We start from the raw sequence: 51,296 nt of genomic DNA on the forward strand, positions 1-51,296 counted from the left end.
CTCCCACAAGCGCCCAGTGGAATGTGCACTTTTCACACATACACACAGAGAGAAATAAATAAACGCAACAGAACTATTCTCAGTTACCTACGGGAACGGGGACTAGAGAGCAGAAGTGGTGCTTTGCGGGTTACTTTGGAAGTGATGAGACTGTTCTGAGATTAAACAGCAGCAATGGATACGTGTAAAGCGCATATTAACATTCACTGGATCCTCTACTTCAAAGAGGTGAACTTTACAATATGTGAATTATGTCTCAAATGAAATGTATTTAAGTGTATGTAAACATGTATGACATATATGAACTTATGCCAGAGCAACTATGAATTTTGTAGCCAGTAAAATGTTGTTTTTTGTTGATTTTTTTTTAATTCTGTGATTGGCCAGGATTTAAAAATCCTGTAATTGTAAACAGTTTGCCCAAAGCAGAATTACTTGTTATATAATTCTCTTTAGCTTACAAAAATGAATGGGAAATGGCCTAAGATTTTAATTTTGTTTAAAAAAAAAAAAAAACAAAACCTTAAGAGAGGCAGAAGCAGATGAATCTCTGTGAGTCTGAGGCTAGCCTGGGCTACATAGTGAACTCCAGTCCAACCAGAACTATAGAGTGAGTCATAAAACACAACAACAAACTTACAATTTTAATATTTTTGCCTCTTTTTTTTTCTAATGTTAAAGAACAAAGATTTAGACCTGGGGATGTAAGTCAGCTGGGAGAATGCGCATCTCACATGCTGTGGAGGGAGGGGGTGGGAGAGAGAAAGAACGGGAGAGGGGAGGAGGAAGAGGGGCCGCCAGCGCCAACCCTAGGCCAATCCCTGGGGTCAAATGAATGCTGACTTTGGGTGACCTATCTCAGATCCTCTGCCCGCTGTTGGAATTTGGGGTCAAAGGCACAGAGACTGGGTGCGGAGGAAGGACTCCCCATAAGCTGACAGGCCAAGCATCCGCAGCCGGCCGCAGAGCCGGGGCCAAGGTCCCAGCCTGAGGCGAGGAGAGGAGGAAGGAGTGGAAGGACTTTGCATTTCTGGAAGACCTGCTCTGGCTCTGTGCCTCCCAAAGATCACAGAGTGAGAAGGTAGCCAAGCCTAGACAAATCTGTCCATTTTTTTTTCTGGTCCCAAGGTCCATGTGGTTAGCACTGAGAGGATGGATGGGGGTCAGCGAGGCCGCTCTGGAGAGAAGCTTGTACGATTCTGATAATGAAGGGTGTCTGGAGGCGCCATGGAGGGGCCCTTAGCTTAGTCTGGGAGGATGTCAAGGAAGGCCTTCGGGAGGAGGAGGCATTTCAGCTGAGGCCCAAGGCACTGTAGAGACTGTCAACGCAGTGAAGGAGAGACGGACCAGCACAGTGCAATGAAGGAGAAATGAATTGCGCAAGCAAGGAAAGCCAGAGTTTCGCCTTTGATCTGTCATCGTTTCCATGCTGGGGACTTTCTCACCCTCCCCTCCTTCCTTTTCCCAGCCCTGCCATGCCAGGTCTATTCACACGGGGGTTTCCACAAACCCTGTCACACTGGTTGGGGCGGTGGGCTCCAGCAGCGCTCTCTCCATAACTTCCCCTCTCAGGAGGAAGAGTCCTCTTTTTTTTCTTCTTTCTCAGTGTTCAGAATGTGGGCATGGGTGTGTGTTGTGCAAGTGGAGGCCTGGGGCTCATGTCCCGGTATCTTCCCTCCTCCATCTTATTCACTGAGGCAGGGTCTCTCAACCAATCCCAGAGTTCCCTGATGTGGTTAGTCTGGCTAGAGGAGTTTGCTCTCAGGATCCTGACTCTGCTTCCTGAGGTTAGAATGACGTCCCTCACCTAGTGGCGTTTATAAGGGTCTCTAGGGATCTGAACTACACTGCTAAACCATCACATGGCAAACGCTTTAAAGGCTGAGCTATCTTTCCAGCCCTGGGTTATCTTCTTTATAAAAATCAAGTGAGCAAGTTGATGACAGTGGAGGTTTTACATCTCCGTGACTGGTCTAGAATATATTAACTTGTATGCTTTAAGTGCTTTTATGTGTCAAGTATATATTATGCAAATTATGTTTCGGGAAAACTACTTTTTAAAAAGATGGTGGTAGAACGCTTGCTTGACTTGTAGGAGGACCCGGATTAGTGGGTTCAGTGATGAAGGAAGTGTGGTCTGATGGCCATAGAACTGTCGCAATCAAGGTTTTGCTATTTTGCAGCCACAGGACAGGTTTCTTTATCTTTCTAAGCCTAATTTTCCTCATTGTAAGAGGGGGATTAAATTCTTTTTAAAGATTTATTTATTTCATTACGTATACAATGTTCTGCCTGTATGTACATCTGAACACCAGAAGAGGGCACTAGATTTCATTAGAGATGGTTGTGAGCCACCACGCGGCTGCTGGGAATTGAACTCATGACCTCTGGAAGAGCAAGCAGTGCTCTTAACCTCTGAGCCATCTCTCCAGCCCCTAAATTTTTTTTTATTACATCCATTTCTTTAATGTGTTTCTGTGTGTGCCCACATATGATAACATGTATGAAAGATGACAGCTTGCTGGAGTTGGTTTTCTTTCTACCATGTGGATCTCAGGGATTGAACTCAGTTTGTCAGGGTTGGCAGCAAGCGCCTTTACTCTAGAACCATCTTAGCAGCCCATAAGACAGGACTAAGGCATGGGTCCAAGTCCAAGGCTAGCTAGACTTTCTTTCTTTCTTTTCTCTTTCTTTCTTTCTTTTCTCTTTTTCTCTTTCTTTCTTTTCTCTTTCTTTCTTGCTTTCTTTCTTTTCTCTTTCTTTCTTTCTTTCTCTCTCTCTTTCTTTCTTTCTTTCTTTCTTTTCTCTTTCTTTCTTTCTTTCTTTCTTTTCTCTTTCTTTCTTTCTTTCTTTCTTTTCTCTTTCTTTCTTTCTTTTCTCTTTCTTTCTTTCTTTCTTTTCTCTTTCTTTCTTTCTTTCTTTCTTTCTTTTCTCTTTCTTTCTTTCTTTCTTTCTTTCTTTCTTTCTTTCTTTCTTCCTTTCTCTCTCTCTCCCTCTTTCTTTCTTTCCTTTCCGTTGTTTGGTTGGTCGGTTGGTTTGAGACACAGTCTTGTGTAACTTAGAAAAGCCTGAACTCCATATGTAGCCATTGTGGATGGACTTTGGATTCTCCCGCCTCTAGCTCCTGAGTACTGGGCCCACATTTGGTCCATGAGGTTCTAGGGATCAAAGCCAGAGCTTCCTGTGTGCTAGGCAAGTATTCTACCAACTGAGACACACTCCCCAACCACTGAGGCTGGAATTCTTGTTAGCATCCTGCCTCCGTCATGAGTAGCCACTCCACTTTCTCATCTGTTAAGTGGGGAAAAAGAGAGCTACTTCATTGGATGATTGAGACTTTAAGATTGAGTTGGCACTTAGAACTGTTAAGAATTATGCTTGACACAGGGTCCAATAAATAGTAGCCTGTTTTTATTTTTTACCCTAGATACCGTTTGAGCTCTCCCCATGGTGACGTAACTGTCCGCTGAAACCTAGTACTGAACCCGCCCACAGCCCAGGACCAGGTGTAGTGGAAGTTTTAGTTTCTTCGTATGTTACATAAATGCTTTTGTTTTTATCCCATGTGTGGGATCTTAGTTGGGCTATAGTTTGTCCACACCTGTTAGTTGTCACGGGCACTGCCTGATCTTTGCCAGCTGGTAACGGCCTTCCACGTGCAGCATGGAGAGGGGCGTGGTCAGTATAAACCTGAGGCTAAGAGACCTTTCAGAGAAAGTAAAGGAGTCTGGGCCCCCTCTCCCCACTAACCTGTTCTCTCTCCTCCTTAAGGTTGGGGGGTTGGTGGAAAGGAGGTAGGGGCCTAGACACCCCAAATAGAGTAGAGTTTAAAGAAAAGGCTTCAGGTGGCCTTCTGCTATAACCAAGCCCTCTCCTCAGGACGGTATACAATTGGAGGCAGCCTGCCAACCCAAGCTCTCTTTCCAGCAAAGATGGACACTAGAAGTCTCCACCCATAAACGGACCAGAGCAGATACTCCGCCAAGTCGGGCCAGCCAAGTTCTCTTTCCCAGGAACCTAAAATTCATTCTCTCAGACTGTTGACCCCATCACGGGGAGCCGGGAGCTGACACGCTATAGGCCGGGGGCAGCCTTAGGTTATACAGCAAGACCCTGTCTCCCAAAACCCACACACTACTACAACTGTAAGTCATTATTTTGGGAAATAAGGACTGCCGTACATGTTTTCAAAGCAGAGTGAGGAGACAGAGATGGTGGAAAGGGGAGTGCCTTCTTTGCTAGAAGGAAGGCATGGCCCTAGGGAAGCATGCCTTGTCCACCTCTGGCTTTCCGGAAGGGGAGGGATTTTCCATTGGGTTCTGAGGTGCGTGTTTTCTGGAGAGCCTGGGGGCAGAGATTTTGGTCAAGTCCCTTGAGGTAGAAGGAGGTTCTATATTCACAACCCAGCAAGAAAGGAGCCTCAAGCTTTGCGTGGGATACAGGATGGAGAGGGGGGCGAGGGTTAGGCAACGGAGATGCAGCACAGTCTTTTTAAAGCCCCCTGAGCAGGGTGTGCCTTCAATCCTAGTGCTCAGGGGAGGCGGAGTCAGGAAGATGGCTGCGAGCCTGAGGCAAGCCTGGGCTATGGGGTGAGCCAGGCCAGAGCAGGCAACAAAGACAAACCTGTCTCCAAAACCAAAAATTAATCAATTCAAATAAAAGATAGCTTTGGACACTGTGAATTCAGGAGGGGTAGGGCAAGGGCTGGGTGGGTGAGGGAAGGTCACATGGGCGCAGGCCAGCTGTGTTGACAGCTGAGGGGACGGTGAGGAAGAGCGGGAGTCTGGATATATTTTGACACTTCCAGTTCCTGGTTCTGGTTCCTCATCAAGTCAGTCTTCTCTACCTTGCCCCCGGGTTCATCCAAATTCCCCCTTTAATCTCCTCCCTGCCCTCACCCCCACCCACCCTGCTTCCTTTTTGCTGACGTGTAGGAAGGGGGTCCGTCATTTGCTCCTGTGTAACCCTGGCGAGACAAGCTCGAACGCGACACTAGCCAGTCTCATCTGCCCAACAGCAAGGAACAAGTTTTGATTTGTAAGTAACACTCAGAAACAGCCCAATCTCCCGAGAGGAACCTTCTTCCAGGGAACTTCTGAGGGAATCAGTCCAAAATGGCTGACTTTATGGCATGAGAAGAATGCTTATACCATGCCCAGAGATGTCTGCCCACCAGATAAGAAGTGTAGGTGCCACTAACGGGTGCTGACCTGCGTAGCATGTCTGCCAGGCTTTGTCCCAAAGGGTTTGCATGGACTAGCTCACTTAAGACTCAGGGAAATCCTAAAGCGTAGGCGGTCCCTGTTCCAATTGTTACAGATAAGAGTCACAGAACTAGCGCTGGGGCTGGGCTCTTCGGTGAAATGCCAGTCTAGAATGTGTGAGGCCCCGGCTCTGATCCCCCCAACAACACACACAAGAAGAAAACCCACAAGCCAGGCGGTGGTGGCACACGCCTTTAATTCCAGAGGCTGAGGCACGTGGATCTCTGAGTTCAAAGCCAGCCTGGTCTACAGAGCCAGTTCTAAGACAGCCAGGGCTACACAGAGAAACCCTATCGTGAAAAAAAATAAAATAAAATAAATGAAAAAGAAAAGAAATTGCTAAACTCTGTGGATTTGTTGTTTACCAAATTTTTTAAATATTTTTTTATTTTTAAATCATTTTATACATTCACTTGTATCCCAGCTGTAGCCCTCTCCCTCTTTCCCTCCCAATCCTCCCCTCCCTCCCTCATCTCCTCCCTGCCCCCTTCCGAGTCCACTGAGAGGGGTGTCCTCCTCTCCTTCCGTCTGGCCTTAGCTTATCAGGTTCCTTCAGGATGGTTGCAATGTCCTCATCTGTGGCCTAGCAAGGCTGCTCCTCCCTCAGTATTTACCAAATTTTAACATTGTGGAATGACACACGTGTGTTTGTCTAGGTTTCTGACATAGCACATGTGTGACATGCTGGTCTTAAACTTGCTGTGTAGCTGAGGGTGACCTTGAACTCCTGATTCCCGTGGCTCTAGCTCCCCTAGTGCTGGGACTACAGGCAGCTTGTGCCACAGAGCCCAGTTAATGTGGTGGTGGGACTCAGACCCAGGTTTGTGCATGCTGAGCAAGCATTCTGCCAATTGAGCTACGTCCTCAGTCTGGGCCAGTGTCTGCCAGCACACCAACAGCATTCTGTTAAACAGGGCTTACTCACCGTGGTGGGGTTAGCATCCCTGGCCTCAAACACCTCCACAGTCCCGAGGTAGGTATTGTCACACATTGTAGAAGAAGAAATCAGACACAAGGAGGTGGCATGGCTTGACCTGACATGCCCAACAAGTAGGAGGGGGGTCAGCTTTACCTCTCAAAGCTTATAACTGTTCTGCTACCCTGCCTTACTCTCGATGAAGAAAATATGTGAACAAGGAATGAGGGCAAAGCCCTTGAAGTCGAGTCCAGCAGAGGCTCAGGAGCTCCAGGGAGCTGCTCTAAATGCAAAGGCAAAGCTCGAACGCGACACTAGCCAGTCTCATCTGCCCAACAGCAAGGAACAAGTTTTGATCTGTGAGTAACACGCAGAAAGAGCCCAATCTCCGGAGAGGAACCTTCTTCCAGGGAACTTCTGAGGGAATCAGTCCAAAATGGCTGACTTTATGGCATGAGAAGAACGCTTATACCGTGCCCAGAGATGTCTGCCCAGTAAGCCTTCGCTTACACAGACAGGGAGGGCAAGCAAAAAGAGAAGGATGTTGTAGTCTATCTTGCGTTGCTATATAAAACTGAGAACCAGCTCAGTGGTAAATGCTTGCCTAGCTTCTGTGAGGCCCTGGGTTAAATTCCCAACCCAGCAAAAATACTAGAGACAGGAGCCGGACAAGGTAGTATAGGTCTGTAATTCCAGTACTCATGAGGCAGGCGCAGAAGGATTGCCACAAGTTCAAGGCCAGCCTGTTCTACATAGTGAGTTCTAGGCCAGACCATGCTGGGAGACCCTGTCTCAAAACTCCAAAAACAAAAGTCTGAGTCTGAATACTTTCTACAGAAACAGGGTTATTTAGCTCTTGATTGCAGTAGCTACAGGCACCATCATTGAGTGGGGGGCTGTACAAACCTCCTACTTTCCAGCTAAATCCTAACAAGGTGGGGGAGTGGGAAGGAAAATGGTCAGATGGACAAGTGACTGTGTGTGCTGAAGGGACCATTCTCAAGTGGCGACCTCATTTTATGAAAGCCAACTCTCACGAGGACTAACCAATTCACAGGAGAGTGGACTCATTCCCACGGGCCAGAATTAATCTGTTTAAGATCATGGAGTCCCCATGACTAAGGCTGAAACGTCAAGGTTCTACAAACCCAAGGCCAACCAACCTGAGGTTGGTTATGAGGTTTCAGAACATGAATATTTGGGGAATATTCATATCCAAGCTTGAGCCAGGAAGAGGAGGATCCAGTTAGTCTGGATGGAGGAAGGTTCTTGAGCCTCCCCCCCCACTAGCTGAGGGGCTATTGGCAACTGATGGCTTCAAGGGCGTGGACACTGGTAGGTTGCCTCTCCAGCACCATTTGGATGCAATGGGCTATGGAAGAGAAGGAGGAGAAGGATAGGCACAGAGGTAGGCATATAGAGGAGACTGGGTATGGGGAGTTCGGGGTGGAGATAATTAAGATACAGTATACATACGTAAGTACGAAATTCCCACAGAATAGAGAAAAATATTAATAATTTTCAGAAAACCAGAGATAAGCAAAGCCAAAGTAATGTCCCGAATGATGGGCTTCTGGTTGGTGCCTCAATTTCCTTGATGTTTTTTTCCTCCTTAACTTTTTTCCTGCCCCTCCTTCTGCAGCTGTCCCTTCCCTTAGATCTTGAAATGACTTATACAGTTCTTTGCCTACGGCTCTGCCATTACCTTGCTGGCTATGCTGACATGACTCATGGGACAGGGCTAGCTGGCACCATTTGGCGGAGAGTCACTGGTTAACTGATGCCGAGAACTGAATCCACTGGACAATTCGGTACAAGCCTGGAATCCTGGCACACGGCGGCAGAAGCAGGAAGACCAGGAGTAGCTACATAGCAAGAAGGAAGCCAGCCTGAAAGCACATGAAACCTTGCCTCAAAAGAACAAACAAACAAACAAACAAACAAAAGCATTAAGAAACGTGAAGCTTTTAGGGGCTGGAGTGAAAAGCACACAATGCTCTGGAGGCCCACAGCTTCGCTCCCATCACCCACTTCAGGGAGCTCATCACCACCTAGAACTCTGCTCCTGCGGATCGGACGCCCTCTTCTAGACTCTAAAGGCAACTGCATTCCCGAATGTACACACACACACATACACACACACACAATTTTTAAAAACTTTAAAAATGATAAACAAAAACTTAAAAGTAATCAAGTTGTCTAATACAACCCATGCTAAAAGTTATTTACTTAAAATCCAGATGCCAGCTAGGTGTAGGGCATCTGTAATCCTAGCACTCAGGGAGGCAGAGGCAGGCAGATCTCTGTGAGTTCAAGGCCAGGCTGGTCTACAAAGCCAGTGCAGGACAGTCAAGGCTACACAGAGAAATCCTGTCTCAAAAAACAAAAAAATAATAAAATAAAATAAAATAAAAACCAGATGCCAGAGGAGTGCAACTGTGGATGGCTGCACTCTGTTACAAGTGCTTCTAGCCAACCATGCATCACAGGCCACTGAGTCAAAACAAAACAAAAAACAAACAACAAAAAGAGGAAAAAGCGGAGGGGCCCCTGCCTAGAATAGCACTTCACTTTAGCTCAGCCTCCTCTCTTTGAGCCCTGGCCCTGACCTCTAACTCTGCTCATTTTTCCCTCCTTTTGCCCTTGAACTCGTGGAAGATTTTGACTCAGCCTGCCACTCATCAGCCACGGTTCCTCTTTCGTCTGCCCACTTCAGCAGGAACACCCTGGACAAGTTCGGGTCATCGTACGTCTTGGTCAGCAGTCACTTGCTTGTGAGATAAATTTGTTCAAACTTGAAGAAAGACTCAAAGACCAAGAGTCACAGGAATCCATGGTGACGATCAATCGAAGTCATGTGATAGGATGTGGACAGGAGACCGTTACCTGCCTCTCTACCTAGGGGAATTCCAATAAGTGCATATTGTTCTGCTGAAATGAATGTGAACCTCCTGGTATGTTGAAGAGACAAATGATAAAACCTAGTTTTATCACTTTTGGACCTCTCACCCGGATCAAAGATATTGAGAGGAGTCAGAATGTGAAAAGGAGAGAGAATATTACGAAGGAGAGACAGCTCTGAGGAGAAGTATTGTCTATCTGCTGTGTTGGCTGGGTTGAGGCAAATGAATGAGATCGGAATTTATAGCCTCAAGCCGGGCAATGGTGGTGGCACACGCCTTTGATCCCAGCGCTTGGGAGGCAGAGGCAGGTGGATCTCTTAAGTTTGAGGCCAGCCTGGTCTACAGAGTGAGTGCCAGGACAGTCAGGGCTACACAGAGAAACCCTGCCTTGAAAAAAATAACTAACTAACTAACTAACTAACTAACTAAATAAATAAATAAATAAACAAAAGAATGTACAGCCCAGAATGTGGCGTTTTAACACATTAATTGTTCTGAGAGGAAGGCGACTGAGAAATGGGAGGTACAGGAGGAAATCTCTTCCTGCCCGTAGTCTACCCCAAATCAAGGCACTGATTTCCCGTGTGAAACAGAGAGGAAACCATTCATATCCCTGGAAATGGGGAGCTGCTGCCAAGATAAGTCTGTTTCAACCAACCCCATGAAAGAAAGCCTTATCTTCCATGAGTCTCTCCCCGTCACTCTCCCACAGCTAATTGCCCGCTGTCAGGACCCCTTTTCCCTCGGTCTTTTCCTGTCTTCACAGTTCATGACTCGCATTATAATGACAGAAACCAGACACAGTCGCACATGCCTCTAATACAGGGCTTGGGAGTCCCAGGCAGGAAGACTGTAAATTCAAGAGCAGCCTGGGCTACACAGCAAGATTCAGCCACAGGGCGACACAATGAGATGCAGGGGCTCACGGTGGCACACGCCTGTCATCCTAGACCTCAGGAGGCAGAGGCAGAAAGAACACAACTTACAGGTCACCCTTGGTTTCAGAGCAAATTGAAGACGGGCTTAGGCTACAACGAGATCCATCTTTAAAACGAAAACCTCAGAGCTATCAAACTTGGTGGCTGCTGAATGCTGGGGCCATACATGACACCCCAGTTCACCCCCTCCATCTTGGAAAATGGTAGACAAGAATGTAAGAGGCGGAGGAAAGAGTGGGGTATTGTGGAATGCAGATGTTTGGGTATAGCATGGTCATTGCGCCCTTGAACTTTCAGCAGGCACAAGCCCCACACAAGACGAGGGCCATCAACCTGCTACCACGCTGTGGGGAGGGGCTCTGGATTACAGGCAGGTGCTGCCACGCCCAGCCTGTGCACTAAAACCTTTCCAATAGCCACATCTGGAGGTACAGCCAGTGAGCCAAGCACACACACACACACACACACCCCGACTTCATGGGGTCTAGTAAAGAAGACTGAGCACACTTTGCATGACAGACGCCATGACCAAAGTCAGCTCGGGGCGGACAGGGCTTGCTTGGCTTACAGTTCCATGCCAGAGTCCACCATCAAGAGAAGCCAGGGCAGGAACTCCAGGCAGGAACCTGGAGGCAGGGAACAGAGCAGAAACCATGGCCGAAAACAGCTCACTGGCTTGCTCTTCACAGCTTGCGCCTCGACTCTCGTCTCCTTATACAACCCAGGCCCATCTGGCCAGCACTTTTCACAGTGCTCGAAGCCTTCCCACGATAACCGTTAATCGAGAAAATGCCCCACAGACACACTGAACGAGCCTGCTAGCCAATCAGATAGAGGTATTTTCTCAATTGAGGTTTCCTCTTCCCAGACCACCCTAACCGGCACAGAGGGTACTCGGTAAAGAAGCAAACCCTGAGTTCCACAGAGGAAACCAGAGGATGGGTGGGTGCTTGCAACCCCAGCATTTGGGAGGCAGGAATTGATGGGTCAGAGGTTCAAGATATGGGGTGCTGGGGAGATGGTTCAGGGGTTAAGAATACAAACTGCTCTTGCAGAGGACCAGAGTTAGGCTCCCACCACCACACCGGGTGGTTCGCAACTCCCTGTAACTCCAGCTGCTGGGGATCCAACTCCTTCTGGTCTCTATAGACACTGCACCTACCTGCACAGACCCACAGACAGACAGACAGACAGACAGAATAATAATGGTGATGATGATGATGATGATGATGATGATGATAAAAAGAAAAAGAATACCCTGGACTACAAGAGACCTTGTCTTTTAAAAAGTCAATCAACAAACAAAAGGAAAAAAAAAAAGAATCAGTAATTCTTGGGAAGTCAAAGTTGGCTTGAATTCCCTGTCTGTCCCAGAGAATCAGAAACCTGGATTCCCTCCCAATGTCTAAGGAAAGGGATGGGGTGGAGGGTGGAGGGCAGTGACCTCTAACCCTTGCTCTATTCTGGCTTGACTTTCCTTCCCTTGAATTCCTGTCCACTAAATCCCACAGATAAACAAGGAGCTCACTGAGAGTCACCCCGGAGCAGCCCATAACAGCCACACTTTTCTCCTAGATCCCATCCCTCACCCTCCCATCAGTCCCTCCTGGGATTCACAGCAGGCGGAATTTCTTTCTCAGCTGTCCACGGCCTCTGGTCGGGAGCCGTCATGAGAAGCAGGATGAGGGTGTGGAATCCGCTTACTGACCGTGTAAGCTGAAGCAGACAACTTAACTCTCTTTAGGGGCCTCGTGTGTCAGTCCTTGCATGGGGTTGTTGGTGGTCCTAACCCCAGACTTCACGTGGAAATGCCCCTCCGGAGGCTTCCACACCCCCGGTCTCCACCCACAACAAGCTTTACTTTATCTCTTAGCTCCTCTTGCTCTTGACTCTTCGTTTCCCAAGACAAAGTCAATCGACAAGAAAATCCTGCCAGGGCAAGGGAGGGAGAAAGTTTATGCACACCATCGGCAGGCAGGAGCCCTCAGAGGTCCGAAGCGGATGTTGGCTTCCCCGGTGTTAGAGCTGCGGATGGTTGTGGACGACCGTGATGGTGAGGGAGATGAACCAGGCCCTCCACAGAGCAGCAAGGGCTCTCAACCATCTCTCCAGTGCCTTGTTTGGATTTTTAAGACAGGCTCTCACATTATAACCCAGATTAGCCGGAGACCTTACTACACAGCCCAGGCTGACTCACAGCAATCCTCCTGCCTCAGCCTCCAATTTTCTTGTTCTGTTATTTTCAAGGTCCTCTGCTCCACAGCACTGGGATTCCAGGTGTGGGCCACCTCCCCCGGTACGAACAAATTTCTAAAGTGGTGCAATTTTCTCCTCTGACTTATGCAGTGATGATACAATTTATGTTCTAAGAGCCTTAGAAATCGACCTGAGGTTTCATCTAAGGTGACAAATTGCCATCACATGGGGGCACTTCCACATTCCAGGCTTGCAAACGGCCAAGGTTGGGGAACTGAATGAGATCTATAGGAATGGACGTCTCAGAAAAAGAGAAGTCGCAGCACTGACAGGAAGAGCAACATCCTCAATTTTCAAACTATTTACAAAGTGTGTACATGTTTTCTTCTTTCTAAGTTCCCTCTTCAAAGAATTTACCCCTTCCTGGCTCCGAAGCAGTCAGCGCCACGCCCTGCCCACCTTTGCTGTTAAAGGGGAAACACCTTTGCTGTTAAGTCATCTAGGAAGTACCTTAAACAGTAACAAAAAACAAAGAAGATGTTGTGCGGGATAAGGTGGTGCCTGCTGGCCACACCAGCACTCACAAGTAGAGGTGGAAGGATCAGGAGTTCCAGAACAGCTGCAGGCCAGCCTGGGCTACATAATAAGGCCCCATCTCAAAAAAAAATATATAAAAAAATGTAATTATGACAAAGAAATTAGAAAGCCAACCGTGGTGGTACTTGCCTATGACCCTGCTCTTCATGAAGCACAGGATAACTGCTGGTTCAAGGTCAGTCTCATCCACATACTAAATTTCAGGCCCTAACAAAAGCAAGGAAACAAAATACTGTAACTGTAAGTACCGGATGAATATACGACAAGATCAGTACTTGCATAATTTGCCGATAATGTAACTGGCACAACAGGGCTCCCAGATCTTAGCACAACAGACTCCATGAGGGAAATACCACGCAGGCTATAATACAGCTCAGCATGGAGACAGCACCACATGCCAAAATGAAAACAAAGACCTAATCGATCAAAGTCCACAGTCCTGGGGAAAATCTCTAAGTGTGCTAACCTTGCTTTTGGGCTTTGGTAGTTCCAATTCCGGCTAACTGTTCTTGTTAGCTGAAATATGTCAACCCACGATCTGGTTTTTGTGCTTAAAAGTTCACCCTGAAGCTGTAATCCCAGCACACTCAGGGAGGCAGAGGCAGGCGGGTTGCTGTGAGTTTGAGACCAGCCTGATCTACAAGGCAAGTCCAGGACAGCAAAGGCTACACAGAGAAACCCTGTCTCAAAAACAAACAAACAAACATGCTAATACTAATAAATAGAAATAAATAAATTTTAGTTTGGTTGCTGGATGTATAGATAAGAGTGCTTATGTAGCATGTGTGAGTTTCTGGGTTCAATTCCCAGCCCCACAAAGCTAATTAATTAATTAAAGGAAATTTGTTAACATATTTTAAAAGGGCAGTAATTCCTGTCTTTGAACTTTATCCTTATTAAATTATAAGAAAGAAGGACAGGGTAGGGTTTTGACTCCATGGTGGAGTGTTTGCCTAGCACAGAGGATGTCCTAACTGGCACCAATGGTGGGGAAAGAAGTAAGGTAATAAATGCTGGAAAGTAAAGTAATAAAATGCTGGAAATCAGGACTGAGGCTATAGCTCAGTGAATGGAGGTAGCTTTTTCTATTTTTTATTGTTCTTAGCATGTAACCTGGGTTCTTTCCCCAGTGATGCAAAAACTAGGGTTGGTTGTATGTGACTGTAATCCCAGCTTTTGAAAAATCCAGAAATTCAAGGTCATCCCCAGCTAAGTAGTGAGTTCAAGGCCAGCCTAAGCTACAGAAGAAGAAGAAGAAGAAGAAGAAGAAGGAGGAGGAGGAGGAGGAGGAGGAGGAGGAGGAGGAGGAGGAGGAGGAGGAGGAGGAGGAGGAGGAGAAGAAGAAGAAGGAGAAGAAGAAGAACAAGAAGGGAAATGATCTATGTATCACAGGGGTTTTGCTTGTCTTTTTTTAGTGTATAGGTGTGTTATCACCACAGCAGACAGTTGTCACTCATGGTGGGGTGCTGACAGTCTTCCTTTGGAAGAGCAGCAAGTGCGCTGAGCCGCTGAGCCGTCTCTCCTCCATTTCCCCTGCTTGGCTGCTTTGAGTGCTTATTTTGCCTCAGAAGCCGAGTCTCTAACTCAGGGCAAGCCTCCACAGCATTCCAGAGCATGCACTGCTTTTGCTCCTCACATACCAAAGGGGAACCGAGGGTCAGACAATGAGGTACTTGGCCGGCAGTTTGACATCTTTGGAGCCTGGATCCAAGCAGCCGACTCTTGGATCCTATGCTCTGTGACCCATCTGGCCCTTGTTGATCACTGACAGTTTCCCTGGCAGATGCCCTGCTCCTTTTCTACACCAGGGCACATGAAGAAGCCATTTATGGAGTCGCGGGCTAGGCTTAGCACCACAGACTCGTTATCTGTTAAGACACCCAGAGAGGGGAAGTGGGCAGCTCAGCGTCACACAGTCAGTCTCAGGATTGGAGCCCAGAGGTTCCAGGACACACTCTCTTCTGCCGACAGGCTCAGGGCCTTGAAGCTGAAGCCCACTCAGATGTGGAGCTCTATAGGACCGTTGGAGGCAGGGATACGGTGACACAGACTCAGCTGCAGAAGGGACCTAAACAAGGTGTCAGAGAGTCCCGGCTAGGATGGGAGGAGTGGAGAACTTGGTGTGGCTCTGGCTCTTTGTGTGTCTGCAAAGCCTGAGGCTGTGTTTGGATGCGATTGAAGAACTAGGCAGAATCCCAGGGGAGGCCAACATGAAGGAGCACGATGTAAGCATCTTGACTCCTGGGACTCCTGGGGCGTCTCCCAGCACTCCCGAGATCTTGTCTCTGTCCAAACTGCTGTCCCCACAGGAGAGAATGAGGCTCTCAAGGATGATAACAATGCTGATTTGTTTCTGGGGGTCACCCTCTTGATGGCCAGCACAAGGACCAATGGATCCAGGAAACAAGCCAGGTTCTGGGGGTCGGGAGTATGACTCAGAGGTACAGTGCTTGGTTAGCATATACAAGGCCCCGAGTTTGATATTACAAAACAGAACTGTTTCCTGGTGCCACCCACCCCATCTAACTGCCTCCTGCCCTGGCTAGCCATGGCTTAGTTGCCGCCTTGCATAGGCCAACAGGGGCTGCTGATTCAGGAGCTAAGAAGACTGAGGAAGTGGCCCAAGAAGAAAAAAACAATCCTATCATAGGCTTATTCTCCACCACGGAATAGTGTCACAGGAAGCTACAGTCCCTGTCTCCAAACCTGTGCTCCCCATCTACTTAAGCCAGCAAAAATGCCTTTTCCCTTTATTTACAGTTCCAAGAGGAAGCTCTTGTTCAAGACCCTATGGACAGGACTCTCCATGTTTCTTCCCAGGGCAGTAAATGCTGAATAGATTCTTTTTCTGCTCCTCCATCACTCAGTGCTCTATCAGGATTTTCAACCCAACTTAGGCCAGCAACCCGGACTCAGGTGGCAGTCTCTCCCATTTAGGGTGAGCTAGTCCCATCACCAAACTTGTCTGCGCTTGATAACCTGTCATGTGTTACAAAGATCTGTCCTACCTAGGAACTGCGAGGGACAGAGAGAATAATTGCCTCCCTGTCCATGGGGGGAACAGGTCACAGTAGCAATACTTTTGGTTTCAACTGAGTGTGTTTATTAAGTGTAAAGCAAAGAGGACCTAAAGAATAGAATAGCAAACAGCAGAAAGATCGTAGGGTATCAGAGCAGACACTTAATCCACCCGGCAGAAACCCACTGCAGAAGCCTGGGACACCAAAGAGCCAGCTAGAACCTCTGACCCACGAAGAGGGTCCCAGGCAGAACATCTTCTCCTGAGGGAGGCTGCCAAATAGCACAAGGAAGGTGGAGGTGCCGGATGACCCAGATCTGGAGTTACAGTGATTGTGAGCAGCCTCACCTGGGCTGAGACCAGAACACATCTTTGCTGTTGTTGTGGTTTTGTTTGGCTTGGTTTGGTTTTCGAACACAGGGTTTCTCTGTGTAGTCCTGGCTGTCATGGAACTCGCTCTGTAGATCAGGCTGGCCTCGAACTCACAGAGTCCCACCTACCTCTGCCTCCTGAGTGCTGTGCCACCACTGTCCGGCTCTCAGCACACACTCTGAACAGCTGGGCTGTCTCTCCAGCCCTTCTCCCCCGCTCCTCTCCCCCCACCCCACGACATTTTTATATCATGAGAGAAGTGGTTGCCCTGTTGGCGTACTTTTTAAAAACTCTTCTATTTACATTTCTTATCTTTTTCTCCTACTCCACCCCGATCCCTTCCAACACCCCAACACCATGTAGGAGAGAGAAACCCCTAGTGGGAAAGGGGGAGCAGTTCTCTTAGATGTTGGTTTAGGGTCATCAGGTTCCTTGGAGGGAGTCCAATCCTCGTTTCAGGAGCTCTTGTCTCACTGCACCAACAGCAACAGGAGCCTGGAGGTGGGGTAGCGGCATGCCCCACCCCCGCTCTCTGAGCTCTGGCCTTTATTCCCTCTCCAGAGATCTCAGATCTGAACTATCTGTAGCTGGCAAAGAGCCCCTCTCAGAGCCAGCATGAGGCAAATAGTCTGCTGCTTTGGACTGCCTGAATCAGTCCCACACCCAGCTCCTGGGATTAAAACAAAAACATGTTTATACCCACAACAATGCCTCTTGCTTTGTAGGGAAGAGGGTGTTTGGGAATGACTTGCCTCCAGTCTGGTGTGAGTATGTATGCGCCTTCTGTCCTCAAGGACGTGGCATTTCCACACTCCTGGCTGTTTTGCTGTCTTCTTTTCCCCTTCTCACAGGTCTGGGGACAAAGGGCTCCCATTTCAAGATAAGAGGTCTTGGAGGAGGACATTGTAAGACAAACATGCTTAGGCCTGGAGCCGGGGTTCCCGCCTCTCCTCTCCAGTTTCTTGGTGAATTTAAACAGTACGTGACACTTTAGTAGCATGACGTATGTACCACACACCCACACAAGCTGCATGCTTACACCTCCTTGGCCACAGCTTCACCCCTGGGTTGCAACCAGCTTCCTAAAACAGGAGTTCTTCGATTTCGGAAGAGGAGGAGAATGGATGCTAAGCCACCAGCCTTGCCAGAGCGACCAGCCTGGCCAGAGCTAAGCTGATCAGTTGTGTTGGATGGTAAATGCTCCTTAGTAGACCACACAATCACTTCCTCTCCACTGGCTCCCTGGAGTGTCCTTATCTTCATATTTACAACTGGAGAAACCGACCACCAGAGATAGACTAGTGACCTAAAGCCGAATAATCAGCCATGACAGACTGGGAGGCAAATCCAGAACTAGTCCCCCATTCCTCCCAATTCCCTCTTCTGCCTTCCTAAATTTCAGCTGCTGCTGAGAGCTGAAAGTCATTTGTAGTAAAACAATCCTCCTGTTAGCAGCCACTCCAGGCCAGGAAGTCACCTGTAAACAATGTAACAACTAGCTGCGCGTGCTTCAGGTACCTCCTTCCCCTTCCTCTACCGTGAGTATAAGTGAAGTTACTTCCCAGATGATGCGCTGGTGGGACACATTCCAGCCTGGGCCAGTTCTGGTGCCAACTGGGGGGGATGGAAAAGTTATCAACAGTTACCAGCAGAGAGACTATCAGCCAAGAACAACTCACGAGGGCTGAGACACAAGGCCTTAGCTTCGGCCTCCAGCAATGTGGGCACACGCGTGCGCGCACGAGCACACTCACACACACCTCAGTAACCGGTGATGTATCCCAGCACTTGCGTGTAACAAGGGCCGGAGGGCCAGTGGCTCAGGGCTAGCCCAGCCAATGCAGTACGTAGGGAGGCAGCTTGTACTCGCATGGGACCCTGTCTCAAACAATAATCAATAACAATAATAACGTAATAACAAATAGCAACCCACACCCTGCCCCAAGGATCGAATCATGCTTCTCCCCAGCAGAGGAATGAGAAAGGGAATGCTCCAGTTAGGCCTGTGATGGTGTGAAGTGAGGTCCAGGATCACCCGGCCAGCCGGTCACTGGCAGAGCGGGGTGGGGACGCTAAGTCCCTCATCTGAAGCACCTGCTCCTCCTTGTTGTGTAAATATTGCCAATGTGGCAGATTCTAAACTGCTCACACAACATCTGGAGCGCACAGCTGGGGGACGGAAACCGGCAGCGGACTCTCACTAGCCCCGTGAACACTCTGTTGTTTTGGGTTTTATGCTTTAAACAATTCTGCCATTGTCACTTGAAGGCAGGGACCCTCCCTCCTTTTTTTAAAACTTGTCCCTACAGGATATGGCTAGACCATTGAGCATTTGTGGAATCAAAAGACAAACCATTTTCATTTCCCTGAGGCGTCTCCCCTCAGACAGACGGCCACATACACAATACCACACGTGGAAGGAACCTACTGACCGAACTCATTCACACACGGTGCCTCAGGCTTTGTGGCCAGAGGCAGGAAACACCACCTTGAACATGAGAACCTGCTGTGAGGAAGTCTTCCATGGGAGTCTGAATTCGCCTGTCCACACAGCCTCCTCCTTCACTTTTTATAATTGTGTTGTCTTTCCTGTGGCTGGGCTAGAATACGCGCACAAAAGCGACTTCAGGGAGAAAGGCTTTATTATGGCTCACGGTTCAAGGGTACAAGTCCACCCTGGTGGGGAACTCGGAGCAGCAGGCGTGCTATCTGGCACAGTCAGGAAGATAATGAATACAGGCCTTTGCCGGGCTCCTGTTCGACCAGTGGTTCTCAACCTGTGGGTCACGACCCCCTGGGGTCTAACAACCTTTCACAGGGTCGCCTGAGGCCATCAAAAAACACAGATGTTTACATTAGATTCATAATAGTAGCAAAGTTACAGTTATGAGGCAACAACAAAGAGAACTTTATGGCTGGAGATCATCACCGGAACATTAGGGAGGCTGAGAACCACTGTGTTAGCCAAATCAGGATCCCAGTCCAGGAACGGCTCCACCCACAGTGGGCAGGCATTCCCACCTCAGTTACCGCAGTCAAGACGATCTCCCACAGGCCTGTCCAGAAGTCCATGTCCAGGTGATTCTAGATTCTGTCAACTTAACCGCTGACACCATTCCATTTTGGTGACATAAAATGTATCGTTTTTATGGGACTAGAGAAATGATGGCTCAGTTTTTAGGAATGCTTGTTTCACTGGGTCCGTTTTGCAGAGGACCCGGGTTCAGTCCCAGCCCCCAAATGGTGGCTCACCGCCATTTACAACTGCGGTTATGGAGAACCCAACACCCTCTTCTGGCCTCCACAGGCACCAGGCACATAAGTGGGGGCCATACACTCGTCCTTTGGTATGTGCCTTTTATCACTTAGCACAACATCTTCAAGGGTCAGGCATGGTTTTACCACATGTCAAATGCCCTTCCTCTTTAAGGTATGTCTACACCACATTTTATCACTCATCTGTCAGTGGACGAATGGGTTATTTGCATCATTGGCGGCTGTGTGTTCATGCACAAACACCTGCTTGAGTCCTTGGTTACGGTTATTTTAGGTACACTTCTAGGAGAGGAATTGCTATGTGATGATTGCTGCCTGGGACCCCTCCCCCAGTATGAAAGAATAAGCCTTAGCCTGGCGGTATTGGCATAAGCCTTCAAGCCCAAGAGCCAGAGGCAGGTGGAACTCTGTGAGTTCGAGGCCAGCCTGGTCTATAGAGTGGGTTCTAGGACAGCCAAAGAAACCCTGTCTTGGAATAAAACAAAAACAAAGAAGAATAAACTTGAGCCTAAGGCCTTACAGACTAGGTGCTCTACTACGGAGATCCCCCAGGCCTGTTTGTTTGTTTGTTTCTTTGTTTCCTTGCTTGTTTGAGACCAACATCTATGGTCCAGGCTGGCCTCCAACTCCTCCTGCTTCAGTCTTCCACTCTTGGTATTACAGCCTGGTGTCACCAGGCCCAGAAGCCATGCTCAATTGTTTGAGAAACAATATTTTCTGCAGCCGCTGCATCATTGCGCACCGCCATGAGCAAGGCACAGGAATTCCAGTTTGGAGGGGCGGGGGGGGTGTACCTCAGTTAATAGAATGCTCAAGCCAAGGGTTAGGTCTCTGTGTAAAGTTGATCTGTTGGTGCCCACCTATAATTCTAACACTCAGGAGGTCAAGGCAGAAGGAGCAGGAGTTCAAGGTCATCCTCACACACAACATGAATTCAAGGACAGACAGGGCTACACAAGACTCAGATGAAAAAAAAAAAAAGCCTGTTTTCTTCACATTCACGTCCTCAGCACTGCTTAATATTTTCTGGTTATCTCTTATTGTGGTTTGGTTTGGTTTCCCCTAATGATCAGAGATGTTGAACCTGTTTTCATGCGCTTATCAGCCGGTCGTATATGTTTTTCAGAGAAGTGTATACTCAAGTTATTTGTCTATTTTTTTCTATCAAGTTTAGTTTCCTGTTTTTGAGTTTTAGGGGATTTTTTGCATATCATCCACCCCTTTGCCACACACTCAGTTTGCAAGCATTTCCCTCCATTTCAAGCACTGCCTCTTCAGTCTGTGGAGAGTGTCCTCTGACGCTCTAGCAATTTTTAAGGAACTAACTCATCATGACCATCAAAGACTGAGACTCCATGACTGATGTGTGTGATGGCTCTGGCTTCTTAAAGGACTTCTGGGCGGCCGGGCATTGGTGGCGCACACCTTCAGTCTCAGCACTTGGGAGGCAGAGGCAGGGGGATTTCTGAGTTTGAGGCCATCTTGGTCTACAGAGCAAGTTCCAGGACAGCCAGGGCTACACAGAGAAACCCTTCCTCAAAAAAGAAAAGAAAAATGTTCCCACCCTCAAAAAACAAAAAAAAACACTTTCGAGGAGAACTGTAGACTAACCTAGAAGTGAAATAAAAGGAAAGCATGACTGGTCACACTTCGTTCCTCTCCACACTTTCCCATCCCGAGGAGAGCACTCAATTACACAACGAGAACTCAGTGACAAGGGGAAGAGGGCTGGCATCATGCGGTGTTGTAAATGGGAAGTTCCATGATGTGGAGACGATTATTAGGACAGGGACAATATTTGCGACATTCAGTCTGTGCCAGGGAGAGTCCTAAGCAGCTCTAAGCCCACAAAACCATCTACCACACTGACAATCTACGGATTCTTGAAAAGAAAAAAAAAAAAAAAATTAGAGCTGGGTGGTGGTGGTGGTGCTCACCTTTCATTCCAGCCCTCCAGAGGCAGAGGCAGGTGGATCTCTGAGTTCAAGGCCCACCTGCTCTCCAGATTGAGTTCCAGGACAGCCAGGAATAGAAAGACCCTGTCTCAAAAAAACAAACAAACAAACAAACGTAAAGACAAATTTTTACTATGCTATACAAGTGCGAGGCACCTTACCTGGCCGGTGTTCTCACTTAACAGAAATAGACCCAGAGGTTCCACAGTCTGTCCAAAATCACAGCCGGGAAGCTGCAGAAAGGCGCTCTGGGTGGCCACTTTATTGATTACTCTGTGACATGATACAAGCTTTGGGGCCTGAATTATTTGAATCTGAGCACAAATGACTAAAAGTACCTGATTACGGTCCCTTTGTTCTCTGAGAGAGTCCAACTAAAATCCGGATTTACACATTTTTGTTGTTGTCGTTTTGTTTTTCGAGACAGAGTTTATAAGTTTCTCTGTAGTCTTGGCTGTCCTGGACTAGAACTGTAGACCCGTCTGGTCTTGAACTCAGGGAGGTCCCCCTGCCTTTGCCTCCTGAGTGCTGGGATTAAAGGTGTGTGCCATCACGTCTGGCTTAGAAACCTTCCGAGAAAGGGGAGAGGGCCTCCTGGGACCCAGTCTCCCCTGAGGATTTGCGTGCTGTAGACTGCTGGTGGGAGAGAAACAGACATCTTCAATGCTGACGTGACAGGTAAGGCGTCCGTGCTCCAGTGAACATGCTCCGGTGAGACTCCCGGTCACACACTAAAAAGAGACATGAATGTAGAAGTGGAGCTAGGCAGGAGGAGGAAGGGGATGGGAAGGGACCAGCAGGAGTAGGGGGAGCACAAGGGGGAGCAAAGGGGGAGGGGCGAATATGATCCGAGTCCCTTAGACGCAAGTATGAAAATGTCAATAATGAAACACACTATTACGGAGAGTCACTACAAGCTAAGGAGAACCCATGAGGCTGGATCTCTGGGGCACACGCCTTTAATGGAAGTGCTCGCCATGGGGAGACAGAGGCAGGTGGACGAGGCCAGGCTGGTCTGCAGACTGAGTTCCAGGTCAGCCAAGGCTACATGGCAAGACCCTCACTCGAACAAAACAGTCGACCAAATCCTTCATAAAGCTCTGGGTCACCACAGCGTGGGCTGCTGCAGCCATTCCAGAAGCAAGTTGGCAGTTCTCCTTCAAACTAGATGTACGTGTGGCTCGGGATGACCTGGCAGCATCGCCTCAGGACGGACAGCCCGGGGAAACTCTGCCGGTGTTTCCAGACGGTTCTAGAGCCCTTTGTGCTGACAGCCAAACCAGGTCTCACAACCAGTAAGTGCTCCTCCGGCTCCAGCAGCCAGCAGACTCTGGTTCCTGCGGTTCTTAGGACCCTGTGTCTGTGTCTATCACCCAGTGTCTGAAGTGCCCGATCACAGGTTTCTATGTCTGGGAAAGGGTCCCACGGGGCTTCAGGGCTCATGAGCTGCACGAGAGACCTCCAGCGTCAGGGTGGAGGCCTGTTCCAGCTCCTGCCCCAGCACACACTAGGTGTCTAGAAGAGTGAGGGTGTGGTTACAGTTGCGTGGCGGAGGGGGATGGGAGTGGAGCCCTGCTTACTGAGAGGTCTAGCCTTGACTATTAATGACTCTGCCATTTACTTGTTCTTTTACCTTGACTCAGCCCGTCCGAGCCTTTTTCCCACCTGTAAAATGGGCCGGAACAACAGTCTATAGCACGGCCGTGAAGTAGGAATGTAAGTTTTAAAAACTGACCCAGTTTAAAGACAAAAAAATGTTTATTAAGTAAACACATTGTGGTACGCGGGTATTGCAGTGACAAGGGAGATATGCAAACACGAATGACATTTAGAATATACTGTATTAGCATTTGATTGAAAGCCCTAGACACCCATCTGAGTGAGCCTAAGAGAGAACCTCCCAGGGCTCAAGAGAAAGCACGCAGGGGGGTGCCCTCTGACCCCCGGAAGCGCATCTTTTCTCCAAGTTCCGGTTTCTCCCTGGCCTCTGCTTTTCCTTTGAAAGTCTTTTGCCTGCCAGTCCTCTCAGTGGCCATTCAACCCACTTTACATACAGACACGGTCACAGCTCCAGAGCTTAAATGACTTCAGTGTGTGGCCTATAAAGCCCCCAACAGCAGCCCAACTCTTACCTCTTACCCCTGGCATCCAGATGCCAACTCTTACCCCTTCGGGATCAAGGGCACCAAATTCTCAGGAAAGGGAGGATCAGGGATGAGTAAACAAGACTCAGGTGAGCGTGCACGGCTCCTAACAGCCCCGTGAGGTAGGTTGTGCCTCCCAGCGAGGTACACTAAGAGGTAGAATATTAAATTCCCACGTCCTGGACAGCATCTAGCACAGGCAAGATGAACCTGAATCTGTAAGATGTCAAAGTTCAAGTATGTTGTTCTAGCTACAGTCCCCTTCAGCTGGGCAGCCCACCACCATCACCTCAAACCCAAGAGGGTTACTAGCCTACTGAAACAAGCCCACGCAGACAGAAATCAACTGATGCAACTTCAAGGGAACACTAGCTAGAAGGAAGGACATGATTTGTTTGGTCTTGTTTTTCAAGACAGGGTTTCTCTGTGTAGCCTTGGCTGTCCTGGACTCACTTTGTAGACCAGGCTGGCCTCAAACTCACAGAGATCCGCCTACCTCTGCCTCCTGAGTGCTGGGATTAAAGGCATGTGCCGTCACTGCCTGGCACAAACATTTTTATTTCTTGAGCACAAGGCTCAGGAAACCAGGAAGAGCTCCTCAGAGTTCTGAGTCTGAGGTTTCTGGATAGTTCTCACAGGGCAAGAGCGGCTCTCCCTTACATGTAAGAGTGTATTATTGTATTCAGAATACACCATTGCATGTGAACTCCCCGTAGAGTCACATTCATTTTGCTTTGTTGTATTAATTTATTTACATGTAGACGGGGAGGCGGGGCACTGTGTGGTGTGTGCCACAGCATCCAAGAAGAGGTCAAAGGACAACTTGCAGAAGAAGTCTGTTCTCTCTTTCCACCACGTGGGTTCTGGGATCAAACTCTGATCGGCAGTGTTGGTGGCAAGTGCCTCTACCGGATGGGCCGTCTCGCTGGCCGGGGCCACGCTCTCTATGTTCATCCCCCTGCGAGGGGTGTTCATGTGGGAGATGGTGGAGCCTTTAGGAGGTAGGACCTGGCTGTGGAGGAAGGTGGCTGGGGGGCTAGCCTCTGACGGTGGTAACCCCATCCCCTGGTTAATGTACAGTCTTGCTTCTTGGCTCAGGGCCGCGTGAATAACCTCTGCTTGCTCCTGCCGCCACATTCTGAGCTGCCCGGCCCTGCCCGGCCTTTCCTTGCCACGATGGATTGCCAAAAATCGCCAGCAGGTGTCCAGAGGCGTCCTCAGAAGAAAGTCTGTCTGTCTCTCTTCCACTCTCTCAGCACTCACTCGGCTGGCTCAGCAAACAGGCTCCCGGCCTAGCTTCTGGTCAGCTTCTGTGTTTATCTCCTCTGGTTAGATTCTGAGATTAGATGGTTCCACCAAACCGCTTCCTCCAGGAAGGTCACAAAGACGTTGTACCCAAACATGAGGGTTGCTACGGCAGCTGGATGAGCTGGGCAGCTCAGAGCCTACCCCCCACCCCAAGGTCTGACCCTTGCGGGGATGTCAGATTCTGAAGCTCTGGGCTAGTGTTAACCCAAACATGGGTGAAAAGGAGCATTCAGGGTCTGTATTTTCCAGCAGCCTGCCACTGCTGTCCCACGGGGTCCGAGGAGGGGTTCGCCACAGGCAGAGACCGCTCACCTCCCAGCTCAGTCTCTGAGGTCCATGGAAGAGAAGACCCTGAGTCTGACTTGAACAAGCAGAGCTTAATTTTTCAGGGACAGGACAGGGGTCTGGTTGGCCGGCACCATCACCTCGGTAGTGTCGGTAGTGGCCCTGGAGCACTTCCGGCTACTGCGCATGTTGTAAAGCTTTTCGCTGAGGTACTTTCGGAACTTCTTGGTAAGAAAGCAGTAGATGACAGGATCTAAGACGCAGTTGGTGCTGAGGAGGCACAGCGTGATCTGGTGGGCATCATTAATGGCCTGGTGGAAGTTGGTCTGGTAGCCCAGCTCTGCCAGGGTCCAGGGCAGCTGGACCACGTGATGGGGCACGAAGCAGATGACAAAGACCGCCAGGACGGTGCAGACCATCCACAGCGCCCGGCGCTTCACCTCCGCTTTGCGCTGCTGCCGCACGGGCCTCGTGAGCAGCGTGTGGATGATGACCAGGTTGCAGTAGAGGATAAGGAAGAAGACGAGGAAGAAGCAGAAGGCGATGAAGACGTGGACCACAAGGATGGGCACACTGCGTGGCTCGTAATGCTCAAAGCAGCGGGTGACGTTGTCCGAGCCGTCCTTCCTGGGCACTAGGTTGGTGGAGTCTGTGGCCAGGAAGTAGGAGGCGGTAGCCGTGATGGAGATCCAGATGACCAGGGACAGAGAGATGCCGCGCTTGCGGGTAGTGGCCTGAGCAGTCTTGATGGGATGGGCCACCGCCTGGTAACGGTTGTAAGTGATGACGCCCAGGAAGGCCACGCTGCAGTAGGTGTTGATGAAGAAGAAGCAGCCAGCCAGGTTGCACAGGAACTTGGGGAGAATCCAGTTGCCCTCGTTGTAATAGTAGACAATCCACAGAGGGAGGGTAATCAGGAAGAGCAGGTCGGCCATGGTGAGGTTCACCATGAAGATCTTTATCTCGTTCAGTTTCTTGGAAGGGTACAGGCGGGCAAAGACCCACAGCACGTAGCCATTGGCAACCACGCCCAGGACAAAGATGACGCTGTAAGCAATCGGGAAGAGGGTGTATCGAAACTCCGAGTCCACACGGGACGAGGCATTTTGCTCCATTGCTCTGGGCGGGGAGGGTCACCTGGTCATGGGGTGCCGGATGCGCCTGGAAGAACACGCAAAGATCCCGGTTAACAAAGAGCCGGAAAAGACTCCCTTTACGGCATCAACTCCAAGGCTCCCTGCTACAGTTTGGCTGTTGGAGTCCTCCCTAGGATTCATGTTGAAACTTAACCCCAGGGATTAAGAGGGAGGGATGAAGGCAGAGCCTACAGAAACAGGGTTAGCGGTTTATAAGGCTCCTGTCCTCAAGCCTGGTGGCCTGATTGGGTCCCCAGGACCCGCATGGTGGAAGTAGAGAACTGAGTTGTGCCGGGCGTCACGTGGCCTCTGTGTGCGTGCTGTGTATCTGTATGTGATGTGCCTGTGTGGCATAATCCCAGACCTGGGGGATCTTTGAATATCCACAGGCACCGGGCGCACACACAGTGCAGACACGCAGACAAGCGCGCCTGTGCATAAAATAAAATAAACAAGACTTAAAACTTCTTAACAACAACAACAAAATCCAGGACAGGCATTGTGGTTCACACCAGTAATGGAATTTATTTGAGAGGAAGGGGCAGGAAGGTCACCATGGGTTTGAGGCCATCCTGGTCTACAAACAGGGTTTTAGGACAACCTAAGCTTACATAAGGAGGCTCTACCTCAAAAAAAAAAAAAATTTAAATCTATTCAACAGATGCAGGGTTATAGCACAGTGGTCTCTCTTGCTTAGCAAGTATGTGACCAAGGGCGGGACCCCTACTCCACCCAAAGCCCAACAAACCGAAATTATAAGCATCCTTCCAAAGGACTTGGCGGTGCCTATTCAACGTGACAAGGTCACGAAAGATAAGGAAAGACTGAGGAACTGCCAGAGATTATAGGATACTGAATAGCCTTGTGGCCAGGCCTGGTGAGTCACATATGGAATCCTAGACCTTGAAAGGCTAAGGCAAGAAGGTTATAAGGAGTATACAGCCAGCCTGGGCTACAGAGGGAGTTGAGGGCTAGCCTGAACTATAGCATGAGACTGAAAAAAATAAATAAAACAGGCTGGGTGTGATGGTGCACGCCCTTCATCCCAGCACTCCTGAGACAAGAGGCAGGTGGCTCTTTAGGAGTTTGAGGCCAGCCTGGTCTACAAAGTGAGTGCAGGACAGCCAGAGCTCTGTTACACAGAGAAACCCTGTCTCAAAAAAAAGAAAAGAAAAGAAAAGAAAAGAAAAAATAGATATAGATTGATATATAGATCAAACACACACTAAACATTTATAGAAAAATACGGTCTCAAATCTATTTGTTCTCCCAAACATACATCTAACAAATATTTCTGAGCGTGACTCCTGTCAGGCATACTGAAGAGTACAGCAAAGCAGCCTGGCCTTCAAGGAGTTTAGCAACTCATAAGGGAGGAACACTGAAGGAATTTGAACAAGCTGCTGCTAGACAAAAACAAAGGGAGTTCTGGGAGAAGAGAACAGAAAGAAGAACAGAAAGATCTGGGAGAGCAGGTGGGGTTTCTGAGAAATCCCAGAAGAGGAAGGGTGATGGAGTAAACATCCCAAGCAGATGAGGTTTATGGTACCGGGACAGAGCAGGCAAAAGGCTGGGCAGTTTCTAAAAACCAAGGGAGCCACCTTGCCCTAACCGCCAGCGCTCCAGCTAGCACTCTGCTCGCACCCTGGGCTACCCCATCAGTCTCCAGGTACAGTGACTTTCCCAGAAGGTCTTCAGAACTCTCCAGACCTCACAGCTACGAAATAGTCAACCTGCTGCCCTGAAGGCTCCTCCATTCTCTCTCTGTCTCTCCTTCCCTCCCTTCCTCATTTTTACCTTCCTTCCTTCCCAAGGCTGAGAGAACCCAAGCGCTTTGTATACTAGGCTCTACCTAGTCATTTTCCCCAACTTGACACAGCCTAGAGTCATCCGAGAGAGAGCTTCAGTTGAGAAATTGCCTGGATCAGATTGCCCTGTGGGGTATGTGTATGTGTATGTGTATGTGTATGTGGGGGATTGTGTCAATTGTTGACTGCCGTAGGGAGGCACAGCCCCCTGAGAGCGATACCATCCTCTAGGCAGATGATCCTGAACTGCATGAAAAGCCAGCAAGCGGCATCCTCCATGGTTCCTGCTGTACTTCTTTGACTGTGAAGTGAGTTCCTTGTTTGTTAGAGGTAATGCTGTGTGGAAGAGCACGGTGCTAGAATAGGCCAAGTAAATCCATTCCTCATCTACATTGCTTTTGGTCAGAATATATATATATATATAATTTTTTTTGGTTGTTGATTGTTTGGTTTTGTTTGTTTGCTTTACATTTTTATTTATACAGTATTCTGCCTGCATGTAGTTGCTGGGAATTGAACTCAGGACCTTCGGAAGGACAGCCAGTGCTCTTCACTTCTGAGCCATCTCTCCAGCCCTGTTTTTTTGAGACACTGTTTTTCTGTGTAGCCCTGGCTGTCCTGAAACTCACTCTGTAACACAGGCTGGTCTCAAATTCAGAAATCCTCCTGTATCTTCCTCCTGAATGCTGGGATCAAAGGCGTGCGCCACTACTACCCAGCTTGGTCAGAACATTTTATCAAAGCATCAGAAAGAAAACCAGAACAACCCCCACTCCTTTCCTTTCACTTGGCCAGTTTCAACTCATGATTTGGACCTCATCTGAATTTCAGTTCTTCATGGAGGTTGAGCCACCTGTGAGAACCAGAAACTGTCTCCAAGAAGAGGTGTCTCCCTGCTGTTCCTTGTTGCTGCTGTTTCAGTTTGATGAGAAAAAAAGTTGGAGATATTCTGTCTACAAAGATTGGACTTGGCCCAAGGAACCTGCCAACCCTAATCAGCAGGAAGTAGTCTAAAAAGATATGAACACAGGCCACAGAGGAAGACAATACAGCCAGTCCTGATGAGACCTGATAGGCTAGGGTCAGATGGAAAATGAGGTGGACCTCCCCTATCAGTGGACTTGAAGAGAGGCACAGGAGGAGATGAGGGAGGGAGGGTAGGATTGGGAGGAAAAGGGAGGGAGCTACAGCTGGGATACAAAGTGAATAAACTGTAATATATATTATATATATTACAGTTATATATTAATTATATATATATATTTAAAATAAAAAGAGAGAGACCAACACCTCTATCTGGTCAACCCTGAAGTATCAGTTTTACTAAATTGTAAGCATTAAACATACGTCTTTTTGTTTTATTTTGTTATATTATAGGTTTTTTTGAGACAGGGTTTCTTTGTGTAGCCCTGGCTGTCCTGGAACTCACTCTACAGACCAGGTTGGCTTCAAACTCACAGAGATCCACCTGCCTCTGCTTCCTGAGTGCTGGGATTAAAGGGGTGCTTCACCACCAGCTGGCTAAGAATACATCTCTCTAATAGTCTATGTGTGAAATGTATAACATCTTAGAAAGGCTTTTGCAGCAAACAAAACTGTAATGTGTCCTTTCAGGAAAAAAAAAATCTATGAAATAATTTGATCTGTGAGCTGAACTTGCCTCTGTATCACACTGGCAGAGAGAAAAAATATATATAATATAATATAATATAACATATATATATATAACTGACAAATTCAGGCATGGACGTTCATGCCTTTAATCCTAGCACTTGGGAGACAGAGTCACCACACAACAAGCTCAAGGCCAGACTGGGCTACCTGTGACCCTTTCTCAAAGAAAGAAAGAGAAATTCAGAAACTACTATCTATGATTTTTGATACAGTGTCCAAGAAAAGCTAGTTGGAGCTGTAGCACATGCCTGGATCTGGTCCAAGTTCAAGGCCAGTCAGGACCACACAGTGGGACCCTGACACAAAGCAAAACAAAAGAGCAAACCTTAAGAGTGGTTAAGAAGCTGTCTTACTCTTGTTCTTTTGCTCTCCTAAGCCCTCTTCCCTTTCTCTGTTGGGGGTGCTCCCCTCCCCCACTATCTTTCTCTCCTTCACTCTCTCTCTCTCTATCTCCATCCAATAAACTCTTTCATATTTAAAAGAAGAAGAAGAAGAAGAAGAAGAAGAAGAAGAAGAAGAAGGAGGAGGAGGAGGTTAAGAAGACAGGTGGTGATTCACACCTTTGATCCCAGCGCTCAGGAGGCAGAGGAAGCGTCAGGCAGATCTCTGTGAGTTCAAGGCCAGCCTGGTTTACAGACAGTTCCAGAACAGCAGAGCTACACAGAGAAACCCTGTCTTGAAAAAAAAAAAGAAAAAAAAAAAAAGAGTGGTTAAGAGTGCTTACTGTTCAAGCATAAGGACCTAAGTTTGAATTCTAGCACCCATGAAAAGGCTTGGTGTGGTCCTCCTATGGAAGCCTGTAAAACCGACAGCAAAGGATGCTGGGTTTGTTGGCTGTCAGAAGAGCTGAAAACAACAGCAAAAATTTGTCTTCAGGTTTGTCAAGAAGTGCCAGAGAATCCCAACACCCTTCACCAAACACACACAGGGAGCACACACACACACACCACACACACACCCTCTCACACTCAAAAAACAGAAACAAGCCTGTAAATAAATCCTGTAAGCAACCCTAAAGAAATTCACTGGCTTATCAAAGAAACAAAACAGAAAAACAGGTGCCTACTTTCAGGGAGAGTAATTGGGAAGGAGAGCAGACCAATGGAAGCGGGGCAAAAGAGGGTAATGGGTGAATATGGTTAATACGCATTATGTACACAACTTGGCATAATTATAAGCCCGTTATTTGGTATAATTAATCCATACTAATAAAAATTTTTTAGGCCAGGCACAGTGGCACACGCCTGTAATCCCAGGAGAGGCAGGCAGATCTCTGTGAGTTCAAAGCCAGCCTGATCCACAAAGCGAGTCCAAGACAGCCAAGGCTACACAGAGAAACCCTGTCTTGGAAAAAAATAAAAAAGTAAAGTCAAAGAAAAAAATTTATCAATTATTTGGGAGCCCTTTGAGCTCAGGGGTAGAACAGTTTCCCCAGATGAGCAAGGTTCTGAGTTCCATTCACGGCACAAGAAGGAACAAAACAAAACAAAAAAAACCTCCGTTTACCATCACACATCTGCTCTCCAAGAGTGGAAATGGCTGGGAGACCCCAGCTGTCTCCTATTTAATCCACCATTAAAGAGCTTTGTAAACAAGGTGACGGCACTCTCCTCTCCTCCCTAAACTGTTTGCTTTAGAAAATCCAGGAGTTTTTGTTTTGTTTTGTTTTTGTAAAAATGAATCTTATTTGTGCTAAGATAGAATAGCTTTCAGTTTTGTTCTGTTTCGTTTTGAATTGTTATTAGAAAGTCTTAGCTGTAGTTTTTGGGGTTTTTTGCTTTTGTTTTTCTCTCCAGCACTGGAGAGCAAGGCAAGATCTCTGAGGATAAGCTGCAGCCCAGCCCATATGGACCCCAGGGGTAGGCATTGCTCATAGAAACCGGGAGTCTTTGAGGCCTCCAATCAGTAAAGATGGACCAGAGACCAGAAAATGTGTGCCTCCCTGATGTATAGTTTCAGCCCCATTTCCTTAGGGCTGAAGCCTCTTCTCTGGTCCTGCCGGACTGCTGACTGTTGGCTTCCTGAGGAGGGGAGGGCATTGGCTCCAGCTCTCTGAGAGGGTGCGGGAGCCGGAGCAGCCCACAGCTGGGCAGCTCAGGCACTCGCTCTGCATCTGTGAGGAAATCATGGCCCTACCCACCACCCACACAGGAAGTACCTTCCTTCACTCGGGTCTGGTTCCCGTTAGGGGCATGACCAAGGCTATCTGCAGAAAATCTCCAGTCAGAGGGCCAGCTCAGGTCACGGTGGACCCTGCCCAGGGTGAGGGGAGCGAGGCACTCACTGGGTCTTGCCAAAAGAAGCACCAACATTTTATTTATCAACCTAAATAATACTGCACTGCCATTGTTTTTCTGTGGTAAGGAGAAAATCTAGGGCCTAGCACATGCTGACCAAGCACCCTTTAAACTGTACCCCAACTTCTCCTTTGGCTCTTTGGGGCTTATTAAGTTATCCAGGCAGGCACTGAAATTGGGGATTTTGACTTGCTGGGACCGAAAACCTACAACAAAACACGCCCAGCTCCGCATATGCTTTAGACACGGATTTCTTTTTTTGTTTTGTTTTGAGAAAGGGTCTCTCTGTGTAGCCCTGGCTGTCCTGAAACTCTGTAGAGCAGGCTGGCCTGGAACTCACAGAGATCTGCCTGCCTCTTCTGCCTGAGTCCTTGAGTGTTGGAACTGAAGGCACACCTGGCTTAGATATGACTTCTGTGTTGTTTCCTCACCAGGACAGAAACTTCCTGAAAGCAGAGACTAAACCATTTTTTATTTCTGCACTCCCAATATCTGTGGCCAGGGATAAGTGAACCACTAAGCCACTGACAGCAATTCCAGGGTAAAATGAAGTGGGAAGAACGGGGTCTCTCCAGCCAAAAGCACGTCAGTTTGTATCTGGTTCAGCACTTATTTGCTGACTGGCTTTAGCAAGTGATGTGGCTCTCTCAGCTTTTGTCTCCTTCTGTGAGAAATCTTACAGCTTGGGAGATAGCTCAGTTGGTGGGGTGCTACAGGTTTGATAGCAAAACCCCTAGGTTTGATCTCCAGCCCCACATCGAGGTAGGCGTGGATGCATGACTATGCACTAGGAAGGTGTCAGTAGGAGGATCAGAGAAATTCAGGCTCATCCTTAGCTACATAGGAAGTTAGAGGCCAGCCTGCTAGGGAGCCTGTCATAAACAACAACAACAACAAAAACAAAAACAAAAAACATTATATATATCACTGGGCATGGTGGCACACACTTTTAAGCCCAGCACTAGAGAGGCAGAGGTCTTTGGGAGTTTGATGCCAGCCTGGGCTACATAGTGAGTTCCAGGACAGCCAGGGCTGTGTGGAGAGACCGTGCCTCAAAAAAAACAAAAATAAGTAAGTAAATCTCACACTTCTAACAAGGCCCAAAGATGGAAGACCGAAGCGACTGAAACAAGACCTGAGCCCAGTTGGCCAGGCCATCCCTCCTCTCCCAGAGGCCTCAATGGTTCATAGCCAGGGGAACAAACTGTGGGTACCCACAGACCCAGGGGCTCTCTTCCACACACCAGCTCTGCCCAGCCTCAGACACTCTGTAGCCCATATCAACACAGCTTCCAAAAGCTCGGGAAGACACCTCCCTCCTTAGTCTGCGGGTGGAGCTCATTTTAGTGCCCAGCCTGTTGTCCCTTGCTGTGTGGTAAACAAACCTTTCTTTCTGTCAAAATAACAATAACAATAATTTCATTTGAAAGAGCAGGCTGATAGAGTGCGCAGACATTTAGAAGAAAGGTAGAGTCTTGAACCACTCAACTTAAAACTTGGGCACAGGTCCCTGAAGGGCGGAAGCTGAGCCAAGGGCCCAGGCCCAGCCCTCAGGTGGGATGGGGTAGGCTATGCATATTCATAACACAGAAGAACCCCGCCATCTGGATGTCTACCCCACATCCACTAGAAAGACCGACGACTCCCAGGGAACCTGAGGGAAGGGTTCCCAGCCAGGACAGTGAGAGGGGAGGAGCCCTCAGAAACTGGGCAGAAGAAACTGGGCTGGGTGACAGCTGGAAAGCTGAGTTCATCAGCAGGCCAGCCCTGTTACTGACCCTGTGGGGTCAGTTGAGAGCAAGAGTAGAAATGTTTAAATATTTATAAACTGTAGATCAGACATTCGAAGCTTCATCGCATCTCCTGCAGTTTCTCGAAAACCCTCTGGCGAGAAGGCGCATTTGCCAACAGGGCGTGGGCGAGAAGTGGCAAAGAGAGAGAGAGAGAGCACATACCTTCTGCATGGGAACCACCACTTGGATCCATGCACTCCTTGCTTGTTTGAGGGTGTTGAAGCAGAACCCAAGCTCCTCCCCCCACACACACCTAAACCCAGGACACTGGCCACTGGTCACTGGGGAAATCTTGGGCATTAGCTTTTACCTGGGATCATATATCCTGCACAAATCACTTTTGTAAAATGGATTTATACTCATTTTTTTTTCCTAGATGAGATGCCTATTATTCCAGGAGAAAATGTGGGATTAAAATAGAAAACAGGCCAGGCTCGGTGACGCACACCTGTGATCCCAGCACTCGGAGAGGCAGAGGCAGACGGATCATTGTGAGTTTGAGATCAGCCTGGTCTACAAAGTGAGTTGAGGACAGCCAAGGCTACAGAGAGAAACCCTGTCTCAAAAAAACAAAACAACAATTTTTTTTTTTTTTTTTACAAAAGTTTAAAAAAGAAAGAAAACAGGTGGGACTTGGTGGTGAAGGCTTGTGATCCCAGCACTCAGGAAGGCAGGGGCAGGTGGATCTCTGTGAGCTGAGGCCAGCCTGGTTTACAAAGCAAGTCCAGGACAGCCAAGGCTACACAGAGAAACACTGTCTCGAAAAAAAAAAAAAGAGAGAGAGAGAGAAGAAAGAAAGAAAGAAAGAAAGAAAGAAAGAAAGAAAGAAAGAAAGAAAGAAAGAAAGAAAGAAAACAGATCTGTCCATTTTCACAGAGTTGGGAGATGACAGCCAGAAGTCTCTTGACTAACACCAAGCATTCACAGATCTATCCTACGGCCTGGCAAGAGTTCAAATGGCTGTCAGGAGTCAGGCACGGTGGCTCTCACCTTCAGTGCCAGCACTAGGAAGGCATGGGGAGGGTCTCTGTGAACGTGAGCCTGGTCCACACAGAGTTCTGGGCTAGCCAGTGCTGCACAGTGAGACTCTGTCTCCAAACAAAGCCACCAAATGCCGGCAGGAAAAGATGCCTCCATCCAGGACTCTGCTATTTTCTTTACACCCTGAATTCAGGAAGAAAATGGGCGAAAAGGAGAGTGGGCTTTCTCTGCACACGGCTAGCGCCAGCCTGGTAGAGCTGGGCCTGGGTCAACTCCTCATTCAACCAGTGAGCACACCTGTTTCTGAGCCTCCCTGCCCTCACTGACAGTGTGAGTATTTTATTTCTTTATCAGATAGGGCCACATTATGTAACCTTGGCTGGCCTGGAATTTCCTGTGAAGACTAGGTTGCCCTTAGAGTCCCAGATGTCCTCCCAAAATCTGGCATTAAAGGTATGCCACTGCCACGTCCAGCTTGCAATATGAGTATGTTTAAATAGGCTTAAAGCCAGGCACCGTGATGTGTCCCTGTAATCCTGACACTTGGAAGGTAGCAGAGGCAGGAAGAACAGGAGGATCAAGGCCAGTCTTGACTGCCCAGCAAATTCAAGGCCTGCCTGAGCTGTGTACGCTATAGTATGAGACCTTCTAAAAAGGGGTTGGGGGTAAAAGATTCAGCCATGACGGCATGTACCTGTATTTTCAGCACTCAGGGCACCGGGGGCCCGGGGCTTCTCTTACGGTCCAGGCAAACCTGGCCCTACACAATATAGAGCTGCATCGTGAGACTCTGCCTCAAAAACTCAACAAAAAGAGCAGAGACCAGAGCCCGAGTTTGATTCTCACACTGCAAAGCGAAAGGGAGAAGGGACCGAAGGACTGACGCAATCAACAGCCGCTTCTCCCAAGAGGACACAGCAAGCGTGTGAAAAGCTTCCACACCAGCCATCAGCCCGGAAGCGCAAAGTGAAACGGTTCCACCCCACCCCCGCTAAAAATGGCCTCCATCCAAAAGTAAAACAGGAGGTCTGGGGTTGTGGATAAGGACCTGAGCGTGCATCCCCGTCACCCGTGTGAAAGGGTTGCGCGGCTTCGAGCGTCTATAACTGCAGCCCCGGGAGATGGAGACAGGGGACGCTCAGAGCTCACTGACCACCCAGCTTAGCTGACATGATGAGCCCCGGGTTCATGAAGACCCTATTCAAAGTGGAAGATGGAGAGCAACTGAAGGAGACAGCCCGGTGTTGGCCCCGCGCCTCTACAGACACATGCATGAGTGCATGAGCATGTGCTCCCTCACACGTGAATGCACGCGTAGGAAAAGCTAGGCATGGGGCTGGAGAAAAAAGGCTCAGCAGGTAAGAGCCCCTGCTGCTCTTCCAGAAGCCGCTCCTAGCATCCGCAAGGCGGCTTGCAACCATCTGGAACACCAGTCCCAGAGGACTCCTGCCCTCTTCTGGCTTCCGTCGGTACTGCTTGCATGTGGTGCGTGTACAAAACACTCGTAAACATGACATGACATAATTGTTCCTTGGCACAGGCAGGCATGCCATCCTCTGCAAGCCCCGCCCCCTCGGCCCCTTACACACAGCAGGTCAGTGTAAAAAATAAACTACGGAATGGAGGTCGGCGACAGAGCTGGTAGAGCGCTTGCTTGGCACTCTTCCCCTAGCTTGCTCTTCCCCTAGCATTGCATCACCATGGTGTGACGGCCCAGGCCTGTAATCCCAGCGCTGAGGAGGTAGAGGCAGGAGGAGCGGAACTTCAAGGCCATCCTCAGCCACCCAGCAAGTTCAAGGCCAGCCTGAGCTACCTGAGGCTCTGTCTCTAATTAATTAATTAAAATTTTAAAAATTAAAGGAGGGCTGGAGCTGTGGCCCAGTGGTGAAGCATGTGAGGCCTTAGAATCCCCAATACTGAAGAAGAAGAAGAAGAAGAAGAAGAAAAACATAGGCCTATGAGGTGGCAGATTTGAAAGTTCGTTGTGTATTGTTTTTTTTTTTTGGGGGGGGGATGTCGTTTGGTTGTTTGGGTTTCTTTTGTTTTGTTTTGTTTTTGTTTTTTTGGTTTTTGGGACAGGGTTTCTCTGTGTAGCCTTGGCTGTCCTGGAATTCACCATATAGACCAGGCTGGCCTCGAACTCAGATCTGCCTGTCTCAAGGCATGCACCACCACCTCCCAGCCGCCGAGTTCTGTATTTTTAACTTGAGAGCTCACGACCTAGACTTCATAGCAGCACAGTCTTTGGGCAACCCGCTTCTCTTCTTAGCTTCAGTTTGTAACAAAACTCCTCATACGGCATTTTTACCTATTGAAAATTTGAAATACCCACAATCCCACTTCCTAGGGTCACTGCAAGGATTAAACAAAAACTGCCTGCCAGAGCAGTGAGATGGCTCAGCTGCTAACCATTCTCGACGCCAAACCCAAAGACCCCAGCTCTATCCACAGAACCCACATGGTGAAGAGAAATAACTGACTTGACCCCTGACCTCCACACACACATGGCATGGCTCACAAGCCTCCACACACTCATATAAACAAGTAGATGGAATTTTAAAATAAGCTCTCACACACACAGGAAAACAGAAGTGTTGAGCCTATAGTAGGTGCTCAATAAATGAATGAGTTATCTTCTGTTCTGACTCCTCTTACCTCACATTTGTGTCCTGGCTGGGACAGCCAAGGTGTCCAAAGCCTCTTAGGAACCCCTCATAGCGCTCTCATTGCCATTCCTCCAAGATGTGAGAACCGAGGCCAAATGCAGAGATCAGATATCCGTGGAGAACCAGATTCCCTGCAGTCACAGCGCTGTGCTAACCACATCACTGACTGATGAGTGGAGATTTCTGTAAGGACAGAGTCCCAGGGCTGGGGCCAGAGCTAGCCAATTCTCCTTTAGGCTGAGGACCCTACCTTGATCCAGGGGTGACTGTCTGGGTGTGTATGGAAGTATGTGTTGTGTATGTTTGTGTGTGATGTGTGTGCATGTGTGTTTTGTGTGTGTGTGTGCAGTATGTGATGTGTGAGCATGTGTGTGTGTATGGTGTATGGGTGTTGGCCCTCAGGTTCAGTCAGCCTTGTCTTCTGAGACAGGCTCTCTCACTGAGGAGGTGAGGCCACTTGCCAGCGAGCCCCGGCGAGCACTTGTGGGACTCTCCAGCACTGGGGTTGCAGGTGTGTGTCCGTGACTGGCTTTTTCACGTGAAGATCAAACGTGTGTCCTCGTACTTCCAGAAATGAACACGTGGATCGCCCCAGCTTCCCTTTCGTTTCTCTTTCTTCTTCTTGTTTTTTTCTGTTTATTTATATATTTATTGACAGGGTCTCTATATCTCAAGCTGGTTGCAAACTCAGAAATCCTCCTGCCTCAGTCTCCAGAGTGATGGGATTTCAGATGTGGACCACCACATCTGGCCAGATTCCCTCTCTTCATTTGCCAAATGATGAGACTTTAAAAACCTTCTATGAGGTGGCAGCCACGCCTTTAATCGAAGCACTCCCATTGGGGAGGCAGCGGCAAGCGGGTCTCTGAGTTAGAGGCCAACCTGGTCTACACAGTAAGTTCTAGGACAGCCAGGGCTACACAGAGAAAACCAAAAAACAAGCAACAACAGCAAAACCTTTCTGTGGCTGGATGTAGTGGCGCAAGCCTCTGCCCCTAGCGTTTGTGAAATAAAGACAGGAGGGTCAAGAATTCAAGTCCCAGCCTGATCTACCAAATCTCAGGTTCTCTCCCCACATAATACCATTCACAAATTACCAGACTGTTCCAGGAGCAGAGAGGGTCAGCAGAGAACAGACCTTCACACTCTAGAGGCACGACTCTCCCAGCAGGCTTAGCGCCTGAGTGTTTACTAGGGCTAAGGTATTGTGAGGTGGTGGGGGCCTCTGCAGCTGTCAAACCCTTCCAGGAAGGAGATTTCCAGGAACCTCGGTGTTTTTCTTCTCTTCTCTATTTTGGGCATGGTCCTGCCCTGCCATGGCCACTGGTAGACATTTATTTACCATCACAAAGATCCCAAGGTTGTCTAGAGTGCCAACATGGGACTAGATGCCCCTGCTTCAGTGTCTGGGGACCTGTGGAGCACGTGGTCATCAGGCCTTGGCCGTTTTGTGAACAAGTAGCGTCAGGTCAGCAGGACAAGAGGCTGCCGGTACTGTAAAGGTTTGGACTGGTGACAGTAGTTGGGAACTTCCTTCCCACTGTCCTCAGTGTTCTCCCTACTAATCAAGGGCAAATCCACAGTGCACCTGGCCAACCATGTCTTTGGGAAGAAGCCACCAGGGTGGCTGGAGGGAAAGAACCGTCACCGGGGTCCAGGGAGCAGGACTGTGGCCTCAGCGGTGTTACCCACCTCCTTGAGTCTCGCCCCAGTTCGGAGCCTCGGGATATTTCTCTGTAAAGTGGGGTGCCATGCCAGCCTGGAAGCAGGCCCGCAGAAGGGAAGCGGAATCGCAGGAGGTAGAAGGCGAAGTGTTTAGGAAACGGTAACTCGGTAAACTGAAATGGGCTTTAACGGACTGGAAAGGGCTTCGCCCAAGTTAGTGATGTGTTTCCTGGGTCAGCCAGCTCACGTGTTCTCCAAAGCTGGTAGAAGGTCCCACTCCTGTGGGGCTGAACACCGACCCCCACACAAACGCGCGGAAGCGTCTCCCACCCTCATCCTGATGCTAACTGGCTGCTCAGAGCAGCTAACGTCTGCTCTTAGGAACTGGTTCCAATCTCCTGTTCACAGAGTCCATCTAGCTGTGCCCCCAGACTCTGACTTGGCCATTGTCCCATCCTGAGCCTAAACCTCCATCCACTGAGGGGCCCTGTATGGAAAAGGAGGAAGTCGGCGCCTTTCAAAGGGACCCTGTCTGCAGGCTGGGAGAGGGGAGGGCTCTGATTCCCACAAAAAGGTAAATAGGAGCTGGTCAGTTCCCAACACTCTGAGTGGCAGAGGCAGGCGGGTCTCTGTGAATTAGAAACCAGTCTACAAAGGAGAGTCCAGGACAGCCAAGGCTACACAGAGAAACCCTGTCTCCAGAGAGGAAAAAAAAAGAAAAGAAAAGATAAGCACATGAAAAGGAACTGGGAGGGGTAGAGGAAGGGGAAACAAAGCCATAGATAGATAGATAGATAGATAGATAGATAGATAGATAGATAGATAGATAAAGAGAGAGAGGTAGAGAGATTAATTTTAAAAAGATAAAACAGATGCCAGGCCATGGTCTCATCACATCTCAACAGTCGGAGGGAGACTTGCCCACGGGGCACATTTGGTCATCGCTGTCAGGGACTGTGAATCCTTGCCCAAACCTTCACTGATCCTGTGGAGTGACCCAAGCTGACTAGGGTGGGGACAGAGCTGGCCGGTGGCTCACATTCCACCCCAAACAAGTACAGTTCTGATGACGCAATCTTTTCACCTACTTAGCTCATATTTAGTGGGGGGTGTTGGGGGTCTCGTGTAGCCTAGGCTGGCCTTCAACTTGCTATGTAGCTAAGGCTAGCCTTGAACTCCTGACGCTATGCCCCTGCCTCTGGAGTGCTGAGATCACGGGCGTGCCCGCGGTGTCAGCACTATGGTGATTGTTCTGTGTTGTGGTCATCGGCAAAGCATGTCCACCCATCTCCTCAGTGCCACAAACCTAGAAGGCCAGAATTTTTAACCACAAAGGAGAAAAGTGAGGCTACTCAGTTGCCCAAGGACCCAGTTTATAAGCACAACTGAAGTGACGGAAGGTCCAGGCCAGTCACCTCCTCCTTCCTCTGGCTGTCACCAGGGGATCCCCTCTTCTCTGTCGGTCACCGCTCCCAACCCCACCCCAACAGACTCTCGGGCACTGACCATCTGGAGCACAGCCAGGTGTTCGCTCAGCAGCAAGAGGGAGCCTTTTGTCCTTTTTCCCTCACTATCCCACAAGTCCCTGCTCAGCAGCTGTGGCTGGCCAGCCTCACACCAAGACTCCCTGCCAGGGAGAGACAGCCAGTTCCACACTAGACTCTGTCCCCAGCACCTGAGACGGAATGTGGCAGCTGTCTGTTGGCCTTCTTCTTTGTGCCGGTAACCCGGTTGTCCTCGTCATCCTCTGGGGAAATGCAGCAGTGAGCGAGGTCCCGGGTACCCAGCCCCATCCCAGATCCTTTAGCCCGCCCTCCCCGGAAAGCTTGCTGGGGAGATGATGGCGACTAGACACAGAGAGGGTGTGCAGCTTCCCCAAAGTCACGCAGCTAGTAAAGCAAATGGCCTTCTGCTCTCAGAGCTGGAAGCAGCTGCCTTTCCTTATCACCATCGGCTCCCGGTGAGTGAGGAAACAACGGCCCTAGCTTCTTCTCAGAAAAGAGGGTTCCCCGCACTGTTCAATCACAGGAAGTTCTCTCTAAGTCAGACCCGACGACAGGCCAGAAAGGCCAACTACTCAGGAGGCTGGAAGAAGGGTTAAGGACCAAGGCTAGTAGAGGCTGGAGGGATGGTGCAGGGTTCAGAGCACTGGCCGCTCTTGAAAAGAACCCAGATTCTGTTCCCAGCACCCACATAGTGGCTCACAACCATCTCTAACTCCAGGTCCTGGGCCTGACCCCCCTCTTCTGAACTCCGAGGCACCAGGCACGCACGTGGCGAGCACACATACACGCAGGCAAAGCACCACACACGTAAAATAACCCAGGGCTGGCCTGTGCTACACAGCGAGTTCCAGGCCAGCCTTGGCAGTTCGCAAGACCTTGACGTAAAAATAAAAGGGGTTGGTGAGCTAGCTCAGTGGGGAGAGAGAGGTACCTGCTGCTAAGCCTGAGCACAAAAGTCGATCCCCAGGACACACGGGGACAGGAGAGAACTGACAGCCACAAGCTGTCCTCTGACCGAGACCCCTGCACCATGCGCCGTGACACACACAGAAACACACACAAAGCAAATAAAAAGTAAAAGGGGGATTAATGACAGAGCTCGGTGGTGGAGCACATATAAAGTCCTGGGTTTGGCTTGTTGCACAGCAAAAAGGCTCTCTCTGGAAACATGAACCTTGGCCTGAGAAAGATGCCGGTTCCTGAAAAACTCAGCCACCCATCTGACATCCGTGTGGTGTTCTCCCTTGCTCAGGACCCTCCTTACCTATAGCAGCTCAGCCGTAGGCACTGCGTGTCCCTCCGGGTCCGAGCCCCAGCCTCTGGGTTGGCGCCGGCCAATTGCAGAAGTGAGGAAACAGAGCCTATCACTGCCAAGTCACCCCTGGGAGGAAACACAGTGACCCGGGGCCCCTCCAACGGATGCCTCCGAGGGAACCTCTGCACTGAGCCAGCCAGGCCTGAGTCCTGCCCAGGGTTCCTGCAGAGCAGGCGTGGGGCAGAGTGGGTGTAAGGAGCAGCAATCACTGGGCCGCAGTGTGTGGAGACAGAGAGACTGAGAGAGAGGAAACAAAAAGAGAGGGAGGGGGTGTGACCAAATCAACCATTAGCACAAGGAGGAGAGTGAAAGGGAGTCAGAGCAAAAAATAAATAACTAAAAGGAAGAGGGAGGGGAGGAAGAGCATGAGAGGAATGAGAGGATCCAGAGACCAAGGGAGCAACGAGGGAAAGGATGAGGAGGATAGCTGCAAGTCCAGCTGCGGTCATTAAGACTGGGCAGGGCGGCCCTGCTGAGCAAGAAGCACTGGGCCTGAGAAACCCATGGGAGCGCAGAGCCCCCGGGCCGGGAGGAAGGAGGAAATTTCTCACGTCCCTGAGGTAGAGTTTAGCTGCAAGTGAGTGCATGGGAGCAAGCGAGGGTGAAGAGATGTGTGTGCGCATCTGCTGTGGTCAAACCCAAGCGAGTGCCCATGAGAACAGGAGTCAGGCGAGGATGGCACAAAGGAGAGCCAAGCCAGAGCCCTCCTGTCTTGGTTTCCTTCCACTTAGCATTCGTGAGTTCAGCCAGCTAACCAGCATGCCCTGAAAGGTCTGCTCCACGTCCATGACACTGACCGTGGAAACCAGCCCCTTGGCTGCCGGCTGACCCACCCGCCGCCTTCCAGAAAGGACCAGCGGGGGTCTCACAGTGATGCATGGCAAAACAGAGCCAAGAGGGCAAGGCTTCTGAATCCCCACACCCTGCACAGCCTTGGTTCCTAAGTAGCTGGGCTAGCCCCTTGCTGCTTGTCAGACCGCGCTGACATTGTTCCTTATCAGCGCTAAAATGGCTTCTCACAGGTCAAAGCATTATTAACAGGTGCTTCAGCCCCAAAAAACTCTGGGTATGTGGCTCACATGTAAAATCCCAGCACTTAGAAGGCGGAGACAGGAGGATCGGGGGTTCAAAGTCATTCTTGGCTATACACTGAGTTCAAAGCTAGCCTGGGCTACATGAGATGCTATAGAAGGGGGTGGGAGGGAGAGGAAGAGGAGGAGGAAGCATGAGGACCTGAGTTCAATCAGGTGAAAAAAGTCAGAGGTCATCGAACAAACCTGTAATCCTAGAGCTGGGAAGGCAGAGACAGGAGGCTCCCTGGGACTGGCTGGCCAGACAGTCTAGTTGGATCACAAACCCCAGGTCCAGTGAGAGAAGCTGTCTCGAAAAATAAGGTGGCTGTATTCTGGCTAGATGCTCGGAGGGGGAGGGTGCTTGCCACCCTAGCCTGGAGACCTGACTTCCGTCCTAGGATGTGCACGGTGAAAGGGGAGATGAGAACCCACTCATGCACATTGTCCTCTGACCACACGTGCACCATGGAGCACAGAAATAGATACACACAAGCAGGCCCACAAACACACCACACACACACACTAAATAAATTTATTAATAAATGTAATTTATTTGGTTGTTTTGAGACAGGATTTTTCTGCATAGCCTTGGCTATTCTGAACTTGCTTTGTAGACCAGGCTGGCCTTGAACTCACAGAGCTACACCTGCCTCCACCTGAGATTACAGGCGTGCGCCCTCACACCAGGCAATAAATGTAATTTTTAAAAATTAAAAAAGGAGGGAAAGCAACTTCAGAAGGCACCTGACATTGACCTCCAGCCTTCGTGTGTACCTGCATATCCACATATGCCCAATGATAACGAAGATCTAAAGTCCAGAATGGTCTGCCTCGTCCCCCTCTCCGCCTCCACTCACCTCACAAGCAGATATTCAAAACGTGTTTGCGGCTGGGTGGTGGAGCATGCCTTTAGCTACAGAGTGAGTTCCAGGACAGCCATGGCTACATAGAGAAACCCTGTCTCCAGGAAAGGAAAAAACCCATCTTTGCCTGTAACCCTGCCCACCACACACTCTTAGCATCATGCATACTTACACACGTGCACTCAGGAGCCCTCACCCACCCTCTGTGACACTTGTGCCTGCCTCATGCTCCTCCTCTAGCCATGAGACGCCACCAGCCTCCTGTCTTTTTTTTTTCTTTCTTTCTTTTGGTGACACTTTGTCTCCAAAACAAATTTTTTAATAAAATAAAATATGCACGTGGAGTGTTTGAATAAATATTTTCAAGTTTTTGAAGCTGGGTGTAGTGGTGTATGCCTTTGATCCCAGCACTTAGGAGGCAGAGGCAAGGTGGAGCTCACTTTGCAGACAGACCAGGCTGGCTTCAAACTCACAAAGAGTTAACTGCTTTTGCCTCCTGGGTGCTAGGATTAAAGGTGTGCGCCACCATGCTCAGCTCACCTGACAGGCTCTTATGCAGCCTAAGCTACGTAGTGAGCTTCAGGACCACACAGAAAGACCCTGCCTCAAAAACAAGCAAAAAAGTGAAAACCAGGTATGCTGTCTCACATCTGAAATCCCAGCACTTGTGAGGCTGAGGCAGGAGGATTGCTGTGAGTCTGAGTCCAGACTGGACTAATAGCAAGTTTCCAGGTACCTTGGCCTACAATAGGACTCCTTGTCTCAAAGAAAAACAGAGGGAGAGCGAGAGAGAGAGGGAGAGAGAGACCGTGCCAGGGTTAGCAGCACATACTTGTAATCTCATCCCTTCCCAAGGCTGGAGCGAGAGGATTGCAGAACAACCAGAGGCCAGCCTCGGCTTCATGGTGAGCTCCAGGCCATCCTGGGTTAGAATGAAACTCTTTCTCCAAAAGAACAAAACCAAGTCAGGGGAAAGCCATCACTTGGAAGGCAAAGGCAGATAGATTTCTGTCATTTTGAGACCAACCTGGACTACACAGTGAGACCCTGTCTATAAAAAATAAAAATTTAAAAAAGCATATATAAATACGTATATATGTTTATATAGATATATATAAATATGAGAGATGACTCAACACTTAAGAGCAAGCACTAGCAGAGGACCCAGGTTCAGTTCCCAACTCTGCTTTCAGTTTCTGGGGACCCACCCTCCCCGTTTCTTCTGGCCTCCGTGGATAACAAGCAGGCACATATGTGCACACAAAACACCTCACAAAATCAAACTAAATAGATCTTTTTTAAAACAAGAGCATAAAATCAATGTGTGTGAAATAATATTTACGAATGTGGGCATCTACAAATATTACAAGGAGACACTGAGCGGCTTCAGTGATTCTCAGGCAGGGGCCTTCCATGCTCCCTTGGGCGTTTGTCAGAGTCTGCACACACTGTCAGTGGACACAACCAGCGAGAGTAGGGGTGGCAGGTGGCCTCTTATCGGTAGAGGCTGAGCACAGCGCTACCATCGCCACCCCATGCGGGGCGGAAGGACCTTCTCCACAGCAGCAAACGAACACCTCAGAATGCTAATGGCACTTGAACTGAGACACTCCGGACTCTTCTTCCTCAGAACATGTTTTTCCTACCTGCATGTCTGTGCATATGCCACACGGGGACCACCTGTGGAAACCAGAAGACAAATCTGGACGCTCTGTTGCTGGAGCATTAGGCATTGTGAGCTGCCCAGCGCGGATGTTGAGGAACCAAACCTGAGTCCTTTGAAAAATCAGCAAGTGCTCTCAACTGCTGGGCCAGCTCGCTAACCCTAGACTGGATTTTCTAGATTTCTAAGAATTTGTAATTATATGTTGGCTTTAAAAAAAAAAAAAATCTCTTAGCCAGGCATGGCGGCGCACGCCTTTCGTCCAAGCACTCAGGGAGGCAGAGGCAGGAAGATCTCTGTGCATTCCAGTCCAGGTCTTCAAAGAGTCCAGGACAGCCAAGATTACACAGAAAAAGAAAAAAAAAAGTCTTTCGGGATGGGGCCAGCAAGGTGGCTCAGCAGGTGAGGATACTTGCTGCCAAGACTAGTGAGTGACCTAAATTCAGTCCCTGGACACACAGTGGAAAGAGAGAATTGATTCCAAGTTGTCCCCAACATGCGTGCCATGGCCTACAGGCACCCCCACACACACACTAAATAAATAAATAATATTTTAAAAAATCTCTCAGGCACACATCACAAGAGCTAAATAACATTAATTGAATCAATGAATTAAGGAAGGAGGAAACAATGAATTAAGGAAAGAAAGCGGGAGCTGAAACCAGGACCCAGACACTCCAAGGTCAGTTCAGTCTTTCATTAACTGTCAGAAAAACTTCGCTAGGGCCAGACGTGAGGGTGGGAGCCTTTGCTATAGAGTGAGCTCCTGGACAGTCAGGGCTACAGAGAACCACATGCGTGCATGCCAACACACAAATTCATATCCCGTGAGAATTTTCCAAGGAACTTGAATCCAAGCACTCAGGGAGCGCTGGACTATTTAAATCCCAAACGAAAAATCAGAGCCAAGAATAGCTGACGACTTTCTGAAGAATGAACCTCCACAGACCAGGAGGTGCGATGGGCTTGTCCCCGCTGTATCAAAGCTTGGTACAAATCACAGCACCCGGATGAGGCGGTACTAGCAGAGGGTAAACGGTTCCAAAGGAACGGAATAGACAACTCAGAGGCGAGACCATCTGTAAGACCTGAGGGTCCAGTCATCGACCAGGCCCAACCCAGGCTTGAGCTGAGGTGGCATCCAAGTGTACTGAGGGCCTACTGAGCAAAGGGGTCTGCGGCACGAACAGGTGTTTCTGTATGGGTGTGTGTGTGTGTGTAGATGTTTGTATGACCTTGTGCAGCAGGCTTGTTCACAGTGAGTAAAAGAAGGCTCTTCCGTGTGGCCAGAGGATGTCTGCCAATGCCATGGCACACACTATCTGTCTAAAGATATGTGTTTCATCCAGCAAATGATCAACAGAAAGTCTGTGTCCGTTGGTGACAGCTTGTCTTGTGTGTTGTACAGCTATGTAGTGAGTGGACATGGGTTCTATCTGTGGATGACAAGGATCTGATGTGTATATGTAGGTATGCAGAGGGGATGGTGTAGACTTTTTTTTAAGATTTAAAAAGTGTATTTATTAGCCGGGCGTGGTGGCACATGCCTGTAGTTCCAGCACTCGGGGAGGCAGAGGCAGGAGGATCTCTGTGAGTTTGAGGCCAGCCTGATCTACAGGTCCAGGAGAGCCAAGGCTATACAGAGAAACCCTTTCTTGAAAACAAACAAACAAACAAAAAACAAAAGAATATAATTTTTTTGGGGGGTGTTCAATCTCCTGAAGTTAGAGTTTCAAGCCGTTGTGAGCCGCCTGACATGGGTGCTGGGGATTGTGCACAGGTCCTCTGCAAGAATAGCACGTGCTCTTAAGTGCTGAGTCATCTCTCTGGCCCAAGATTTCATCTTTTTAATTATGTGTGGATGTGTGTCTCTGTGTGTACCTGCTCTCTGTATGTGCCCCTGAGTGCAGGTAACTTCAAAGGCCAGAAGAGGGCGTCTGATCCCCTGGGAGCCGCAAACGCAAGCCAGCTGACATGGGTGTTGGGAACTGAACTCAGATCCTCACCCTGACCCCCTCAGTCCTCTTCAAGACCAGTACTTGCTCCTAACCACAGAGCCCTGGTTTTCTAGGCTGGTTTTGTTGGGGGTTTTGTTTTTTAAAATAGGGTCTCATATAGCTCAGTGATAGTAATTCCTATATAGCTGAAGATGCCCTTGGGTTCCTGGTCCTCCTGCCCCATCAACTACAGGCTTGGGACCACACACACAGCTGAGGCTGTATATTGTATAACGGGTGTGAGAGCTGTATTTGGCTGGGCACTTGGGAGGCAGAGGCAGGAGGACCTCTGTGAGTTCGAGGCCAGCCCAATCTAGAGAGCAAGTCAAGGACAACCAAGGCTACACAGAGAAACCCTGTCTCAAACACCAACCAAACAAACAAACAAACAAAACAAACAAACAAATAAAAAGCAGTATCCGTTCACTTGTAAATATCTGAGGACAGAGAGGATGTGCTATCTCTCTCTCTGTGTATATGTGTGTGAGTGTGTATGTTAGATATAACTTAGCTGTGAAGACCTATGCAAAGCCTGAGTGGTTCTTTAGGTCAGCCACACACAGTTCCATCTGAACCTCACTCAGGCCATCCGCTTCTTACCTGAGCAGTGGTGAGGACGCTGGTCGGTGAAGTGACAGGGCTGCAGGTGAGGGAGGCCGCTGAGAGCCTGTTTCTTTGAGAGCATGTTTCCTTGACTGACTCCTCAGAGCTCAGGAAGCAGGGTAGAGAATGAGGGAGGAGCAGGCAGAAGGCAGGCCCGGACTCAAGGGTGTGAGTCACTGTACTCTGCCCTCCAATCCCCGTTCATTCAGTGGTGACAGCAGGATGAAGAGTTAGGGGAAGCTTGTCTCCGGGCTCTGTCAAGCTGCCGGGCACCTGAGGCCCAAAGCTAACCCCTTGGGCGGAGCCCCAACCCCAAGGTCACCAGAAATTCTCACACCCAGCCAGGACTCTGTACTCAGTTCAGCCAACACGAGGCCCGTCTGAAAGCTGAGCCCCTCTGGGAGGAAGGGCCAGGCCTGGGAAAGCAGAAAATCAGGCTCCTTGTGTGAAGGGGGAGAAGGAAGATTCCAGCAACGTCCTCAGGAGCCTGAACTTCAACAACACAGTCCCAAATCCAGTGAGTCTGAGAGGAAAGACCCAAAGCTGACTTTAGAAGACACCTGTATGAGGGGACACATGGAAGATCACAGACAACCAAGGCATCCAAGCAGGGAAGACTGATTCCCTTGCCTTCAGGGTGCTTAGTCTGTTAGGAGGTAACGCTGCCTCCTGAAGTTACCTCAGCTGAGAGGCAGGCAGACAACCCTTTCTCCGAAGAGCCCTTCTCTGATGGAAGCAAAGACCACAGCTCCAGCAAGGACCCGGGTCTTGTCTAGAGCGCCAGCCTCCTGGCAACTCCTCACCGAAATACTGACTAGAGCACCGAAAGAATGACTAGTTGCCTGCAGTGGTTGCAAGTTGCCTTTAAAGGCGCAATCACCACTTCACACCAGGAAGCTGAGGCTTCAGGTTGGCTTCATTACTGACTCAAAATGCCAAGATCCTCATCCTACCTCCCTGGCTCCTCCCACTTTACCTGTGCCCAGTGGGGCCTTGTTAATGGTGGACTGGGCCATGGAAGGTGTGGGGTGGTGGCTTTGACTCACGCAAGCCACAGGAAGGGGAGAGGAGTGGATCTTTCAGCAACCCTCCAGTGAGCCTCTGCTGCCTGGAGCTCCCCTCTCCCTCCCTGGGGGACAAGGGGCCGCAGAGGTCCTGCTCTAGATGGAGGTCAGACTTGGCTGTGAGACCTCGATTCAGTGCCCAAGGCATCCTTTCTCTACCTGTGTCACCGCAGAGAGCTGCTCTGAGCGGGGTTGTGCCCAGGGTGAGGGTCATTGCTGCTCTTCCTGGCCAGTCTATGGCCAAAATGTGGCAGAAAGGAAATGGACTGCTCCTAGAAAATATGATGTCTGTTGTAAATAAAAAATGAATGTTGGGCAACATGTTTATTACCAGCCCTAAGATTATCAGGGCGGTATTATTTAACGCATGATCACAAATAATAATAAGACCCAGACACCTGTTAGATTTTATAATTTCCTTTTTTACCTTGGGCTGGGCAGATATTTCATCTACGTTGGTTCAATAACCTCACCATCCATCTCCCAGCCCCCATCTGGTGCCACCCACCCCAATCCTTCTCTTCTGGTCTCCCTTCCATCCATAATCCCTTGGTACTTGCTTGTGTTCTTCATCTGGGCCTTTTCATGCCATTATTGGAGCCATTCCTATCAGCCCACGTAGTTTTTTCTATGCACTACCCCATCGTGGTGTCCTCCTTCCTCCTCTCTTCCCATCCCTCTGTCTCCAGTGATTCTCCTGCCCTCAAAAGCCCGGGGACCTTAGCCACACCTACCCCATTATAATGACTTAGGGAGGTTTACAAAATAAGGATAGGTGTAAGCAGATCTTGAGGGCCGGCATCAGACCACCCTCCATCAGATGTCCATGCCAAAACCCAGATGGCTGAAAGAATTCCTGATCTTAGCTCTCTGGTCCCCATGCAGGCAGAGCAGAATATTCATGGGCATCACCTCGCCTCCAGCCAGCTGGGGTCGCTGTGCCACTGTTAACTGCTCCAGATTCCTCCTCTCACTGACAACCTTAATCTCTCTGGGAACTGGCGGTGCCCAGGCCAAAGGAACAAGGCTTATTCTGCCTAGTTTCCACTGCTGCCTTCTCATATTCATATGTCCTCAGACCCATCTGCAGGACTTCCACCTCTGGGAAAAGTGCTTCCTGGACCGCTCACTAACAGTTTTAAGGTGTGGTGTCGACACCGGCTTCCTGCAACTGTGATGACAAACACTCCGGTCAGCAGCAGTACGGCCACTCCCTTGGTGCCGTGGAGGCTGTGAATGCCAGGTGTTGGGGGACAAAAACTGCACTATTTTATCCTGCAACTGAAGTTGTGCCAAGTGGCACTGAACATGGTTTTCTCCAGGACATACTTGCTGGCTGCTAAGGACAAGAGCAAAGGCCTACAGAACAGCAGGCCCCCGCCTTCCTCCATCTCTGCACCTGCTCACTGGGCCTCAGCGGAGGCACGCAGCGCACATTCCCGGGTGTTTCACTGTCACAGCCTATCTGCTGAAGGAGTTAGCACAGCAATGGCTGACTGCTGGTATGGCCTTCAGAGTACCAAGGGGGGCTTGCAGGCGGCTGACCTGGCTTCAACCTCCAGCCCTCTGACCGCTGACATATGTGTGAGGCCCTGTTGGCAGGAGGAGGCGCCTGACTGCCTGGAAAGCTGCAAGAGCTGCTCCCTGCCCAGGACAATCTGCATCGCTCAGGATGTGCAGCACAGTGGCCAGTCACCTCTATTTCCTGCCTTTTGAGCTTACTGGTGTTAGGAGTTACTATCTCTCACGTGGTCTGAACATGCCCAGCGGCACCTGGAAGGGAAGTCAAGGTCCAGCCTCCACCCACAAGGAACCAACTGAAGGTGCAGCCATCCCACCCGGACACAACCACAAGGAGCACAGCAAAGTGTCTGGACTGACTGTTCCTCATATTGTCTCATCCCACGTGTCACCTTTCTATTCTTGCTATGCTCCTCCCACAGACTGCGCATATACTGTAAGTCAGATGATTTTTACACACAAGACTCCATCCTCAAAGTGAGCTGGGACATGGACAACA

The 51,296-nt window shown here is 49.2% G+C and overlaps 1 protein-coding gene across 3 annotated transcripts; it reads right to left on the reverse strand.

The window, feature by feature from the left end:
* Positions 1-23,175: 23,175 nt before the first annotated feature.
* Positions 23,176-48,328, reverse strand: Ptafr (platelet activating factor receptor). Of its 3 annotated transcripts, none has more exons than XM_021651388.2 (2): positions 48,210-48,328; positions 23,176-26,334 (listed from the first exon to the last, which is right to left on the reverse strand). In XM_021651388.2, the coding sequence occupies exon 2, from the start codon at positions 26,286-26,288 to the stop codon at positions 25,266-25,268; it is 1,023 nt and encodes a 340-aa protein (XP_021507063.1). In that variant the 5' UTR covers positions 26,289-26,334; positions 48,210-48,328; the 3' UTR covers positions 23,176-25,265. The 3 variants fall into 3 exon arrangements, with proteins under 3 accessions (XP_021507063.1, XP_021507062.1, XP_060235367.1); XM_021651387.2 differs by lacking the exon at positions 48,210-48,328 and adding an exon at positions 41,963-42,207; XM_060379384.1 differs by lacking the exon at positions 48,210-48,328 and adding an exon at positions 37,518-38,153.
* Between the last annotated feature and the right edge of the window lie 2,968 nt (positions 48,329-51,296).

Source organism: Meriones unguiculatus, chromosome 3 (genome assembly GCF_030254825.1).
Source record: "Meriones unguiculatus strain TT.TT164.6M chromosome 3, Bangor_MerUng_6.1, whole genome shotgun sequence".
NCBI lineage: Eukaryota > Metazoa > Chordata > Mammalia > Rodentia > Muridae > Meriones > Meriones unguiculatus.

Coding starts and splice junctions, on each gene's coding strand:
- Ptafr (XM_021651388.2), bottom strand. CDS start 26,288: ATGGAGCAAAATGCCTCGTCCCGTGTGGACTCGGAGTTTCGATACACC.